Source organism: Opisthocomus hoazin, chromosome 10 (assembly GCF_030867145.1).
Source record: "Opisthocomus hoazin isolate bOpiHoa1 chromosome 10, bOpiHoa1.hap1, whole genome shotgun sequence".
NCBI classification, from domain to species: Eukaryota; Metazoa; Chordata; class Aves; order Opisthocomiformes; family Opisthocomidae; genus Opisthocomus; species Opisthocomus hoazin.
Window position 1 is genome coordinate 25958009 of NC_134423.1, and position 60619 is coordinate 26018627.

The following is a 60619-nucleotide window of genomic DNA, read 5'->3' on the forward strand; positions in this document are numbered from 1 at the left end:
TTTTGATATTGCTACAGATGACATGTTAACCTTTACAAATGCATTTTAAAATGGTTCTAGTGTTCAGAAATCAATTTCCTTTCAAGTTTCTTGTGGATCAAATAGTTAAACTCTGGCCACCTTCCTGTGTAGTTTTCTTGTGAAATTCATAGTTGTCTGTTTCATGCTGGAGGGCCAAGATGACAAACCTGGTCCTGAGATGACCTAGGTGTTTTCTTTTAAAAACAAACAACATACAAACAAAACCAAACAAACCCCCATTGTGTGTGTTTAACTATTTGGCGTGCTCAGTCTTCTTGGTAAATAGCCATTTTTACTATGATGAATTGTTCATACCTGTTTAATCCAGTTATTTTGATGATACACATTTGCTTGCTCAGGTTTGGTTTTGCCATGTGTTACATGGTGGAGTTGGATACTGGGACCAGCCCAAAGGGATCCCCATTCACATGGGTGGATTTCCTTAGTGTTGCCTGAACTTGCTTGGAATGGTCTTGCGTTGTGTTTTTTAGTTCTTGTAGTGAAGTGCAAGGGGTCTTCTGTAGATATTTAGTTAACTGACATTCTTTGAAATGGACTGTGGCAACAAGAGTGTACTTACTCAAACCTCTTGATGTGGAAGGATGATAGGTTGTTGGAGGATGTGAATGGCAAGTGTGTGGAGGAGTTGATGGGGGACTGTCTTGGTTCTACTGGCAGAAGCCAGTGGGTTCAGGCTGTTGGGATGCTGTGCCATGGATGTCCCCATAGAAGCCCAAACTAGCCCGTTACCCCCTTCCCCCCAGCAGTCCCCAATGTCTGATTTCACCGACGTCTTGTGATGCTTATGAATATGCAAGATGCCCTCGCACTTTAAGGGGTCTGTTGCTTGTGGGAAGGCAAGTGGTCGTCAGAATACAAGCGGTTAGGGGATGCTTGGGTGTCCTCCATTTCCTCTGTGACATGTCCTCTCCATACTGGGATGTTGTATTTGAAATGTTGCTTATTTCCAGTTCTACAGCTTGGCTGTGAGATGGCTTTAAAATTCATTTGTTCTGTTAAAATCTGTTACATTAATGGGTTAAGAATGGGAATTAGAAATAACCCTTTAAATGGTGTCAGACCGATGTTACAGTAGTGCCTTTGCGTAACTGGTGAGAACTGGGCAGCTGTTGGGTTGTTGCTGTTGGGGAAGCCACTAGGGAGGCGCTGGCGAGCTGGAGGGGGCTGTCAGCAGCGCGGGGCTCTCCTGCCAGCACTGGCTGCCCTTGTCCCCAGCTCTGAGGGCCAGTGCTGGGGGACGAGTGGAGGAGCTGTTGTCTGGGGCTGCTGCCACTGAAGTGACAAAAAGCTGCCCCTGGGGTGGGGTGAGCCCCAAGGTGGGCTGTTGCTGGCTGCATGGCTGCTAGCTCCACTGCCATCCTTTCAAAATGGCTTGTAGCAGCAGCACTTCCTGTCCAGGGAGGAAGTAATTTTAGCCCAGGCACTGAAATATTTAGCAAATCTTTAAAACAAAAGGCACAAATTCCATTTCTTTCTGGTTTCAAAAGGGTGCCTGAGCCACACGGGGTTAAGGTGCCCCTTCAGCTGGGGTAGTTGGAAGAAGCCAGGGCTGTGGGGGTAGCAGGCACCCTTTAGGTGGAGGCTATCTCTTTTTTTGGTAGAAATGAAGGGGTGGGTCTATGGTACATCACCTGAGTTGTGGGGTAAATGTAGAGAGTGTCAATCAAAGGCAGAGCTCAGAGCTGGGAAGGAGCTCTAGATGGCGGCTGTGCCTTAGAGAGAGCGCGCTCAGCTCCGTGCCTTCCCCAACACTTTACGCAACTTTCCCTAACTTTCGGGCAGCCTCAGGGGGCCCCCACAGCCCCTTGCCTCTCCTAGGCACTCATCGGGGGCCGAGTGGACCTTTTTCGGGCAGAAAAGCAGCTTTTGAGGGCTCCCTTTTCGTGCCTTGCTGGAAAGAAGAAGCCGTGGAGAGAGCCCAGGTCGTTGTTTTTCCAGCTTAGAAGCCATGGCGTACCTCCATTTTTGTGCGCTCTCCTAATGAGCTTTTTCCCCCGGACATTTTTCTACTAATTATCGCTTCTTTTGCTTTATCGGCAGCATATTTTTGGGATTAGAATATATATTTTTTTTCATTCTCTGAAATTCGTATTTTATCATTATAACTAAATATTTTGGATCTAATGTTTTTCCACTACCCGAAACTAATATCGACTTGGTCCTGGTGGCGGTGCATGGATCAGGTAGGTGAGCAATTAATAATAATAATTTTTAGATTTCTGCCGTTTTGAGTACTTTGATTTTCGACCGATTTGAGCTGTATTGGGATGACGCAATAAGATACAGAGATTATTTGCATCCAGTGTTACTTTGGGAAAGTTTGCAGGATGCTCCTCTACTGTGTTTATTCTCGGATTTTTCTTCTAAAAACGATTATTTGTTTTAAATCTCCTTTTTGCCGTGTTGATCAGTGTTGTGTATTGTTATAACAATATCGTTGCAGCGTCAGGACTTTGTTCCTGATAATGAAAGCCAGTGAAACGAACTGGGACCTTACCTTTCTTTCAACTTTTGACAGTAAATACCTGGGCACAGGACTTCAAAGCAAACAGACACCCCTGACCCCCTCTTAATATTTAAGAATAAAAAGATGATGAGAAATAAGGACAAAAGCCAAGGAGAGGAGGGTTCAGTCCACAGCAATGCATCGAGGTATGATCTATCAACTTTCTTTTTTTTTTTTTTTTTGCAAAACCTGTGAATTCCCTGTTTACTTTGACAGCCTTGGGTTACTGTCAGTGTTTAATACAAAACATTTTACTGATTTTGCTTCCTTTTTAAGGAATGACCTTGAGATTGTTAGCATGCCACACCCTAATTTTTTTTGGTAGCAATTTCTGAAAGTTGTGTTGTGACTTAAGGGCCCATGTCATAGTCTAAAGGTACTGTACCTTTATTCAGGGGAGCCCTTTTCTCTGTATTATGTTTTTCCAGCTTTTCAATTTCAGTTTTTAGGTTTTTTGTGCTGTGAAAAATGACCTTGTCGGTTTAGCCATTGCTGCATTGCACCATTTTACATACAAGGCAAATTTTTCTTTGAAGAATCTCAGAAGTCTAAACTTTAACTGAGGGCCATACAGAAGCCTGGTGTAGTAGTAAATTATAGTAAATAGACACAAGAGAAAGTTACATGAATGAAAAAAAGCTCATTTTAAAATATAAACTGGAAAGTGCCTGTTTGTCTGATAGTCCTTACTTCAAATTTTGTTTGAGCTTGTAGAACTTTGATACTGTTTAGGTATTTTAGAATATTTTGATACAATTTAACCAGACTTTCTCCTGCTGGTGACAGCATTTCATATTATAAAATGTACACCGGGACTGTTAACAAGAGGCTCCAAATGCTTTGCTTGTTTAATGCATTTTTGCTCAGAAGTGTTTTTATTTACTTTTTGAGTAATGAGGTTCTTTACAGATTTTTGTAAACTTAACCTTGATGTGGGAAAACTATGAAATAGTGGAAATGTTTGCTTGCTAAGAATGCAGAAGTATAGCTGCTAAATTGCTCATTTTGCATTTAAAGGATTGGCTTTTTTGAAAATTGGAAATTAAACTATATGCATTTTTGTTTTCTAGTTTGTAACTATACTTGAGATTCGCATTTTGTTAATTTTAATTGAATCGTGGCCTGTTTATTTTTCTCTGGTGTTGTCTTCGGTAATTTTTAACCAACATTAATAAAAAAGAATTCTGAACTGTCTGTTGTATCACATGTGCTCTATGTGATGTTTGCAGGTGTTTGAATAGTATTCATGGTGTCCAGTATTTAACCTTCTTTAAACACACAAACCTGAAATACTGTGGGAATATATGTATTACCAAATCACCGTAACCTTCTAGCATAAACTTGAATGGTATTCTAGATGTATTAAAATTGCAGTGAAATTTTAAATCCTAAAATGGATATGGGTAAGTTTATTTAATTTCAAATTATTAACTAAATTAGCCTCAGGGACTGTTGAAGCATTACATATAGCAGCTACATAGAGCTTTTATAATAATGCAGTTTAAAAACACATCAGACTTTCAAACCGGGCTATCTTTATATTACTGTAAATACTGCACACTAAATATTGCTTAAAAAGTTGATTTTTTAAAAAATTACTTACGTTTCAGCTTATTTATGTTGTTATACTTTTTTAAAGTGCAGATTATCAGCAATAATAGTAATAGGTACAATTTGTTCAAGAGATCTGAGTTAAAGTATTTTATTACTGTTAGAAATATTATGCTTAAAAAGAAGAAGAAATTGGAGATATCTAGCAGTAGTTCCGCAGAAAGAAGACCTTTGGGGGTTTTGTCCTTAGGGGTATTATATTTGCATAGTCTCTCATGTGTGCATTTGGTGTTTTCATTGAAAGGTTATTTATCATAATAGATCAATTTACATGTAACACCTGTCGTGTGAGGTTACCCTTCTCCCCCTTCACAATTTTTTTCTCAAAATAAACTTGCTGTGGGTAACATCCACTCACCTGAAGTGTGGGAACAATTGAGCACAGGATATTTGTGAGTGAGCCCTGTCGAGCTTATTTCTGAGCTGTGAGTCAGCTGAATGTCGTAAAATGGGCTTTACTTCCTGAGGTTGACTTGAAGTTGTAGGGGAAATGATTTCTAGGAAGTAAAGCCACCACTGCTTTGCTGTTGCCCAGAAATGCACGGATGTCTGCACTTCACGTGCTGCTGGCCAGCTTTCTCCCCAGTTGTGGGACCAGCTCAGCATCTGTGTGGAAGTACGTGAAGTCCTGTTCCATAGACCCGGTGGGAGGCCTGGGTGATGGAGACAGGTGGAAAAGGTAGATATGGCTGCTGCCATTCTCCTGAGCTGGAGAACCAAAGATGCAGGACTGGAGAAAGGTGCTACAGCAGAAGAAAATAGTTCATGTACACCACCTTAGTGCCCTGACTGGGGAATATGTTTGGAATTGAGTTCTACCCTTCCAGCCCTAAGAAAGCGCAAAGGAATGTGCTGAATAAACAAAAATTCCTGAGAATTTTCCCCAAAGAGATGATTATTCATGGGAAGGGAAATGGTGTTAACTCTTCACAGTTTGTAAGGCTGAGGGGTGTGTGCGGTGCCTTTGTAGGTGAACAGCAACACCTGGCCTTTGTGTATTGACAGTAAACCTTCCCAGGCTTGGAGCTGGTTGATTCCTGCACCTTTCTCCACCTAGGATAGAAGCTGGGATGCTGCAGTTGCTAGTAACTGCCACCTCTGTCCCTGACACTTGCATTAAATAATGGAACAAAACCCCGGTGTGTTTTCTAGCATCTTCCGTGCTGCATCTCTGGAAGGCGGGTGCTGTGAGAGGGCACATCCCTGGTGCAACCCCTGTGCGGCCTTCCGCGGCGAGAGGCAGGCCGGGGTCCCCCTGGGGTCCCCCGTGCGCCTGGCAGCGAGTTTTGTCGGGGACAGTGGGTAGCGGGCAGCCGGTACGTTGTTCCTGTCATCGCTTGCATTTGCTCTCGCCCCTCTGAACACCCTGGCATGGGGTGGTTGCTGCTGCGGAGCTGGACAAAGCCTTGCGTCTGTATCCAGCTCTTGGCTTCTCTAGCACTAAAACGTCATTTGGGGGGGGGAAGGAAAAAAGGTGGTGGTGGGTTAGAGCTCAGCCTGTTTTCTGTTCGGAGCTGGAAGGGTGGGTTTTTTGCTCGAGGGCTGCCTTACACAGGCAGAGTGCTCCGCAGCGTGCGCTGCAGCCTTGGCAGAGCAGAACACCCTCATTGTACGTGGCAGCCATTTTATGAAGATGTAGTTACACGCGAAAGAGGGTTTGAAGGGGGAGGGAGACGAAGACGTTGAACAAAGATCGCCATCCCTCCCTGCCGCCGCTAAAAGCCAAGGCGTCCCTCTCTCGTCCGGGTCGCGCTCGGGAAGCCCCGGCTCCCCGTGGAAGGAGGGGGGGGCGGCCGCCCTGCCTGGCGCCTTGGTGCGGGTCCAGCCGAGTCACAAAATGGCTGTTCCTTTGTGCCGCAGAGCTGACAGCCGCACTGCATTGCACTCCCTCCGCTCCGCGGCGGCCGGAAGCCGCTGCCGGCGGGTTCAAAGGCCAGCTCGTGCGCGGCGCGGCCGGCGATTGGCTGCGCCCGCGCGGTGACAGCCGGGCGGCGGGGCCCTGCCCGCGCGCCACGCCACGCCTCCCCCGCGCGCCGCTGCCGGGCGGTGCTGGGCGGTGCTGCCTGCCCGCGCTTCCCCGCATCTGGCGGGCGCGGGCTTTCATTGTATTTATATATTTATTTATTTTGATAGCGCGGGCTATTTCGGGCGGCGAGCGGCTGGAAAAGGAGCGGGGTTATTTTTGGTGCCGCTTTTTTCTTTTTTTTCAAACTTCAAAAGGAATTACCGTAGTATTCCTGGAACATCTGGCCTTTTTCTGTAGCGTTACGGCTTTCGGCGTCCTGAAATCACCGAAACTCACTCTTGCTTTCCATGTGCGTTTTGCGACTGGTCTCCTCTGTGAAACACCTTTATCAAAACGCCTCTGACTGCGGGGCTCAGCTTTTCCTGCGGGCTGACAGGTTACTCTGCAGCTGTTGCGGCTGCCCTCAGCGCACCCAGTCTTTCGGTTTCATTTGCACTGCTGGATTCTTTAACAAGGATTTTTTTTTTTTTCCTCTCCTTTTTAAGCTTTAACCCTTTATGAAACCATCCGGAGGCTTTTTTTTTTTTGAAAAGGGAAAACGGTTGATCAGTGCAGGACACAAAAGGAGTAATGCGCAAGGAATTTGGATGAATCATGATGTAATCTGTGCGCGGCACAAAGGAGATTGTTCTTGTTTTGCTGTGTTACTTCTGTTTCACATTACCCTCTCGACGGAAATGTCTCATCTAATTACGAATGCGCGATGCTGAGACTTTCAGCTTCTCTGTTTCCTGTTCTGTCGCTGCTGCCAGGAGTGGCTGCAATGTGTACAGTGCTATAAAAAACGCTCACCAACTGCAAGAAGCTACATTTGGCTGAAATTTAATCTCTGCTGTGTTCCTCTTAGTGAAACATCTTCAGCTAATTAATCAAATTTCATGTATTCTCTAAATGCCTGGTTGTTTTGCTGAATAAAAATGGAAAAATGGGAATAAAGAGCTCACCTGGGTAATTCTGTAACCCTGCAAAACCACTTCTGTGGCACACACGGCGTGTGCTGCTGCCGGGGCGTTGCTATCCTGGTGTGCACGTGCCTGCACGCACATGCCCACGCCACTCCTGCCTGAAGTTATTGGTTGTGCCTTCAGCCAAGAGAAGCTGACCTGGCTGAGACTGTAGATTAGAGCCTGTTCCGCTTTGGTGGGTTGACGTTTCACCTGCTCTACTTTGAGGGCAACAGTTGCCCTTATCTCCACCATCCCCCATTTCCTATGTGAGCTGAAGCTGAGCTCTCCCACGGTTCGGGGGGAGAAATGATGTCGTGTTGCAGTGCCGCAGGGCCATACCCCGAGGTGGCACTTTCAGAGAACACAGGATCTCACCTGCGTCCTGGGAGCAGTGTGGCTGTCCACGTGTGGGCTACAATAACCACACTTGCATTTGCATTAAAACCAACATTTCCACTGCTGACGCTGTGTTAGAAGTTTGAGAGGGCTCAGAGGGAGGGCCAGGAAGGCAGTGATGTTCAATTTTAAACTCCTGGACTCGGTATAGGGAGAAACCAGTTCCCATCTTTGTTCTCATGTTTTGCCCCTCACCTCAGAAAGCTGTTCGTACGATTAGCAGGTGTCTGAGTTGCCACGCCTGTCTCAGAGGAATTGTTATACCGGCATGTCTCTTCATTCAGGCTTATCGCTGCTAGGTTTACGGAGCAGTGCCTGTGGCAGACGCAGTGAGACGAGCCATGCCGGTTCAGTACCTGGGACTGGGAACAGGAGCGCAGGGCCGGACCTGAAGCTGCTGATGCCGTGGCCTTGCTGCTTTTGAACTCGGGACAGCGAAAGTAAATCTACTTTGGGTGGGTTTGGCAGCTTACGCTGAAATTGCATCTCCTGATACGTAACCTGAAGGTGTGCATATCCACTGTTCTGTGTTGCAGACAACAGTTTCAGCAGGAATTGCAATATTAAATTAGGCTGTTAAGTTCTGAAGATGGAGAAGTGCTTCTAAATCTCCCGTTGCCCCTAGCTGAAATCCAGCTCAGGAAGGTGGTGATAATGGATGGAGAAAGATTCTGTTCTGCATTCTCTCTCCTCCTCTTCAAGGAAAATAAACACAAACAGAACAGCACCAGGGGGAAGGGGATGGCCTGGATTACCATAATTAGATATAAGCAGCCTTCTAGCAAAGGCTGTACTGTTCTACTGACATGGTGTCTTACATAAATTTTCCTGGTGTGTTTTTATTAAAAGACGTGTGCTGAAGGGCCATCTGAAGATGCTCTTTCCACAGGTGGGGTGGTGTGCTTGTAAAGTCTGCCTTTGTATCCTGTACAGGATCCTTGAAATGAAAGCAAAAAAGACTAAATGAAAAATTCACATCTAGTGACTTGCAATGAAGCTTTTGTAAGTCTTTCACGCTGTTAATGCCTCCTTTTCTTGGAGCAGGGAGTGTCTTTTGGATATAAGAAGCAAAATGTTGATGAGTCTTTCTGAATGTGCAGTAGCTCTTTTGACATCGCTGCTTGTGCAGCGCTGCTGTGAAATTAAAATTTTCAATATACAGCTTGCTTGATATTTACCGGTGGGCTGAGATAATCTACGCTGTAGTATATGTTTTTTTCCTGGCCTTGACTAATAAGGTTAAAAAAATAAAAAATTCTGAAACGGTGATCTCGGATTGCCTTCTGGTGTTGTGCTGGTAACGCTCGCATGGCATTTCGCCTTGGCAGGGCCTCTGTGGCGTGGGTTTGCCAAGTGCCGGGTGCTTCCCCGGCGGGATGCTGAACGCTTCATTGCTCCGGGACCTTCACCCCGGCTGTGAACAAGCGTGTCGCAATGCCGGGAATCCACTGACTCCAGAACACCTGGCTCCTTAGGAAAAAATGGTGGTGTAACTATTTGTTTCTGGCAAATTTTATTGCTGGGTACAGATGACTTAATAGAATTGCTAATATATTAATTATAGGAGTCATTTGGGTCTCTCTCATGGGGAGGAACCTCTGCTCTTAACTACAGAGTTGTCACCAGTTGAGAGCTTTGAATGCCATGTGCTGTCCGTAAAACGGAGGCTTAATGATGAGCCTTAAATTTCTTGGTTAAAAACAGCTTTTAACAGTTGCTTGGAATAAAACCTTCAGGCCGGGTCAGGCTCCCCTCTTATGAACTGCCGGTCGCCTGGAACCAGAAGGGAATCTGTGCGCCTTCATGTTCTTGTTAACGATTTTGTGTCCGAAATTTCCATATGATTGCATTTTTTTAATCTGTTAGGACTTAAAGGAAGTTTGCAGATGTCAAAATCATGCGTGAGCGCTCCAGCCCCTCTCCCACACATCTGCCCGTCCTTTGTAAGCCACCGGGCGCTGCCATGGAGCTCCGCGGAGGGACAGACAGACAGACGGGCCCTCTTCAGACCCTGGGACCCGCGATTGTCCTTCCCCTCTGTGCAGGGCTGGGGCAGGATGCTGCCTCTGGAGATTCTCAATGGCCTCCTTAATCAAGCAGACAGGTTTTGACTCCTTTTGTCCCTGTGCTGGCTTTCTCCCTGCCCCCCCCCCCCCCTTTTTTTTTTCTTTCCCACTAAACATCCCAGGCATTTTCACCCTTTGGCTCAAAGATCAGAGAGGGAGAGAGCCAGCGCTCTCAATCATGAATGAACTGCTCGCTTTGCTTGCTTATGCAAGCATAATGTGGTGTCTTTGTAGTGGAGAGGAAAAAAAAAAACCGCTTTTGAAAATACTTGTCACTCAAGATAGCCCAATGTGCTTTACAGGGAGCTGCAGCAGAGCGGCCAGGGATATATTTAGCTCGCTGTGTGCTCAGGATGGCTTTGCCTTTGGCATTTGGGAGTCCTGTGCTGGGGCAAGCGGCACAGAATGCATGTGAAGGTTTTCCTCTGCCTCCTCCTTTGAACCAGGCTGGAAACCCACAGCCCCATTCAGATGGTTGTTCAGATAGGACACCCGCTGAGCGCGTAGTGCAGTAGCACCTGTTGTGCCTAGTGCTGTGTAAATGTAATTAACACCCAACTTCTGCAAGCAAGGTTTGCAGTCACATGTGGAAAACGGGTAGGTTCTCCACGGTAACTCATCTTGCTTGCTTATTTAAGAACAAGGTTGGGGAAATATTTTTCTGGTTTTTCGAAGGACGTGTTAGTTATCTGGCAGGAGCAACCCTGTAACCTCGGGAGTGTTTGTTGTGCCTCTTGAAAGGCTGCCAAGAGTTGGCCAAATTACTTTGTGAGTATTCAGAGTTGTTTCAGAAACAGTATGAAGAGCCTGGCTGAGTTTAGTATATTCTGGTTTAAGTTACTGCTTTGAGACAGATCACTGTTAGAAATATGTGCCACGCATGGGTACGGATAGTGGAGTGTCAGGAATATTTTTCTTCCTTCCCTCCCCCCCATCTCCACTTTTGCTTGCAGGAAGTAAGCTGGGAAAAGCTCTTTCACCAATTTACCCCTCTCAACGCTTATCGCTGAGGAAAATCTTTGCCCTGGGAGACAGGCAAGCACCAATCACTCTTTTTTAATAGACTTTCAGGGTAAACCAAAGGGAACTCAAAAAGCTAGGAATTAATTTATCTTCAGTACCCCAATCTGAGTGTCGTTCACTCACCTCTCCTGCAAGCTCCATGTACCGTCTGTGTGGCCTTAGCTACGCTTGCTACAGCATTTGATCATGTTTTTCCCCAAGGCAAGCAATAGATCCCATGAAGCTCTTCTCAGTCCTCCATGGTCCACGTATTATTATCCACTCTTTATCAAATGTTAGCCTCTCTTCATCAGATCATCTATGGCCGGAATTGCTTGTGTTGTTATCCGTGGCTCGTTTAGCCTAAAGGTGAGATTTGATGTAGTTTGATGCTTTTTTACAGCTACTATGTGACTTGGGTGCATGCATCTACGTTAACTGATGGTGCTTGTTTTCATCTGCATTGTATGTAGGCACTTCACATATGTATGTTTATAATAGTAGGGAACATCACATTTATAGATCAAATATTCAAAGGAAATGTATAACAGCAACACGATATCCAGCTGAAGCGGTGCGTTAGTGTCTTCTGTGGTTTGTCACCATCCCTTTGCGCGTACAACAGCTTGTGCGTAGGTCACTTTAAGAAGACACATCTGTTTAAATAGTTTTGAATTGGTGGCCTGCACTGGCCTTGCTGGTCTGTGCTTTGGCGTAAATCTGGGGCTGGTGCCACTGGTGGATGGGTGAGGCTGGCAGCCCTTGCTGAAGAGCTGCGGGGGTTGAGAAGCTTCGTTGGCTGGTAGAGCTGGATCCGACAGTTACGCCTGGTCTGGAGAAGACACCCCCCTCGCTACAGAGGGTCTCAGCTCGGCTGCCCGCTGCCCTGCCGTGGGTTGGCAGTGCCGTATGGCAGCGGGTGGGCTGCCCAGAGGTTCCAGAACATGACCCCACAGGTGCGTGTTTGCAGGTTGCCATGGAGTTGGAATGTTTGAGCTGCCTGCCGGAATGTTTGGCTTGGCTCTGCCAGAGAGGGGTGGTAGGCACCCAGGGGTGGCCAAACTGAGCGGCTGGCTTGCAGCTGGCTTGCTGCTGCCCCAAAATTGGGGTCTTGCTTGCCTCTTTTCTCCTCTGCGACGCGCCTGTGCTACCAGACGTAGCATACTTCCACCCTAGCCGGCAGAGGCCTACGTTGCTGTCTCTCTGCGCTGGTCTTCTGATGTTGTACCAAGTTCACGTGGCTCATGGAGGAGCCAGCAGCCCAGCTGGTGCTGGCGTAAGCGCAAGGTACATACTGGGAGCATGGGCTGTAGGGTGAGGAGAGTTGGGAGAGGGGAGGGGGTGTCTCCCAGCCACCTGCCTTTGGCCTTTTGGTGGTAACTGACAGAGACGTGGAGGGACACCAGTGTGTCGGTTACCCACAGGACACGCGAGGCTGTGTCCTACAACGTGGAAGGGTTAAGTGTATGTTTGCTGGAGGGGAACAATAAGCTTTGTTCCTGATACTATCCAGCCCCTGATATTATCCTGCCCTGGGAGCTGGTGCCAATGACCTTCTCGAGCCTGCATGGGGTGGTTTTGCTGGTGCTCGGTCTCTGCCGGGCTTGCGAAGCCCAGTGGAACATCGCTGTTTGGGTTCAGACTTGTTTGAGTTCAAAACGTTCACAAGAATTCTTAAAGCTAGGAGGAGCCTGGCTTGTGGGAGGGCCTTGGGTCCCCCTTTATCCTCCTGGCTGAATTTAAGTTCTGCCCATTAAAAGCCAAATTTTAAAGTCTGGGGCAGAATGGTCCCAGTTAGAGCCATTCCTTTGTCAGCTCTGGGTTACAGAAACGCATATTGGGTCATTTTCTCAGCTTATCTTGCACCTTCTGGAAATGTATCTACTGTTTGTACTTGCTGAGTGCTTATAAAATGTTTTGTTGCTGTAAGCAAAGAAGATCCCCTAGAAAATGAAGTCATATGTGAAATATTAAATGCTAAGGCTGGAGGCTTCAGGCACGCTGTAATTGCCTTGTAAACTCAGATGCCCGATTGTAAAGGGTCTTATCGCTGCTGTTCAGCTACGTATTTCTTGGAAGGAAAGTGTCCTTCTTGGTAAGGGATGATTTGGTTTTCTTCCCCCCTCAAGCCAGGAGCAGGCTTTTAATTAAAACAGAATTATAGCCTGAAGTATTTCTTAGAAACCAGGGGAACATATTCGGTGGAGTCTTAGCAGATCTCCATTTTTATAGGAGTTTCTCGCTTCAAGGGAGTTGCCAATGGTCCAGCTGTAGCTTTCTTGATGTTCACGGGTGTTTCTCTGCATTTTGAGGGGGGTAGACTGGTTGAATCGTGATTTTTGCGACAGTTATTTATAGCTTATCCCCCACTTCCAGTTTAACTGAAAGTAGGTCTGCTTTGGATGGTAACTTAGGGGCATTAAAGCAGGATGTATTCCAAAAACAGCTTCTGAAAAGAGGACTTAAATCTCCAGTTCTGTACAGTGTAAGGCCTGACTTGGCGTACAGTGTTGCTAATGCTTTATACTCTGTTGGCAGGTAGAAATGCTTCCTGATTGTCTTGGTGATAGTTAGAAAGGATTGTTTTATGGAATTAGCCTTTTCAGCTCTCTTTTTTTATTCTATCAATGCGGAAATAAAGACAAACACATATCCTTTTGCCTTGATAACAGGTTGTTAATTAAAAAATAATTATGTGCAACAGCCTTCAAAAGGACCTACCACTTCTCATCTGCATTTCCTTCGTTAGTAGGGCAAGCGCGTGTGTACCTGGACATGCAGATGCGTGGGTTGTCTGTCTCTGTCACTAGAGAAGTTGCCCTCTATTCAGATGACACAGTTCACACGTTGAAAAAAAGAATTATAGCGTGCAGCTAATAGTGTGGATAAGGCATACGAATTGTGGTTGTTGATGTACAGAAAGGCTGTGTCCTTGTGTCCTTGAAATAAAGCTCAGGGCCTTGAGAAACCAAGAGCTCCAGAGTGGGAGGAGGCCAGTAATTACTGTTCTGCCTCTAAACAAATACTGCCAAAGCTGTCTGGCCTCGGTCTAGCCTGGGTTGTTATAATTTCTTCCAGCTATTGCTAATAAACCTGATTTAAGAAAAGTGTTTTCCTCTCCCATGCGTCTCTGTGGAACGACAGCAACATGACTCAGCCAGAGCCTGCTGTTGCCACTCTGCGTCGTGACAGCGGAGGTTTGGCCGCCTCCGGATCCCATTCCTTCGCGGAGGTCGGGTCCCCATCCCCGCGGGAGGCTCTGCGGGATGGTGTCCTGCCAAGCCCTGCCCGTGGAAACCGGCTGTCCCCAGAGCTGCCGCAGCGTCCTGCCCTTGAGTGGCGTGGCGGTGCTTCCCAATAAAATTCCCTTGGGTTTTTTTTGGAAAAAACCCTGGAAGTCCGAAAATTCTCCAGCAGAGAAATTTCATCGCTCGCTGGAAGCAGACTGGATTGGGAAGCGATGCGGTTGAGCAGGACGCTGGGAGCAGATGCCAGCAGCTCTGTGGCCGTGCCCCGTGAGGAACCGTGCGGGGAGCCTCGGGGCGGGACGCGGCCGATGGCGCTGGCAGCGGGGGGAGCGCAGCAATGGAGGGCCGTGCGGGAGAACCGGGGCCCGCGCGGTGGAGAGAACGTGGAGGAAGCGCCGCGGCGGCGGGCAGGGCGTAGCGAGATGGCTGCGTGTGGGGCTGGGCCCGTGGCTGCCCTGGCTGGGAGCGACGGGGCGGCCTGGAAGGGTGGAAGCTCAGCTCGATCTTCCTGCCCTGCTAGGAGGGAGCGATGCGGGGTCTCCTCTGAAACCTCAGCCATAGAAATTCCCGCTCCCCGCTGTTTCTTCCTGCCACGCTCTTCCGTTTCAGGCCGGGCGAGCAGGCCCGCAGCGGCAGCGCCGAGCGCAAGATGGTGGCAGAGGGCTGGCCGCAAAATGGCGGCGGCCGCGAGCGCCGCGGGGGGGGGTGGGCGGGGCGAGCGGCTCCGCGGCTCCCTGCTGCCGCCCGCAGGCCCGGCCGGGCGCCCGGTACAGGGCGCCGGTGCCCTCGGGGTTTTGCTTCCCGGGTGTCCCTGAGCCCCGCTTGCCTGCGTGGGGACCCGTCGGCGGCTGGCCCCGGTGCCCCGGCTGGGCGGCGTGCGGCGGTCGCTGTGGGCTCGCACACAGCTCCTGCTTTGTCTTCGCCTGATTTCTTTATCAATTCGCGAAACCCACGCCGAGCCTTCCCTTTGCCTTGTTGCTTTTGTAGCTTCGGACGAAAAGAGAAAAATAAAAAATAAATCTGTTTTCTCCCCGCAAAGTTTTGCTGACTGTTCCTTGCGGGATGTCACACCCGCAGCGTGCCCTGCAACGTCCCGAAGGCGTCCGGCCGCGGCCCGGAGCTGACCCGGACGGGGACGCTCCTGCTGCGGAGGGCTCGCGGGCTCCTTGTCTGTTGGTTTGTAACGCTGCGGTACCAGCACGTGTCTCGGTAATAAGTTTTCCATTTAATTGGATTTTAAATGAAAATTAGAGGTTGGAGTGATTGGCAAAAAGGTATTTGACTGTTTTGGCCACCGAAAATAGTCAGACCTCTTTTTTTTTTTTTTTTTTTTGAGGAGCCTGCATTTAAGTGAATATTCTGTGTATTAACCCATTTGAATGTAAAGGAGGAAAAAAAAAAAAGACACTGTTTGATGTTCTGGTCCGCTGTTACTGGACACTTTCGAACTGCAGCCTGCACAGCACTGGTGTAACCCTTACACAGGAACTCCCCCAGCCACCTGCCTGTGTGAGCTGCTTTCTGCTGCTCGGTTGCTGAATTTATTCTTTATGCAAGAAACATGATATTTCCTATAATATATAGTATTATGCATACAGTATTTGGTGCTGGCCCCTTTCAGAAATCGGATGTTGGCTTTTTGAACAACCAGCCATGGTAGGGGTGCAGTGGAGAGCCATGTCGGAGCATCTCCTTATCCTTCATACTGCAGGATGGTCTCTGGACACTCCAGCTCCCAATATACCTTATTCTTGCTCGCTCTGAGTGAGCCAGATCCTCCCCGGAGGACCTGTGCTTGTGGTATTGTTAATGCCTCTCTTCATGTTACCACCACTCTCTGTTTTGGCTGATGAGCAGGAGATACCATGCAGTGATTTGGAGCCCACGGTCCTGCCACGCGTTCAGTGCCTGTCCTGGGGAGGAATTGCATCTGCTTCGGTACGCCTGTTTGGGACCACGCAGTTCACGCTTGCATTTAGGCTATTCCAAACCTGTCGTCGTAGCTTGGACGTGGCTTGGATTTGCTCGCTGCGTATTTCAAAGCTGTGACAGCGCAGTTAAAATGTAATCTCTTCTTTCTCTACCATCAGTCACTCGGCATCTGAAGAAGCCTCTGGCTCTGACTCTGCAAGCCAGTCTGAAAGCGAGCAGGGCAGCGAGCAGGGCAGCGAGTCAAACAGCAGCTCGGAGTCCTCTGAAAGTCAGTCTGAATCCGAAAGTGAATCAACGGGTTCGAAATCCCAGCAGACCCCTCCAGAAACCAAAGAAAAACCAGCCTCTAAGAAGGAAAGAATAGCAGATGTTAAAAAGGTACTGCTCCAGCTGCACTGCATAGCCGTGTTACCCCTGTACCCACCACAGAAGGGCACAAAGCAGGACCTTGACGAAGCTGTCTTCAACTTCCCTGCCACTTGGCACATTGATCAAACAGCCCCCGACCTCTGGTGTCCCCAGGTCACTCGCTGGCTGTTTGGTCGGTGTGCTTGTGCCCTGCTGGTGTCATCCTTGTGAGCAGGAGCTCATGTGTTTGCTGGGACAGCCCTTTGGGCACCAGACAGGTAGCGATGGGGCTGACTGGTGTGAATGAGGGGCAGGTGCCTGTCATCAATACACGACCCTGTCATTTCATCCTCTCCTCCTTTCTCCTTCCCTCTCCTGTCTCTACTCAGAACTAGTAAAGCTTCCCCAGGGGATACATGATCAGGAGAATGCTTGTCTAGGGTTTGGGTTGCTTTGGGTTTTTTCCATCACTGTCTTCCTCTGAAACACTAAGGGGGGAAAAAAAAAAAAAAAGAGGAGGAGAAAAAAAGCTATAGAACTTTTATTATTTGTTATGTCCAGAACAGTGGTCCTCTGTTGAGTTTTTTTTTTTTCCTGCAGCTTCCCAGCTACTCCCTAGCGATACCCCCCTCAGATAGCCAGGTTTACCCTAAGCTGGTTGCTGCGTGGGAGCAAGAGGAGCTGCGGGTGGCCAATGCACGTGGCCGGTGTCGCGCTGGTTGGTGCCTTGGTTACCCGCTCTACCCGAGGGATGGAGGCATCCGAGCAACGCAGCGCGGTGTGGGGTGAGAAAGAGGAGCTCAAATGCACGTTTGCAGACAGGTACTTGGTGAACTGAGTTTACTTGCAGGGAGGAAAATCAGGTTAGGTCAGGTTTCTTGTTGGTAAGTTTGTGGTGTGTAACTACCCTGTTCTGCTTAGCCGTGGTTTGCACTTCGCGCAGCTTGTTCACGAGAGTGAGTTTTATGGAGAAAGCTGCTGTGCACGTACAGACTGCAAAGGACAGTGCTTTCAGCCTCTGCTCCCAGCCTACCCGCAAGGGAGAAGGGAAGGATTTTGTTACCAGCCTCTCTCTCACATGTAGGCTGTTGGCTCTGGTCATGGCTAAATCTCCTGTGTTCAGGCTGGCAGGGAAGGATGCATTTCTGAGGCAGTTGTGGTAACACAATATTCAGATTTCTTTTTTACTGTTGATAAGTGGGGACTGAAGGAAGTTTTCTCTTCCTCTGTGGGCTTCTAAGAGCACGTCCCTGACAATAAACATGAAAAGTATTGTATGAGGGAGCGTATCCATATGCACGGTGATAATTAGCATGGATGAAACACGAAAAGGCCAGGGCACCCTCTAATAAGAAAGCCTCTCCCTTCCTTAATTTACCTGTTAATGGGCGTTTTCCTTAGCTAGGTCTATCCTAGGCGTGTTGATAGCTGTTCCCCTTGAATAACCAATGCAATTAATTATTCTATTATTGTTTATTTTGTATTTCTGTCTAGATACACCCATGAAGGTGAGGTTAATTTTCATTAGGTGCTATTCAGATTTGTCAGGAGAGTCGATCCCTCATCCAAACACTGTGCCATTTAAAAGATGAAAAGACAACTTCTTCAGATGGTTCGGGGAGTATTTTGAGTTTTTCTTTCATGTGAATTTATCTCTGTACTCGCATGCCCAGCAGATACACACCTTTGCAATCTGTCTGTTGCAGTGTTATCCTGTTACTCCTTTAACAGTAGCAGAAGAATTGCTGGGCTGCAGCCTTGCACTCATCACGCTCTCTGTCCCACGTCACTGCTGCATCTGGCAATGTATTTTGATTTCCTTTTCCCGCCAGCGGCTTGCAGAGATGTTTGAGGACCGAGGGGAGAGAGAAGCAGAAGGAGAATGAATAGGTTTAGAAAACTGTAGGAGGGTAAACTCTGCTGAGAGAGAGGGAGATTATTGATGTAGGTGTTTGAAAGGCGTATTGGTGGTTTGTACCTGCCCTGTAAATCTTCTGGTGTCCTGTGTCGCCAACACAGCTCTGCATTCGTATTCCTCAGGGATCAGTTCTTGTCTCCCCTTTCTCCTCCTGTCCATCCAGCAAGGACAAATGCATATGGTGTATTAAACTGCTTAGGGCCTGGTTACAGCAGATAGAGCACAACCGTTCCCAGTGGTGGGCTCTGTACATCCACAGGCCCTGCGCTACCAAACCGCCCTCACATCAGTGCATTCGGGAGAAGAACCGGCAGCACCACCGCCTTGCCGTGCCGAAGGACCGGGTGCCCCGGTCCGTTTGCCATCCAGGCTGGGCCACAGAATTCGATTCTGAAGTTGCTGCTGGTGATGGCTTGTCACTGGGCTCGTCAGGCAGCTGGCAGGGTTTGCCCTACGGAAGGGAATTGTGGTGGAAGCTGTTAGCAACAGTAAATTGTCTTTTTGAGTTGGTAGGTCCATTCATTCCATGTGCAAGGTGTTGCCTCCTTACCTTCAGCACCGCTGCTTGGAAAGGGCTGGCTATCTCAACACTCTGGCCGTCAGCCTGAATGAGTGGGAGAGTAATTTGTACCCTGGTGGGAAGATGGACCACTGTAAAGATAATGCTGAGATAAAACATGCTGGTTTAGGGTGTTACCAAAGACTCCAAATTCATCATAATCCTTTTCAGCCATTTTTTTAAAGTCTACTGGTTGCTAATTCCCTAATGGTTTTGTGTTGATTTTTTTTTTTTAAAAACATTCACCATCAAACTTCTCTAAAATGTCAGAAATAATTAGGATGAAGCAGGCCTTCTGATGGTCTGTTTATTTTGCAGATGTGGGAAGAATATCCTGATGTTTATGGGGTTAGGAGGTCAAACCGAAGCAGACAAGAACCATCACGATTTAATATAAAAGATGAGGTAAGGAAAAAAAAAGAAGGTTGAGGGATTATTGAACGTGTAAACCCAACCAAACGCAAAGAGCAAAGGCAGGTCTCATCTGCATTGCCTTGCAAACACCGAGTCCTACCTTGGCGCGTGGACGTTGGAGCTCGCAGTTAAGGTCCCGGTCCTGCAGGAGGATCTGCTTGGCCTGAGATCTCTGGATTCAGCAGGACGCTGCGTTGGCTGAGGTCTGCATGCCCTGGTCTGGTTGCTGGAATGGGGTGTAATGCAAGTCATGCTCTGCTGTAGAAACATCCCGGAGAGAATGAGAGTGTGTGAAAAAACAAAATCAAAACAAAACACAACACAAATCCAACCAGGAATAAAGGAAACTTCCCAGAAACACCACAACAACAAAACAGTCATTGTTGCCCATCCTGGAATGGATCACGCCGATAGATGCATTTGTGTGTGTTCAGCTTTATGAACCATCACTTTTCTCTGGTTGTATATTGGGGAGTCTTTTGTGCTTCACTTTGAGTTGGCAGTGGTCAGAGCCTGGCAGACAGACCTTCCAGTTGTTCAGAATGTTGTTTTTTTCTGAAGATGTAGGAATTAGCTGCTGCTTTCCTTTACGTGCAATGGGCTTTCTGCATAGAGCTTTTCATCTGCAGATCTTCAAGAGAGTAGTTAGGGGAGAAGAAAGAAACCCAGGGAGAGGCTTAGACCAAAAGCTTGGGGCTTAGAGCTAGGTGCAAAACCATGCAGTTGGGAATCTGGAGATAAGTAGCCAGATTTTCAGCAGAGCAGGAGCCCAGCGGTGCTTTCTGACGATCGGGCTATTTGTGCTTTGCCGCTGAAATGTGCATTTGGATGCTCGAGAGGTCCAAGTCGTGTGGCAGATGCGGGTCTCTGACTCCTTGCTCTGGTGCGTTATCGCTGAAGCTTTTGGCACCCCCAGAGCCACCACCCCCCCCCCCCCCCCCGACTCCTGTGCTGGAGGTCCCGCATAGCAGCAGGTTAGGAAGGGGCTTGGGGCGCATCATTGACTTAGCTTTTGTTTTCCTTTTCAAGTTCGGCAAAGCCCAGGCTCGCTGGCCGCCTCTCTGTGCGATGCCCGGCATGCACTGTGCTGGCGATGTCGCACCCACCACAGACCTCCACTGCAGACCCGAGTGCCCTCTTAGGGGTTCAGGTAAGTCCCATCTTTTTTTGTTTTACAATATTACGTGGTTTTGCAAATGTTGTTTTCTTTTTCGATATCTTTATTTCCTACTACTTAAGGTACAATAAAGTTTTAAAAAAAAAAAATCGGAGATGTAAAAACTTTGCTATACCACAAAATATTGTAAAAAACAAAAAAGAAAAGATTCTTCCAAATGACCCCACTGCCACCTTTGTGAAACGGAAACCCAAAATTGACAAAATTGGACCACCCCCTTCCCCTGTCTCTCCCCAAAGCAACACTGACTGGTCCCCGTAGGGCAACTCCCATCTGCAGCAGAGCCTGATGGAGTGTGTGACGTGTCAGGAGCACAGTGCTGGGGCCTCGCAAAGAGCAGGAGGAGGTGGAAAGTCTTGCTTCTGGAAGCTCTAAATGCCAAGAGGGAGGAAATAGCGTAGCTCGAGCCTGCATGGTGCTGAGCGCTCCTTGCTGCTGCTGGAGCTGGCAGAAACCCAAGGCGCTTGACACCTCTTAAGATTGCTTTTTACCTTTACAGGGTTAAGCCTGTCGCCAGTGACCTGCTCTTGTCGCTTGCTGCTTGGGACTTCCAGCACAGTGTCTAGGAGCTTTTAATTGCCTTCTTCCCTAACGCTTCTCTGCAGCATTAGCAAGCAGCATCGCCCAGGGAGCGTGGCAGGCTCAGAGCGCAGAACAAGCATCAGCCATCGCACCTCCCTGCGTGCTGCCCTGTGACTCACCCTGGTCGAGGGCGATGGCGCGTAGGTGGAGGTGGTGGAGTTCGTGGGGCTCTGTTCGATCACTGCTCTGTCCTCCGAGACCAGCAGCTTGGGCAGGGTTGTTTCTGCGTTAGAAGTGATTGCGTGCTGGGAACTGCCCGGAGGCCACCGGGCACGTTGTGTAGGCCTGGGATAGAGAGTGATAGCTTGTGATAATTTGTGATCAATAACGAGGTGTGGGCTGAAAGATCAGGAAGTGAAAGTGTAGTTTTGCATAGGGGTACAGAGCTGCGCAGAGGACTAGAGCTGTCTCCAGGAATAAGAGCACATGTGAGTATTTTTAGTAAAAACAGTACTTACCCGTGTGTTTTCTTTGCAGTTAATAAACCAGCTTCAGGTTTCAGCCAGGGGAAGTGAGACATGCAGAGCCAGGTGCCTTTCAGAGTATTCTGGGGCAGTCGAGAAATAAATGTGCCCAAAACAGACACAATCTTTTTACTATTAAAAGGATGGTTTGACGTTGGAGTTAGTAATAAGTGGCATGGTGCATCTTTTCTGTGAGAGAGAGGCCACAAGTCATGCACCAGAGGTGTTCCCAAAATACAGACTGTTTTATTATTGAAAAGAAAACCAAAAATCTGCTCATTTACATTTTGATTAATGCTTTGCTTCACGTCTTTGCTGAAAGTTCAGAAGCTACCGGCGTCACTGGGAGATAAGTTCAGCAGACATAGGAAAACTAACCCGGCGAGCTGGGATTCTCCATCTTTTCTGGAGCACTAGAGCTTGGCCTCTGTTAAGCCTGAAATAAGCAAGTCCTCACTTTGACTTTAGCCTAAAGTTATTTCTGGCCTCTGTTTAAGCAAGTCTTGATCTCTCCTAGTAGGCAGCATGAGCTCGGGACCCACCTGGACCACACCAGTGGCCTGGAGTCTCTGTTTCTCCTGCCCTGGGCTAGCAGGGAGGACACCCATGGACAGTCTGTAGGTCCAGAGCTTTAAAGATGCTGCTGCATCGCTCTGCGTGCTGCTGTGTATGCAGCATCGTTACATTTTGTACAGCACTGCTCCATGGCAAAACACAGCGTAATTCATCTAGTGAAGGTGGGCGCACTTTCGGTGCTGGGAGAGAGAACGAATAGATTAGATGGGAGCATCAGTGAAGCATGGGGGGGGAAGGCTGGTCCCTGCAGCTAGAGGTGGGGAAAGCAAGCTGTAAGAGGCCGGTTCCCAGTCCAGCTGGAAGTAGTGGTGCAGGGATAAGTTGGGCACGTTTACAGTGTTTGGCAGGGGAAGGGGGAGCTAGGGAAGGCAAGTCATCCTGCTCCTTGGCCTCAGCAGCAGCTCCAGAGGGGCAGCCTCAGCCCGGCAGAGTTTTGCCAGCGTTGATGCTTGGGCTCTGAACCTGGTGGGGACTGGAGATGGGTGCTGTCAGCTTAGCTTGTGCCATTCAGGGAGGTGACGTGCTTAAAATCCAAGCTGCATGCCATTTCCCAACCAGTCTGCTTCCTGATGGCGGTGGGTGAGCATGCAGACAGGACCTCAGGTGCGTGCTCTGGACCTGGCGTGCTCCCAGCTCTCTGGTTATCATCTGCACTTCCTTAAGCAAGGAATTTACCACCAGCCAGAGCCTGTGGGTTGATGCTGATAACAGGGTGCAACAAGCACAAGCTCTGCTTGCGCTGCGGAGTCCAGGGCAGAGGTGCAAATCTCACCCTTGGGCTGATTTGAGCACATCAGTGTAGAGTTTTGCAACTGGGTCCTGCAATGTGGATTTAAGCGGAATTAAGAGGTTGCTAAATTGTGCTTATGCATTTTTCTTTTTTTAATTATTAGTATTTCTGCATAAAATGGTAGAAAGCAGCTTTCAGCCAGGGGCTGGAGGAGTTGGTGGGAAGGAGACACGGGTTGGTGGGAAGGCGTCCTGGGTCGGTGGTGGGCGAGGGAGCGGGGAGGAGAGGCTGCATCGTCTGCGTGCGGGGCTTCAGGGACTCGGGCAGGGAGGGTGTGGGAGCACAAGGCAGTGGATGACTCAGGCTGGGGACTGGCTGTGTCAGAGGAGATAGAGCTGGGCTTGACATGCATCCAAAAAAGACAATGGTGTCTTTGAAGAACGTAACTGAAGGCGGCTGAATTGCAGTCACAAGTTACATTTTTCAAGGCAGGAAGAGGTGAGGAAAAGACGAGTCCTGAAGAGATGAGCATCGGCTTTGTAGAGACAGTGACAGAGCAGGGAAAGAGTTGCAGTGTTAGGAAAGTGGACACTAGAAACTTGAAAATTGGGTTTTTGGCAAAGAAGCGGAGTTAGTTTCAAAGAGCCAAAGGTTGGATTTGGGTTTCTCCAAATCTGATCTTCTCTGATGCAGAGCAGAAGAAAAATCCACCTCTTTTTGCTTGTGGTTTGCCAAAAGACAGCAAGAAGTAAATGTGCATTGAGGGACAGCTCTCCAAAACATGTCAAAATTGGAATGTAAAAGCAGCATGCTTCAGAAAGCGAATAAGAGATTGAATGAGAAAAAGAAAATTGAGGACTTTTAAGCTTTGCTTTGTTGGAACTGAAATCTGTGGAAGGCTTGGCTTGTGTTGCAAGGGTAGGTAGGGCTTTCCGTGGTGTTTACCAGTTGCTTGCTTCCTGGATGCCTGGTCTGTGAGACAAGGATTTCATGCAGGGCTGTGAAACAGGTGGATGAACCCACGTTCATAGGAACATACAGTGCGAGAGGTGTTACTGTGTCACTTGTAAATCTGACAGCAAACCACAGCGAATTTCAGCAAAGCGCTTGGTCTAACGTGGCATCCAGTATTTTGGTATATTTTAATGGAAACACTGACGCAAGCGAGATGGAAATTTATCTTGGTGGAAGGGAAGCTGGAAAATGGAAATAAAGGATGCAGACAGAAGGCAGAGGGGTGGGCCATGGCTCTCCAGAGCCTCGAGTTTTTCATGTTGCAGCTTACACCATTTCACAAAAGTTTTGTGTGAACTGCTCTCGGTTGTAAGCTTTGCTAGCTGTATCCAGGAGGGTGGTGGGTCTACCGGGGGGTGAAAACTGAGGTCCCCGTGGTGATGGACAGACATCACCCAGAGCTAAAGCTGAATACTGCAGCACAAAGCAGTGTGAAATGGAAGATTTCCAGTAAGTGTGCAGAGCAAGTAGCCTTGGAGGCTACTTCTATAATTTTAATACTTCTTTAGAAATCTCACCTTGGTTTCTTCAGTTTTGTCCCTGCCGATTTGTTTTCTGGGGCAAGTGTGTAAGGTGAAGTCGTCTGTCGGTTGAGGGGCATTATGCGTGCGGTAATCTGTTTCTACAGTTGACTAGTTTTTACGAAAATGCGGTTGTGTACAATCCGCCTAAAGATGTTTTTTTTCAGCTGTCTTGGTCTGTAGGAGTTAACGACGCCCACATTTGAAATAATACAGTAAGGAGCTAGAATATCTCTAGATATATTTAGCCAGAGAGACTTCACTGGTGGAGACTGGAGGATTAGGAGGAAGGAAAGCAGCAGAACACGGCTCTGACCCAGTCAGGTCCTCAGCGACTCAGGAGAGCAAGGACACTCTTGTGATGAGCATATGCTCTTTTTATAAGCATTTCCTTCCTTATAGGAGGTTTCTCTAATGAAGGCAGAGATCATGATGCATTTCTGTGGCTGCGAAAGTTTCTGCAATCACAGAAACTGCGCCCAAACGCCCTCGAATATTGGAGGGTTCCTGCTGAAATGGCAGGTATGGGCACTCACGAAAGTACATTCAGCCACTGCACTTTCAGTTAAAAGCCTTGTAAAATAGCTGTTCCTTGGCACTGCGGCAGGCCCGGAAAGTGCTGCCCAGACAGCGCACAGTCACGCTGCTGCCTGATTTTTGAGCGTCGGGCAGGAGCGATGCTCACCTTGCGATGCGGGCAGAGCTGGCAGCAGCTGAGCTCCTCGTAGGATGCCTTTTGCCTCCAGGGCCGGGCGGTGTGAGGTTCGGTGGGTTAAATTCACCCCGTGGTTTTGTATTCCAAGGGGGACTGCACGTGCTGCGGGTCTGCCTGGCCACTGCCAGCCGCGGAGGTGGCATCTACCAGGTGTTGGAGGTTGATGGGGAGGGTTAGGTGGGTTGCAGGCTTGCACGTCCTGAGCTCAGGGACTCCAGGACAGAGCTCTCCAGCCTTTCTGCAGAGTTATTTTCTTCTTGCCGAGAGCACAGTGGCATTAACCCTGCAGCCCAGGGGGTGCAGAGGGCAGCTGGCTGCTCTTCTGCAGCCCCGTCGCACCGGAGCATCCTTCCAGCGCTGCGGTGAAGGAGCAGTCGAGCTGAGTCTGAGCTCAGGCCACATGCATGTGTTTCAGTTGCATCCTTGAGGAGACGGTCCAGAGTGAAGCCTACAACCTGATTTTCTTTCTTTTTAATTAAAGGCAAGTAGTGAATCTGAAAATGAGAGCCCAAAAAGAAGAGGCCAGAAGCAAATGAAAAAAACGTAAGTTTCTAGGGAAAGGGTTTTGAATGGTGGTACTTTGTCATGTTTTATTTTTCAGAACAGTAGTATTGGATTGTTTGATGGGTGTTGTCAACACGGAGGGCTTGTAAAATCACTTATTTAATATTACCAGTAATAATACTTTGGATGACTAAAATTGAAGTATGAATATGGATCTACAGATGGATGCGATTTCCCAACTTTTCTTTGTTTATGTTTTCCCACTCTGCCTGTGAGAGAATCTGACCATGTCAGGTTCACTTTCTGTTGTCAGTCTATCACTTCTCCATCAGGTTACTTATTCTCCTTCAGAGACACTTAAAAAATTTAATTCCTGCTCCTCTCCCCTTTTTGATTAACAGAGAATAAAATGCCAAATTATCTTCCTTTATCTTTCATAACCCTCTGCTACAAAAAAAGACCTTCCATAAAGGGCATTTTGGGTGTCTGATCACCATAACTGAGTTTGCTTACAGTCATATTTTGCTGCCTTTTTCCATCTGATAAGTACCTTCTGGTTTTTCCAAACACTAAAGTGAACTGAAGGGAACTACAAGCTGCCAGCTGGAGAAAATATAAACACAGCCACACGATGCAGCTCTCTTTCTCCTGTTTCATGTCTTTTAATTTTTCATTCAGTTGTACACAGCAGTGCAGAACAGGAGAGAAGGTAGTAAAGCGCAGGGAGGACAGTGGTGGAAGGGGCCTCTCCTGGGCAAGGGGCACAATCTCTGTGGGCTCCCCACGTACCCCTTGGAGAGAGGAGAGGCTCCCGCAGAGGGCATTTGGGAGCTGCAGGTTTGCTCTAAATTGCCCACAGAGAACCTGCGTCCTTCCGCTAATGGTACGGTGTGATTTGGCTTCACACTTGGAAACTTTAATTGCCTGAATTTGGACAGCAGGAGACTTCTTGCTCCATTTTCCAGGCCGCAAGGAGATCATGTAGCTGTGCATGTTGTGTCTTGTACTTCATAACTGAAAATGAGCACTTCTCTTAAGGTGTTTCTGGCTCATTTCATAAATGCAGAAGTGGAAGAGCAAAATAAATAAATTACCACACTTGCCCACCTGGTTGTAAGAAGTACAGCTCTGCCACAGGCACCGTTGTAGTATGTAAGAGCCGCTCTCACTCAAGATGTACTGCCACTACGTGAACTAAAACCTAGGTGACAGAGGCCTCTTCCTAAAAGCAGAGAATTGCACCATGAAATCCCCCATGCATTGCACTCAACAGCCAAGAGTGCAGTTATGAACTTTTTCCTCATAATTATGGCCTGCTAGTATTAACCTAGGTGGCTTGGATATCTGCTTAGCCAACTACTTGGGTTGAAATATGATTGCCCTTCGTGACCTACATCTCTGACCGTAGAAATAAATGGAAAAGAGAGGTTTCTGGTGAAGAAGAGGATGAAGATGGAGGGGAGCAAGGGACCAGTGGGGAGAGTGAGCCTGAACCGAAGAAAATTAAAGCAAGAAGACCTGCCCAAAGGAGGTGAGGAGTCGTTAGTTCAGGCTGTCTCTTTTTCTGCGTATGTCTTTTCTGCCTGTGCTGGAGTGGAGAGGTAATCTCTATTTGTTGCTAAAGAATGTGGTTTTTTTTTTTCTTTTCTGCAATATTACCCTTGTTTACGACCTAGTAAACCTAGAACCTAGTTACTCTCTGGTCTACCCATTTCATACTTCAGTGAGTGATGCAGTGCTTTCCATGGCAGTTAGAGCAGACTAAGTTCCTAGGAGTCTAATACTTGAGATTCATGCTTTCTTAAAGATTTATTAAAATTGATGTTTATGTAAAACACACTGTATTATGGCTTTCTATTAATTCTGATTTTAGAACAGTGGCCAAAACCAGTGTTAAAAAGGCTCACAAACCCCAGCGTGGGAAGAAGAGAAAGAAACTGGACTCATCTGAAGATGATGATGACGACGAAGATGATGAGACCCCCAAGAGACAAACTCGACGAAGAGCAGCCAAAAATGTCAGGTATCAAGAAGTGTGGGGTTGCTTGATGACGAGAGCTGTCTGGCTGGTAAAGAGAGGGCACCCCAAATTCCCTGCCCTAGGCACGGACTCCCTGTGTGATCCCGCAGAGGGACCCTCCCCTGCCCTGCAGATACCCCTTGGCTGCAATGTGGTTCTTCTGACAGGTTCATGCTGCAAACGTCCGACTTCTCTTTACCTTGTTTTGCCATCTGTAAAGGAGGGGATGTTTACCAGTCCCTCTTAGAGAAATGCAAGGAGGTTTGCATAATGTTTCTAAAGCACTCTCAGATGAGATTAAGAATTACAAATAATAGATTAAAATTAGTAAAATGAGCTGTGCTAGATTGGACCAATTGTCTGAGAGTGGCTGATAGGTAATGCCTTGGGACAGAGCGTTGAAAGACGGTGGAGGTAAAGCATTATCCATTCCCTAATATACCTTCTCACCCTTTGGGATGTACAAAGAGCCACCTGAGAAGTATTTTTTGGTGGCTAAATGCTCAGCAAAAATGAGAAGCGTAGTTCCTAGGGCAATGTAGGCACCCATGTAGCCTTTTGATACTCTGGAACCTCCATTGTTAAAATACTTTTTGACCGGAGAGAGGAGACTTTCTCCATTGATGGCCTTGCTTCTGCTGCAGGGATTGTTCCACCTTCTCATGAAGCATCCAGTGTTGACCATGGTCAGAAAAACTGCATGGACAAGATAAGAATATTAGTCTGATAAAGTGTAGCTGACTGAGTGTCTCAGGGAAAAGTACTTAATGGCTAACTTAAGCAATGCCTGTGCTGAACATGCACTGAACCCCAGGATAAATGCTGGAGAAGGCTTGCTCCAGTCCATGCCATTCTGTGTGTTTCTGAACTGGGAAGACTCAAGGGATTTTTATCAGTTTGGTTTTGGTCTTGTTCAGTTACAAAGAAGATGATGATTTTGAGACGGATTCTGATGACCTGATAGAGATGACTGGGGAAGGAGCTGATGAACAGCAAGACAACAGTGAAACTATTGAGAAGGTCTTGGACATCAGGCGTGGAAAAAAAGGAGGTGCGTGGTTCTGGAAAAAGCCTTTATTTCTGATGTCAGTCATGTGCACTCACAGTTTCTCTTGAGCTTTTGCAACTTCAAAGTGGAGCCAAGGGTTGTTTCAGTGCTCTTTACCCTTTTGTCTATGCTTCTTATGTATTCTAGCAGCCTTTGTATAATCTAGTATTAAAAAACCTAAAATGTCAAGTTTATGTGCTTGGCAGTTTTCATTTAGCATGCTCACATTTTAAAGACGCAGTCATTGTTTGGCAGGTCTTGCTTTTCTCTTCTTTGAAATAGAAAATAGATCTTCCAGTAGAGTCAGTTTTCATAGCTCCATTGACAAAGCTGTAATGAAAATAAAGCCGATGTTCTGTTCTCATAGCCTTACAAAAGTGTTTTTGTAAAACTGAATGGTTGTGAGCATTTTCAAGGGACCTTTGAATTACACTTAAAAAAACCCCCATTTATGATAGAGAGGTTTAAAAAGATTCTGTTGTCTGGAAGACTTTGTGTGCCTGTGTTACTGGGTTGCAGAATCTGTAGGATATTCTTTGTGTTGTCACAAAAGATGTGTTAGAAAAATAACTTTCTGCTCTGACGCAGTTCATGTCCAGTGCTCGATAACAAAGGTGCCGACTGCAGCCTGCTTTCTTTTGCAGCCACCGGTGCTTCCACCACAGTGTACGCGACTGAAGCCAATGGCAACCCAAGCGCTGACTTTGATCCTGAGAAGGATGAGGGGGAAGTTCAGTACCTGATCAAATGGAAAGGCTGGTCATACATCCATAGCACATGGGAGAGTGAAGAGTCCCTGCAACAGCAGAAAGTGAAGGGCCTGAAAAAGCTAGAAAACTTCAAGAAAAAAGAGGAGGAGATCAAGCAATGGTATGCTTTACTTCAACTAGTGATCTGGCCTTGGGCGAATGTTTTTTAGCGAGAGGTTTGCAGGGTCATGACTGAAAACGTTCGATTTCTTCTGGCAAAGCATGTTTCATCCAAAGCAACTGTTTTTGGCACACAACCATGTCTCTCTTTGTCTGCTGATGAACATCTCCCCTCATAGAAATGATGTCTGTGGTCATGGTGTTGAACAAGAGAGGAGGGGACATGAAATCCTCAATATTGCCACTTCCCAGACTTAAGAATTGGGGTAGCTGATAACAAATAAAGAGTGCACAGATTGACCTGGCCCAGGAGGTGACATGAGGGATTGCAGCCTTATTAACCCTTGTTAATTATGGGCTTGTCTGTATGCAAGTTTTTGTATCAGGTTATGTCCAACCTCCCCAGAAGCTATAAGGGAAGCTACGGTGTGTTTCCAAAGTGATAAACCCAGAGTAGCAGCTTCCATCTCTGATTCTGGTTTTGAGACTGATTGTTGCAGCAGAATAAGGTGTCATTTAACAAGGAGACAGTATGAACATCTGTGATATTTGCTTCTCAGTAATGATTTATAATTGTAGGAAGCTTTAAGAAACATGTCATATTCAGTCACTTGTCTGAATGACAGAACCACGTAGGAAAGTAAAATTTCCATATGTGGCCTCCCTGAGCATTATGGCAGAAGCATTATAGTGGTTTTTTGTTTTGGATTTTTTTGCATCTAGGCTGGGCAAGGTCTCACCTGAAGATGTAGAATATTTCAACTGCCAACAAGAGCTAGCTTCAGAGCTAAACAAACAGTATCAAATAGTGGAGAGAGTAATCGGTAAGTGAACCTAACACTTTTGTAAAGGGGTGAAGTAAGGCATGGGAACTTTAATCTCTAGTGACAGCAGAATGAGCGTATGGCTTGCTCTTCTTCCCTGTCCTCCAGTATCTCTGGAGAAGAAATGTGGTGTTAAGTGTATTTCAGTGTGTGGAATTCAGGGATTTGAACAGTAGAAATCCAGGTTTACAGATTTGTATTTACAAGCAATACAAATCAGTTGCTCTCCTTGCCTGGAGCACGGGATGGTACACTGGTTTCCAAAGGGATGTTGAAGTTGCTGCTGCTGAAGTTCTTTGACTTCAGCCCTTTGGATGCAAGGTGTTTGCGTCCACATCAGCTGTACGGGCCCGGCTTTTGTGCGGACCGCTTCCCGTGACATGGCTGAGGATGTGGTTAGGCTGCACAGCAGCTCAGGGGTTAGATTTTCATCATTACGTATTAAAAATATAAACGGAACGTACTGAGCACTTCAGTAATATCACAGCCATGTCAGTCAGAGGTACTGGCATCCACTTGCTTTGGGAGTTGGCTTGGAGAGCTGTTTAACCTATTTCCAGTGTATTTCCTATAAAAACGCCCGGGGTGTGTGGCAGCGGCAGCCTGCATGCCCCGTTCCCTGTGCTGGCTGCCAGCCCTCCAAACCCTTCCTTCCCTTCTGTCTCCAAACATAGCTGTGAAGACCAGCAAGTCTGCAACAGGACATTCAGATTTCCCAGGTAAACGAGCATTTTTTTGGTCCTTCTAAACTTCTCCTACTAGCCGAGCCCTGCCTTGTGGTTGTACGGGTGTTCAGGCTGCCCCTGTGAACCACACTTGTGGTTCAGCCACAGAACCACAGCTGCTGAGGTTTGGCCTTGTTTGCATATTTTGCAGCAAACAGTCGTAAAACATCCTCAAATGACCCCGAATACCTGTGTAAGTGGATGGGGCTGCCCTATGCCGAGTGCAGCTGGGAGGACGAGGCTCTAATAAGCAAGAAATTTCAGCACTGCATTGACAGCTTCAACAATCGTAACAACTCCAAGACGATTCCTACCCGGGACTGCAAGGTTTGCTCCCCTCTCTCCTGTTGCTGGGTTTCCTTCTCCAGGCTGGGTGATGACGCAGGCAGTGGGAATGTGAAGATTTGTCAGGATGAATGTCAGAGAACATTTTCCCATCCTCCCACCAGTGCTTGAATGGTTGTTTGCTGTTCTGCTGCTGCACTTCAGGCAGAGATGTGAACCCCCTTTTGGTGTCATTTACTCTGTGCGCAGTGAGAACATTATGTCCCCCTGGGGAGTGGGAGGCTTAATTAATCCTTGCAAAGAGCTTCCTCCTCGGAAGGAGCTGCTGCAGAAATGCTAAGTTTTAATATCAGTTGAATGAAAAAGCAGCACACCTGGGAAAAGAGAAAACCTGCAAGATGCTGATATAGTGGAGGAGAGGGACAGAGATAATGGGAGAAAAAACAAGAGGGTGAAAAAGAAGGTGGAGCTTGTTCCATCTAACGTGCGTTATGTACAGTTTACTGCAGAATTACTGCAGGGCCCACAGCCCCAGTCATCAGCACCAGAGGACAGCAGGCAAAAACACAGCACTGTGGAGTGGTTTTCTGAACTGCAGATATAAGCTCTGGCTAGGAAAATGTGGATGGACTTTAACCGATGAACAGACAGATATTCATTGCTGAATTTTCACCTTTCCTTTGTCTTTTTTGTCAGTGGGCTGACAGCATTTTCTTTTCCAGGTATTGAAGCAGAGACCAAGGTTCGTTGCTTTGAAGAAGCAGCCTTCTTACATTGGTGGTGAGAACCTGGAGCTGCGGGATTACCAGCTGGAGGGCCTCAACTGGCTCGCTCACTCGTGGTGCAAGTACGTACGGATGCTCTGCGACGTTCGTTTTGTCTCCTGATTTTTGTTCCAGTAGGATCAGCCCTCTTGTTTTCAAGTGAGGTCTTTACCCACCCTGCTTCTGCAGCTTGAAGGATTTCAAATGTCACGCCCAGCTGCATTGCAGACACCGCAAGCAGGGTCTGTTTAGAGTGTCAACTTAAGAAACCTTGTGTGAAAACGAAAAGCATTTTCCCTGTCTGGGCCTATTCACGTGCTGGACTTGGCTGCTGTGTGAGCCTAGTGCATATCAGCCCTAATTTTCCATTGCCTGAACTGAAAAAATTGTTTTCTGGCTCGGCATGCTTACACGCTTGTTGAAGACTTTGAGAAATATCCATTTAAAATTAGGCCACTGACTTCCCTTTGCCTTTGTCCTTGCTTGCCAGTTTGGAGCGATCACAGTCTTTTCCTTTTTGCAAGTTACTGTGCCATGCACAGTCTGCATGTCCCTGGGATCCACTCGGTGTGTTCAGATAAATATTTTTGCACTGCCCCCTCTCCGCCCTGGCATGGGTTGCTGTTTGTGCTGGTGGTCAGTAAATCAGTAGTGGCGGAAACACGCACTCAGCCAGGATTTATGTTTGTTCTCTTCCTTTTCAGGAACAACAGCGTGATCCTGGCTGATGAAATGGGCCTGGGCAAGACGATTCAGACGATATCATTCCTGTCGTACCTCTTCCACCAGCACCAGCTGTATGGCCCGTTCCTGGTGGTGGTGCCCCTGTCCACTCTCACCTCATGGCAGAGAGAGTTCGAAGTGTGGGCACCCGAGATAAATGTGGTGGTTTACATTGGAGACCTCATGAGCAGGAACATGGTGTGTAGTCAGAAAGCAAAGGTTGTGGGGTTGGGTAGAAACACTGGGTGCAAAGCAGCAGCTGCTGTGCAGTGTGTGGCACGTGTTCTGGAGGGGCTGATGGATGGCATTGGCAGTACTGGAGACAGCTAGAGCTGGTGTAGCCAAGCACTGGGGCGTAAATCACCGCTGCAGGGACTTTTCTACCTTGTTTCCCTTCTTAGAGTGAGCACAGGAGCACTGGCTTCTCTCAGAGGGTCTGGAAACCACTGCTGCACTGGGCTGAAACATGCTGCAGTGAGGAGTAGAGCGGTGTAAAAGTGCTTGCCTCCTGTGTTCTGAATTATTCAGATGATGCAGCATACAAATGTTGTGAGTCTAGCAGTGTCAGCAGTGAGACGATGCATTCATTTGGCAGATAAGGGTAATGTCACAACAGCAAGGTGTTTGACATTTGTTACCTGTGCAAGGGCACTTGAACCATGTGTAGCTAAAACAAGCTGCTCCTTGGCCATCCTGAGCTCATCAAATGGCACCTTGAACAACCGGGGTTGGGGCTTGGTTGGGGTCTCTGGCTGTAGCTACACTAAAATAACGATTGTGAACTCCTTCCTTTCGATAACATTGGTTGAAGTTAACATTTGTCTCCTCTGACAGATCCGTGAATATGAGTGGATCCATTCTCAGTCTAAAAGGTTGAAATTCAATGCACTTATCACAACATACGAGATCCTCCTCAAGGATAAGGTGAGTAATGGTCCGAGGATGTTTTTATTTAGACTTTCTCTCGCTTGCAAAGGGGGAAGCCGGTCCCCAGCTAGTGGGTTTCAGCTCTTCCCTCTGTGGTGATGGAGAACGTATAGCTACTATTCGCTTTTGCTTGCCCATAATGCAGAGGGAATGTGGGACATCCGTTACAGTGTCTTCACTCTTGTACTTTACAGTTGTGTTATTCTTTTTGCTTGTAAGACACCAGGCAGGGCGGTAACTGGATTTTACCTGGTTTAATTTAGGCTAGTTAAGCAGACAAAACTTTACTCTGAACCACTGGCCACAGTGTTAACAATATCTGGATTTTTACACTCAGGAGAAATCTGTCTGCTTAGGAAATGCTCATCGGCCCTGTCAGTGCATCGCTGAGTCCTAGCAGAAAACAAGTACTTAATACTAATGCAAAAAAAAAAAAAAAAATTAAAAATCAGAACTCTCTGGTTACCCTAACTTTATAGTCTTGTTCATCTGCTCTCCTGCTGCTGCTCCAGTGGGGCTCGTGCTACAGCAGGGCCCTGGGGCCATGGAGGAAGGGAGGAGTAGGGGCCTGGGGGAGGACTGTGCATTTTGGGTAAAGCGAAGGAGGATGAAAATAGGTGTGCTTGCTGAAAGAAACTGCAGATATGGCAGGAGCGCTATACAGCATGGCTGATTTTCAACTTTGCTTTCTGGGGAGGCAAAACTAGTGTAGGCATCTTGGTCCCAAGATTTTATTAACAAAAAACTTCTGTGAGCTCAGCTCCTCTGGTGGTGGGTCCAGCACTGGGCTCGGGCGGGACGCCCTGGAAAGCACACACTGCAGTGATTTCTGGCAGTGGAGAGACAGGCATGTGCAAGGTGGTGGGGCTTGTCTGACCCAGCGTCTCCTTGGGGCCTGTTTTTTTTTCTTCTTTTCCTCCAGGCTGTTTTGGGAAGTATTAACTGGGCCTTTCTAGGCGTGGATGAAGCCCATCGGTTGAAAAATGATGACTCTTTGCTGTACAAAACATTGATTGATTTCAAGTCCAACCACAGGCTGCTGATCACTGGCACTCCGCTTCAAAATTCACTCAAAGAGCTCTGGTCCCTGCTGCATTTCATCATGCCGGAGAAGTAAGTGTCCTTGTGGTCCTTCAAAAAATACTTCTGTGTCTGTTCTCATCTGTTAAATAGACTCGAGGGAGTGCAGAATGGCAGAAATCCCTGAATTAAACTCAGTGGAGTTAGAGCAGTGAAAGGGGAACAACCACTGGAGGGGAAAATCAGAGGTTAAATGACTAACACAAGGAGTATTTCTGGCAGCAAATTGAATGGGGAAACCTAATACACATCTTTCAAATGTGTCTGCTGTCTTAGAGCCATCTCTAAAAAACTAAAGTTGTTTTAAGCAATCATCTCGACCATTTCTGAGGTTTCCAGTACACTGCGGTTCAGCTACCCTCGCCAAGCATTTTATGGCAGCCTCTAGGAGTATTGCTCAAGGACAGTGCTGTCTAGCCGACTGTTCGCATGTCCACATTATACAAATGTTTTGTTTCCTTTAACACAAAATAGGCTAAGGCAAGCAAGCCCCAAAACTCACCAAAATTATGTTTGACTGCACAAAGAGCTGTCCCCAAAATTCTTTTGCTGGCTCACAGAAAGAGTGAAGGAAAGATGTGAGGTCTCCCAAGAGCAGGAGAAGAGCAGCTCTCCACCTTTCAAAGGAGCTGTTGGAGGAAAGAGCAATCCAAAAAGTCCTGCAGAGCCATGTAAAACCTAGTTCAGTTGTCAAAGCCCTGCCTAGCAGGGGGCACTGTGGAAAGTTCAGAAACTGCTGCCAGGTAAGCGCCGGCAGGAGACAGCAGAGCAGAATACTGGAAAACCTGGGATTTTTGGGTCCTGGGAGTCAGTGTGGAGCTCAAAGATAAGATGTTAGGAAGTCACCCAGGACCAGAATGCTTCTAGCTTTACCACCAATCTAGTTAGCCAGAGCAGAGTGACCCTTTTATCCTCCACGGTATCTCCACCAGATTGGTGATCTGCTGTATTGTTGTGCCACGGAAGCATATCCTGTAGATGATGTTCGGTGCAATAAGACAAGATGTATTCTGACCCCTCTCTGCTCCTTGTTTCTGTTGCTAGATTTGAGTTCTGGGAGGATTTTGAAGAGGATCACGGAAAAGGTAGAGAGAATGGCTACCAGAGCCTTCACAAAGTCCTGGAGCCGTTTCTCCTACGCAGAGTGAAGAAGGATGTGGAGAAATCTTTGCCAGCCAAAGTGGAGCAGATCCTCCGCGTGGAAATGTCTGCTTTGCAGAAACAGTATTACAAGTGAGTCATTTATCAAGTTACTGGGAGTGCCAGTAGAAATGGGCACATCTTTCTGTGTGCCTTGGTAGTACGTTTCAGTACACTTTGTCCTTCAGAATGCAGTGTGATAGCCATCACCCCTAGCAGCAGGGGCTTCTCGGTAGGAATCTGAGGGAGGCTCTTGTGGTATCTTCTCCCCTGTAGTAGTCTGGAGATGCTTTTTAGTGTGATACAGTTCAGCTGGCTAGATTTGCCGGACAGGGGCAATGGAGTTTTTGAGGATGGAGTAAAGCACCCCACAAAACTGTAGTGCTGTTTAAAGTTAAAGTGTAATAATATCAAGAGGAAAGTAAGATCAGGGTTTCTAGCGAGGAAATGGTGCTATCCTGTAGAAGTGAAGAGAGATGGAGGGAGTAGACGGACGCCTGAACAAGGTGTCCCTGAAGGTTTTATTCCTCCATGTCTCCATCATGCCCAGTCTGCACTGTGAAATGATCTGGACTTTCTGTTTTCCTGCCTGCAGGTGGATTTTGACAAGAAACTACAAAGCTCTGTCAAAGGGAACGAGAGGGAGCACATCTGGTTTCCTGAACATTGTGATGGAGTTGAAAAAGTGCTGCAACCATTGCTACCTTATTAAACCTCCCGAGGAAAATGAGAGAGAGAATGGCCTTGAGACCCTGCAGGTGGGCAGTGTCTTTGGTTACCACCTTTTTTCCTTAACTTTCCTCTTTCTTCTGTCTTCCCACCAAGATGGTGAAGCTTTAGCTTCCGCGGCTTCTCCATTAGAAATAGTCTTCATAGCTAAGCCACTTGAACCTCTAGCCCTCCATTTCTACTGTAGGCAACATTTTGTGGCCATCTAGAATGGGAGTTGCATGCAGTGTAAGATCTGTCTTGGACGATTCATTTTGTGTGTGCCCTCTGCTGTGTAAATCCAGATGATTTCATGAGAGAAGCATGACCCCAAAAGAACCAGATCTCTGCACGTCTCTGTGTAGTGTGCATAAGGGTAAGGTTGGAAAGCATCAGCTGGAATGACGGTTACTTCTTCAGTCTCTGATCAGGAGCAGTGGAAAGCTAATTCTCTTGGACAAGCTGCTGACCAGGCTGCGGGAGAGAGGCAACAGAGTGCTGATCTTCTCCCAGATGGTGAGGATGCTGGACATCTTGGCAGAGTACCTGACTATCAAACACTACCCTTTTCAGGTGAGAAACACCAGCACGGAAAACAGCGGGGTTCACTTGAAAATTTGAGAGAGTGCAGAGGGAGCCTGGGTCATGGGAGTCACTTGAGTTTCCCAGAGATCAGTAGCTGGGATTACAGGTTGCACTCACTGAAATACGCTGGAGGGGACTGGGAAGTCCCTTCATTTCAGCGTGGCCCCATCTCTGCAAAACACCTCCTCTGACAGGCCCCTGCTTCGGGCTCTGTCCTGTGATAAACCCTGAGGAGAAGACAGCAAACGCAGAGACCCTGGCTGGGAGCCTGTAACGGGAGCTGCAGTGTCACCCGCTGCGTGACTTGCCTGCGCGTAGCCCCCCCTGCCCTCGCAACGCAGCGGGCTAAGGCAGTGCAGCTATTTTTAATTGGCGGTTATTTTTAATGATTAAACGCTCCAGACAGGGAAGGGGGGCTTGGGTGCAGCAGTTCCTCAGGGATCCTTCACCTTCTTTCTTTTATCATTATCGTTGATTTTTCCAGCGCTTGGACGGCTCGATCAAAGGGGAGATCCGAAAGCAGGCGCTGGACCACTTCAACGCTGACGGCTCTGAGGTACCGCAGCTGGGGCTCTCCTTCCTCGGGAGGGTCCGGGTGGGCTGCCCGAGCGGCGGGCGTTTGTGGCTGAGCTCCAGGTTGTGACTGCCAGGAGGGAATTAGTTCAGTTCATTTCTTTTTACAGGACCCCAGATACTTTTAAAGACACAGATATAGCAGGTTTTGCAACTAGCCATATTGCTTATTTTGAATCTCCCACATCCAAAGAATACGGCTGCCAAGTCACATCTCCAGAAAGTCCTGAAGAGGCTGGGAAGAGTCAGAATTTAGCAATTCTCTCCCCATGGTCTTGGGAATGAGGTGGTTGCCAAATGAGTCCTCCAGTCTGAAGATGGTTTTGGATATGAGATGGCGGAGGCAAAAGGGGGGTTTTAAGTGTCGGCAGGCAGCAGAGTGCGGTGTTGGAGGTGAAAGTCTCCAGCGTAATAGCAGAGAGCATCTCAAGCCTTTCAGCTGGGCTTGCTGACTCACAGTGACTGGTGCAAGGACCTTGTTTTGTGCCACAGTCAGCCCAGCCGTGAGAAATTCCTTTCCTCGCTCCAGAAGCATGGACTGGAGGGGGATTCTTGACTGACAGAGGAGATACAGTTAGGTGCTTCGTGGTCGTGGGGAAGTTAACAAACAAAAGTGAGAAGGAGACAGCGGTGTGGGTGGGAAAGGAGCAGGAACACCCGCAGAAGCTGCCTTTTCCCCTCTCCTGGGGGCATCCGTGGGGGCTCAGGCATCCTGGCTCCAACCTGGCACCCTGTGCCCTTGGGCAGTGACTCAAACAGTCTGTGTTGTTTGCTGATCTCACCCCCAACAGAAAGCACGTGTTTGCCTGCTGCCTTTGTAGGAGTTGGGTGGGCAGCATTGTCTGACCTTCAGAAGCGACTCCAAGGTGCCCTTGCCCCAAGCTGTTTGCATTGCTCTCCCGTGAGGATGCATGCTGGACCCTTCCTAGAACAGCACACCTCTCACCCCTGCCAGCACCACCTCACCTTGTGCCTCAGCTTAAAGACCGGTGGTGTTTAGCCTGCGTGAGCAGGGTGTGTGGGAAGGAAATCCTTTTTCTGCTTTCTTAGGAAACACGAGTGCAACAGAGCCCTCCCTCTGTTTCCTTGCGTGGCTTTGAAGTCACCATTGCTATTTTATGTCCATGGTTACAGGCTGGCTAACTCCTGGATGTTTTTTTCTTTCCTTCAGGACTTCTGTTTCTTGTTGTCAACACGAGCTGGAGGGCTGGGAATAAATCTGGCCTCTGCTGATACTGTAGTTATCTTTGACTCGGACTGGAACCCCCAAAATGATCTTCAGGCTCAGGCTCGGGCTCACCGGATTGGACAAAAGAAGCAGGTTGGAAGAGTTACCTGGGTCGTTTTCTCTGTGGTTTCAGTGTCGGCATCTAAACAAGCTCCCGCCTCACCGGAGCTTCTGAAAACATGGTCTTTTTGCCCCCAGTCCTGACTCCAGAGAGTACTGCCAACTCAAGGGAACCTCGTTTAAAAGCCAGGAAACACAAAAAAAATGGCCCAAATTTGCCAGATGCCAGGTCTTTCTGTTGATTTTGGATCCTGGCATGGTTCAAAACCAAGAACCCAACCCGTGGCATCGCACTTTTAAGCCTAGTGGACTCTTTCTTGCCCTGAAAAACTTGGGAAGTAGAACATCCACCTTTACTAGGGTTTTATTAGATATGTGAAAAGTTTGATGCTAGTTTGGGTTTAGAATGATTGTTTCAGAAGATTTTTATTTTGTGCTTAGTCACACTGCACTGCAGCATCTGTGTTAACCAGCCTGATTTTAGCTGATCTCCCTGACATATGAAAAATATCTGATGGTTTATGTTGTAAAAAGACACGTGTGCATGAAGGGACCATGTCAGCGGACTGGTCTCCTGGGAAACCACTGAGGGATTCATCGCTGTGTCAGCAGAGCGTGTTCAGGTCCAGGAAATAGCTCTGTTCTTTTCTTACCATTCAGGTGAATATTTACCGCCTGGTCACAAAGGGTACGGTAGAGGAGGAGATCATTGAGAGGGCCAAGAAGAAAATGGTGCTGGATCATTTGGTGATCCAGCGTATGGACACCACTGGCCGGACTGTTCTGGACAACAACTCTGGGCGATCCAAGTAAGTGATTGTGTCAGGAGGCAGAGCTGTCTGGTACAGCATGTGGCACAACCAGCTTCACCTGCTGGTATCTCACAACGTTTGTTTGGTAGGGTACAAGGCAGGAGGCTAATAAATAGTGGCAGTTTCCACAGATTTGATTTATGCAACCATTAATCTGGACATGTAGGATAAAGATGATCAGAAATAAAAAACTAGTTTTAATGCATTACCTGTTTTTCCTTCTGTCTTCCTCCCAGAGATCATGGTCTGGGGGAACCTGGTGGTGGTGGTGGAAGAGCTGCAGTTTGGCACTGACCTCAGACTCTCCCCATTTTCCCCCAGTAGATAGAGGTTGTTTCCTTTACAGTAGTTGTCTGTGCTAGAGCAGGAAAGAGATGAGAAAATAAGTTTTTTATAGTGCTGGGTAGAAAACTTACTTCTTGATTTAATTAGGAAAGACTTTGGTGTGGTTTTGTGCTGTAGCAGTGCTGACTGAACTGCTCAAAACACATTTTCCTGCTCATTTGTGCTTGCAGCTCAAATCCTTTCAACAAAGAGGAGCTGACAGCTATTCTGAAGTTTGGAGCTGAAGATCTTTTCAAGGAGGTTGAAGGAGAAGAGTCAGAGCCTCAGGTAGCTTGAAACTGAAATCACGTAGCTGTTTGTAGTCCTCTGCAGGTCTGCATGGGGGATCGTGTGTGTTTGCCCCCTCTTTGTACTTGCCCTGTGCATGGGAGCAGGTTGCTGAATAAGGCACATGTGAGTTCACAGAAGCTGAAGAGAGTGAGCTCTGGGGTTGGGGGATCAGGAGGTTGAGGAGAGCCTTGTTTGGGATTAAACAGTAATGGTCGTCCCTTGGCTCCCAAGGATTCATTAGCTAGTTATAGCACAGCCTGCTGAAAGCTCCTCTTCCTGCCTCCTCTGAGCACTTCTTCAGTATCCCTTTTTGGTTGTTCTCGTAGAGAGGCAGGAGTCAGCACGGTGAAGTCAAATAGGTTGTTCTCTCCTGCCTCAGCGCAGTGTTGCTTGGCAGTTTAGTATTGAGCGCTTTGACCAATTCTTTTCATGGCCCGAGCAGCAGAGCTTCCTCTGAGGGAAACGGTCCGCAGTTAACACATCTCGCTGCCTGGAAGTTTTCCCTGCTACTCAGCCTTGGTGTTCCTTTTCTCCTATCCTGTCACCCTTACTTATACTCTTTTGTACCACTTGAGATAGTTCATCCCTGCCCTTGGTGATGACACCCTGCAGCAGATATTTGCACTTTATTTAGCTCATATCAGCACAGTGTGTGTTGAGCTATTGCACCCCACGAGTCTGTTCTCAAAGCCTTTTATTTCCTGCTGTGCTCGTACCCTCTGCCTTATCACGCTTTCTTCCTGACTGGCAGGAGATGGACATTGATGAGATTTTGCGTCTGGCTGAAACACGAGAGAATGAAGTGTCCACCAGTGCCACCGATGAGCTCCTCTCCCAGTTCAAGGTATGGACTCCCCGGCTCTGTAGTGGGATGCGGGAAGGTGGCTCCCCACACCTTGCCACCATGGTAATGTCAGCAACAGACAGGACAAGTCAGGCCTGGTGAGAGATGACCTGTACGAAGCAGTTTGCTGAAGGGTTGTTTGGGTTTGGTAGCTGGGGAGATATGTAGGTATTAATTTCATTTCAAATAAGTGGCTTCGAAGGTGGTGAATAAAATGCAGAATTTACCAAATTTGGAAATAAAACCGGTAACTTTGAGAGGCTCAGCAGTACTTCTTAAGCTGCACGTACTTCCTCAAAAGCTGTTAGCCCAAAGACATGGCAAGGAACCAGGAATGCAGTGACACAGGGATCAGTTATAAAGTAGTTATGGAAATGTTGGCAAAATTCCTATGGCGAAGGAGTTGAGGCTTAGCAGACAGCTCTGGGGTATTCCTGCCAGTGGAGGGAATTTCTAAAAGTGTTCCTTTGCTTATATAAGGTGGCCAACTTTGCAACCATGGAGGAGGAGGAGACGGAGCTGGATGAGCGGTCCCAGAAGGACTGGGACGATATCATTCCAGAGGAGCAGAGGAAAAAGGTGGAGGAGGAAGAAAGGCAGAAAGAATTGGAGGAAATCTACATGCTGCCTCGAATCCGGAGCTCGACTAAAAAGGTACAGCCCATCTCGAGGAGCTGAGAGGCAGGAGGCGAAAGCTGGCAAAGGCAGCACTCAGGGAAGCCTTCTTGCCATCTAAGCGTGTCTTTCCCTCCTCCAATGCTGGCGAGGAGTAAAGCCCGGAGGTAGCACACTGACCTCTTGTTGGCATCGTGCGTTGGGCCTGTGGTTGTGGTGCAGTGTGAGGACACAGACGGGATTTGGTATGACTGATCTTGTCGTAGCAGACAAGGTAAAGAGAACCTGTAAGTGAGCACAGAGCAAAATATCCAACTGTATAATGCAGATTTTACTGCAGATTATCCCATTTTCTGGCTGTTTCTTGTCCCTGGGCTCTCTAGCTCCCTGGGCTGCTCTTGCCTAAATGTGGCTCTTGCAGGCAAAAGAGGTGGTGTCTTCCCAAGTTCATTCTTAGGTGGTGGGATCTACCCCAATCCTACAGAAAGCAGACTGTGCAAGCAAACTCTTATATGGGACTTTAAGGGGTTATGATCTGTTCTCTGGGATGAGCTGGGGAAAAACATTGAAGTGAAAACTAGAGGGAAGGATGATTCGTATCGGATGATTCCAGATTGATTACTGAGGCCTCCTGGTTTTCAAAACAGCCTAAGGGACTGTGGCACAAACCCACGGTAATCAATGTGTTTTAATGTGTCTTACACTTCAGTAAATCAAAATGCAGTTGTGAAACTGCTGGCTAGAAGACTTTAAAGAGAGGATGACCACCAGAGCCTTAGCTAGCTGGAACCTGCAAGGATGTGCAGCCTCTCTGGGTTGATTGCATGGGCTTCTGCATCTTCAGGAAGAGATTGCCAATGCATTTTACAGTCTGAACGTGACATCCTGCCACTGCATGGGAGGGACAGGAAGGCTGGCAGACTAGCAGTTATTAACTGTACTGCTGTTTTTCTGGTACGTGCAGGCTCAGACAAATGACAGTGAATCAGATGCAGAAACTAAGAGAAGGCTTCAGAGATCATCTGGATCAGAAAGCGAGACTGACGATACCGATGACGAGAAGAGACCAAAGCGCAGGGGACGTCCTCGGAGCGTTAGAAAAGATACTGTGGAAGGATTTACTGATGCTGAAATCAGGAGGTCAGTGCTGAACAAGAGACAGTTCAGCAAACAAATAGAGATATCCCATGCACATGGAGAAAACCCCAGATTAATCCGGGAGGTGTTAACCTGTAAGCACATCGCTGTCTTAGGTGGAGCTGGTTCATTGGGCCAGCTTCTGCACCTTGGTGTAATTCAGTTTACTCCCAGCTGATGACCTTGACATTCAGGTCTGTGCAAAATGGACTGAATTGCCTTTAGTCAGGCTACAGCGAAGCTGGTGCCTTCCTAAAATTAATCCTTGCTGTAACTGCCCTTCCTGGGCCAAGTGGATTGAGCTAATTCTGTATTACATGCGAGGTCATAGGTGCCATGGGATACAGAGCTGGTGAAGTTAAGGCCTCTCACCTTCCTGATGTTTTCTGGTAGCAGTCCTGCTGATTTAAGCTTTAAGTGAAAGGCAAGCTCTAGCAAAACTACCCCATGAGAAGCACTGGTCCCATTGATCCCAGCGGCTGTGTCCTCTTCTGCACTGTGTCTGTGAAGCCAGATGGGGGCTGAATTCCAGAGCATTATTTTCTTCTCATATCTTCTAACTCTTGAGCCTTTCCCAAAGATCTTTGTCTTATGGCTCTGCCCACATGTTCAGCCAGAGATGGAGAAGAGGAAGTTGTGAGTTTTCCTTGACTCTCCCTTCATCTCTGAGTTTATGTATTTTTAAATAGGAGATGGTCAGACTTTTTGGATTGTGGTAGCTGCCCCATATCCAGCCTGAAACCACAGAGAAGGAAGGAAGTGTTGCGATGCGAAATGTAGCAGCTGTTTAGGTTATTGTGATGTAGCAGAAGCAGGCTGAAAGAGCACAAGACAAAAAAAAGAAGGGAAAATTTAACTCATTTAAAAAAATAATCTGTAGTTGAAGCCATTGGGTCTACTCCCAGCACAAGGCAATGTTCAGTTGCAGCAACGGTGTCTGACTCTTGCCCTAAAGTTTTGTGCTAGCCATAGCAGTGATTTTCACAATAAAAATAAAACACAAAAATAAATAGCAATCCTTGTCTGCAGACCTCTGTGATGGATTGCACCACATTTGGCTCTTCTGTGATGGGCTGTTACATTTATAGCCTGAGTCTTAAACTTACTAATGACATTGATTTAATGCCTCTTTTCTTCTTGGAAAATTGAAGTTAATAATTACCAACGTGGTTTGAGCCAATGCTTTCTTGTACTTTTTTTTACACTACAGTTATGACTCTCCCCTTTTTTTTCCCCTCATCTGTCAAACATTCAACATTCATAATAAGGTTGTGTTCTTCTCCAGCTAAGGTCACAAAACTCTTTGTGGGAGCTAATGGATTAGGCTTCCCAGTCCTGAGCAATGCTTAGCTAATCAGTGGGGAATGCAAGGCTGATAATGTGGCAGGCTGTAATTAATATATGCAAGTGTATTTGTGATATTGGACCCACTTTGTGTGGAAGTTGGTTTAGTTTATGGTTTGTTTTTTTTTTTATTGCTTAGGTTTATCAAGGCTTACAAGAAGTTTGGACTGCCTCTTGAACGGTAAGTCCTGACCTGTCCCTGCTCCAGAGGGTTATCGTGGGGGGACGTTGTGTTTCTGAGCACGGCCGTGCACACATCGCTCTGGGTGTTCGAGACGACCTCCACGGACAGCGCAAAGCTTCGCTGTCCTGTGCGCAGCGACCCAAGCACTGCCATACTGTCCCCCGCGTCTCAGTTGATGGGCACTGACGAGTGCTGGCCAAAAAGCAGCGAGGTAGAGCAGTAGTGGCGCTGGGCTGTACACAGCATCGTCCTGCTGGCAGTCTGGCCCTCGGGGCATTTCCACTCTGCCTTGAGTGGAGAGGGAGCAGCTGTCTGAGCAGCAAATGCCACCCAAAACGCTTGCCAAGCTTCTCTATGTGTACTAGTTTCAGGACTGAGTTCAGAGCATCTTTCTCTTGCTGCCATGCCACTCATGAAGGGAAGCGGGGAGAAGCACACGCCGTCCTGGAGCGTGGGTCTGCGGAGCCCTGCACGAGTGGTGTGCCCCGGTGTGAGGGAAGGGAGGTGGGCACATGTGCTGGGTCTGGAAAGCTGTGGCCCTTGCTGAGGTCTCAGAGCTGTGGCGGGGATCCCTGCGTACACTGTACAGCTGGTTGTACTCTTCTGTTGTGAAACACAAGGCTTGTGTATGGGCCTTGACATTACTAACTTCAGCCAGGTAAAAGGGACAGCAGATGGCAGCTTTTGACCAGCAAATGGAGTTTATATGGAACTGGGAAGGCACGAAGACTGGACAGTCACAGAGGGTGCCTGTTGTGCCCGAGATAGATAGTTCTCACCTTTGCTTTAATACTGAAAAAGCCAAAGGGTTGGATCAGTTATACTGCGTCTGCCCTGCACTGCAGTTGTTAGACCAAAAAAAAGACTGAAACTGTTGTTTCCTGCACGAACTCCGCTCGTGCAGGTTTCACACATTCAGAAATACACAGCATTGACGACTAACAGCTATGAAACAATTGCTCAGGAAGTGGCTGGGAGGAGATATGTTGTATCAAATACAAAACCTGCAATTCTTTTTTCCCCTTTCCCAGGCTGGAGTGCATCGCCCGGGATGCTGAGCTGGTGGATAAGTCTGTAGCTGATCTGAAACGGTTAGGGGAGCTCATCCACAATAGCTGTGTGTCAGCAATGCAAGAATACGAGGAGCAGCTGAAGGAAAATCCGGGTGAAGGTAAGCAAGAAGGTTGTGTGCTGCTGGTAGAATGTTTTTTGGAGCTGGTGAGAAAACCATTCCCTTGCTGGACGGGGAGGCATGCCACATTGTGACTTAAAGGCAAAGAACAAGCACGTGCTTAAACGATCCCATCTCTGCCAGGCAGCTCTCGCCAACAGAGAGAAACCCCTGGCTCTTCTGCTCAGACTGGAAAGTACCATTTGGGTCTGTTGATTCTGCTGACATGAGTTTTCCTGGGGAGAGGCTGAAGTCATCAGCTTATTTAGTGCTGGGCCACAAGGCAAAGCAGATCATATCTTAACTGCTCCTGGGACTGGGAATCAAACTGGTGCTGTGTCCTCCATGGCAAGGCTGGATCCACAGTTAGCACTTCCCAGAGCTGTCATCATCGATCACTCTCTGTACGGCTGCTCTGTGTTCTTGGTTTGGGGATACAGGGGTCTGGGCTGGATTTCCCACCAGATCTCTGCCTGTTGCAGCTGAACAAAACACTGAAGCAACAGCTCCAGCGTACCTAGATGTATTTTTAAGAAAATGATACTGGGAGGTGTCTGGGTTGCAGATCTAAGTGAGTTAGTGAAAGATAACGTTTTTGGGTCCTGCCTTAGCAGACATCCTTATGTTTAAATAAGAGGTTGCAAGCAAGGTGTTGATCTCTGTGTGTCTACGCTTTTTTTTACCGAGGCACTTCTGTCTGTAAGAGTTCTCTTAGTTGTTGTGTTTTATTGCTGAGCAGGGAAAGGACCTGGAAAAAGAAGAGGTCCTACTATCAAGATTTCTGGTGTCCAAGTCAATGTGAAATCCATCATCCAGCATGAAGAGGAGTTTGAAATGCTGCATAAATCCATTCCCGCCGACCCAGAGGAAAGGAAGAAGTGAGTTTGGCTACGTAGGCAGTGCAGAAAGAGGCTCAGAGAATTTTGTAGTGGAAAGAGAATAGCCTAGATATGTGGATTTGCTTTACCTCCCGCAGCATTAAAAGCAGCTCATGTTTGAAATGCCTTCAGGTACCGCCTGACGTGCCGTGTCAAAGCTGCCCATTTTGACGTAGACTGGGGAGTGGAGGACGACTCACGCTTGTTAGTGGGAATTTACGAGCATGGTTATGGAAACTGGGAGCTAATTAAAACAGATCCGGAATTGAAGTTATCTGATAAGGTAGGTCGCTTTGCTTGCTGCTTGCGTAGGGTCCATTGCAGTGTTCATAGAGAACATGTTCGATTTACTCCAGAAACAGATGTTTACACTTGTAACCACTCCAAAAATAATAATAAATAATAATGAGGAAAACAGTGACCTCTGTGGAATGCTGCATGCTTGATGGAAAGCAGAGTTGTGTTATTTGATTGGCAGTAAATTTTCTCTGAACAGTACCATATGAGCCACACTGAAATGATGCAGGAAGAAAATGGTAATGCTGACATACGTGGTTACATGCACGGTATAGACAGTGCACTGTCTAATTGTGACTTGATATTTCCTTCAGCATCTCACAAGAAGCTGAGTCTGAATTTCTGTGTGGAAATAATTTTTCACAGATTTGACACTGCTTATGTCAAGACTGGTCTGTGTTTGCTTTGAGGGTATAGTTACATGACTGGCTGTGGCAGCAAAGCCAGCTGGAAAGCCTCCATCTAGTTCTCTCTTCCTCAGGCATTCCCATAAGAACTGTGTATGGGGGCCATGTTGAAATGATCCAGGTTAAAAGTAAGCTGCCATCCGTTGTGTCAGCACCATAGAAGGAGAGCGAACTGTAACACAGGGCTGAGGAACATCAAGACTCTCTACACCAGCTTTGCTGCCAGTACGCTGCATTCCCGTGGCATCCCCACTAGTGTTTTTAACAAAGATCAGGCTGCAGCTGAGAGCCCCCCTATGTGAAGTTCAGAATTCAGAAGTCATTTTACAATGGAAACAGCTGCCTGAGACACGCCACCCAATTTGCAGTGAGGTATGGAGGCAGCTGTAGCTGGCAAGCTGAGATACTTCCTCCACAGAGTGGCACCTTGCAGCCTTGTTTTCCGCTAAAAACTCTGCATCTCTGTCATTGCTGTGGCAGTGTCTCTGGTTACCAAACAGGACCAGCCAGCTGAGACAAGGCTGTCACAAACAAATCTGATGTGTCGAGGAGAGAGGACTCAGTTTTGCAATGCAAGTTCCCAAACACATTTTGCAAAGATTTTTTTTTTTTTTTCTTTTTGCACACTTACAAGAAAGATTTAGAGAATCTGGAGAGCTGCTAGGAGGTCCTTTCACTTCTGCAAAAGGCCAAGGAGAGGGATGCTTGCTAGGAGCTTCGCTTTTGGCTAGGCAGGGAGACTCTGTGTGGGATTTGGAGGAAATGCTTGAACCTTCTTGTTCCCCAGAAGGTGCAGCACCTCCAGCGCTTTTCTGGGCCTGGAAGGACTGCTGCTGGTGTATCTCTTTTGTCAAGATTTGATAGATGCATGTGGGCATTGGTGTTTTTTTTCTTCTTTCTCGAAGATCCTGCCTGTTGAGACAGATAAGAAACCTCAGGGAAAACAGCTCCAGACCCGTGTTGATTATCTACTGAAACTGCTGAAGAAAGATCTGGACAAGAAAGAAAACCTGAAAGATGGGGAAGAGGTGAGATGTGGCTGTTTGGTTCTGCGGGTTTCAGGATGAGTGGTTGGCTGATGGCAGGAGACAGTGTGTGCTCCCATTTCACTGAACATCATCTACATGAAAAAATTGGACTTGTCTGTTGTCTGATTGCATTGTGATACTGAAATGATAATTAGTAAGGGGCAGGTAATTATTGCACTTTCTGAAGGACTCAGACGTATCAGGCTTCCTGTCACCCTGCAGGACCTGCAGCCGTTTGCAAGGTGTTCAGGAGATGGGGTATGTCCCCAGAAAGCAGCTGTGGCTCTTTGCTTGCCCTGACTTGTTCTGTGTTTTCACCAGGGCAAGCTAAAGAAGAGGAAACCACGAGTAAAGAAAGAGAACAAGGCTCCCAAAGTCAAAGATGAGCATGGGAATGAACTCTCCTCCCCTCGGCACTCAGACAACCAGTCAGAAGAAGGTGAAGTCAAGGTGAGTCAACTCGGTGGATAGTGGCTTTTCCAGGTTTCCTTGAGCTGGGATGTTACTGCAGAAACTCATCTTGAGAAGCACCGCTAGCAAATGCCCCGTGGAGTCGGGGGGCACTACAGAGTGCCTTCCCACAGGAGACTGGCAAACTCCCAAAAACATCTATACAGCTGCCGGGGTGAAGGAAGGGTCTTTCCCACCCACTCTTTTAGGTGAGTGCTTTAAGTGTTTTGGGGGATCCTGGAATGGCCACACACATCCACGTACTGACTTGGAGCAAAGGTTGTCTCAGGACAAAGTCTGTTGCCCTTATAAAGGAGAGAAAGAAGAATTGTTTCCCTCTCCTTTTCAGTACGTCAGCCAGTGGTGAAGCTGGAGTTTACCAAGGTCATGCTGTTGCTTAGAAAACCTTCTGTCTTTGAGTGGTTTGGCTTCTAGTCTAAGGCTTTTTGTTCATGTGCTGATCAGTATCTACCTTAGGGGCTGAGCGTCCTGAGCTGCTGGCACAGGAAAGGAGCGCTTATCTGCAGTTTGCCAGCTAGTTTCAGATTGGGGCTCGTCTGTTTTTTATACTCTTTTGTCAAGGGTTGGGTGGATTGCAGCAGAGGGCTTTGCTGTCTGGTTAAAGAGATGTGAGGGCAAATTTGGGTGGACCACAAAAACTGCCTGCATTTCAAGGATGTAAGTTTTATGGAAGAAAGTGTACGTGAGGTGAGGGACTCCAACTCTGACTGTGTTGTGACTGATTTTCTAGGAGGATGGCTTGGAAAAGAGCCCGGTGAAAAAGAAACAGAAGAAGAAAGAGAACAAAGAGAACAAGGAAAAACAGACAGTGACTAAGAAAGAAAAGGAAAGCGATAAAGAGAAAAAGAAGACAAAAGAAAAGAAAGAGAAGGTATGTGGTACTCTCTGGAGCAGTTTAAGAGATAGGAAAGTCTCTGAGCAAGCTATGAGACTTATGATTCATGAAAGGCCCTCTGTGAAGAGACATCGATGAAGCACTGTGGGGTGAAGCATTATCCCTTTTTCAGCCTCTCCTGAATTCTTATTGTGAAGAATTGCAATAAAAAGTAGAAAAGGCAATATATCCTAAAGCTTGATGGAATGCGAGCAAAAAGGAAGACATTTTGTCAGCCTGCCTGTAAGGTACAGTTGTCCCTGTGACAGCAATATGGCCAAATAGCTGATGTTAAGGAAGAAATGGGGAAAGAGCTTGCAGCACTCGGAGCAAAGTTCTGTTCAGCGGTGATTTATCACAGGGTTGGCAGCTCCTTGTCTTATTTCCCTGTAATTTAAACTCACCCCAAAGAACCCAGCCGTCCACACCATCAAGACTGTAGGTTGTCCTTGTGGCTGTTCAGGACTCACCAGAATGACTGTTTCAACATCACTGGTATGCTGTGGACTAAAATGTCCCTTGGATTTTGGGTACAACTGCCCTGAGGCAGGATTGAAATTGGAAGGATGGTAGAAGCTTCTATAATAATGACCTGAAGTACCTGTCCAAGGAACAGGTATGCACTGCATGCCTGGTGTGTTTTGACAGTGAGGTCATAAGTGCAAAACAAGGAGCTTTGTGGCATATGTTGGGGGAAATTTGCTTTCCAGTGATATTTAGTATGACTTTTGACTCTAAAGGGCTTTGACTGCAGGTAAGTCATATAAGTCAAAATTTACACTAGCGGGCTGCGATTTGAGGTTGCTTTCCAGAGGGTCTGAGGCCTAGTGACATCACATGAAGTTGCAGAGCCTCGTATACAGGAGACTACGCTGTCTTTTGCAAGGGCCATATATTCTTCAGCTTAACCTCTCTTCCAAGTCTTCAGCATTGGTTTTCTCTCCATGAGTGTAAATGTTGTATTCGTGTCCAAAACGTTGGCTCTGCCTTCTCTCTAATCCCCTGAGGGATGACGTAAAGCTAAATAGAGGCATTGCAGCTAAAGAGCTTGAGATCTTGGGAGGAAAGCTGTAGGAGCAGTGCCCAGGGTTTAACAACTGCCACTAACAATAGTGTGGAGGTTGTTAACTGGATCAGTTGGGACCCTGCAGTCTGGCTTATCCTGTGATGTGTGTAATTTGTCCTTGTAAAGCCTAAAGGTGGTGAAACCAAATCTGGAAGTAAAGGGAAGAGATCGCAAGGTCCCGTCCACATTACAGCAGGGAGTGAACCGATCCCCATTGGAGAAGATGAGGATGACGATCTGGACCAAGAAACATTTAGCATAGTGAGTATTTTCCTTGGGAGAAGGGAGGGCAGACAGGGTTTGCTTGCACGTTATCCAAAGAAGTGTTTTAGGTGTCGGGGTGTGACACCCCCCCCAGTGCCCCGCAGTGATTTCCTCTGGCTGGTCTCAGAGCACGGCAGAACAACCCTACACAAGAGTTGCCCACCAGCTGGCTGCTGTAAATGGCACTTCAGCTGGAAGAAACGCCAAAGCTCTTCCAGCTCCTGATTCTCACCAAGCAATTTAACTATTAACGGGTTCAGATAACCCTCTTCAAAATTCAGCTTTGCATGAGCACACATGTTGATCCCCTCGCTCTGCCAGGGATGCCAGGCAGGGCAGAAGAGGGCAGCATGTCAGCGGAGCACGCAGAAGGGTTCTCCTCCTCAGCTGATAACTTCCCTTTTGTCAGGTTTTTTCTTTTACTTTCCCTCTGTGGTGCATGAAAGGTCCAGTCAGGCAGCAGCAACCTGTCTGATCTACTGTCTGTGCACAGTGTTGATGCGTGCAGCCAAAAAAGATGGTGCTTTCATCTCATGTCTTCCAGTCTGGGTAAAAGCGATAGATTAAAGAGACCACAGATGAGGATGGACAGGGAGGCTCTCGAGTGAGCGCTCGTTCGGTGGGGGCTGTTGGTTCAGCATGTTGATGCTCGGTTACGCTTCCCTGCCTGCCGTGGGATCAGTGCAAGGGCAGACCAAGTGCGGTTATGGTTTGCAAAGCAAATTGTTCCCCTCTAAAAGGGGGGGCAGTGGAGGCAGGGGACCTAATAGTTAGTCTTTTCCTGATTATTTTGTGAAGCTTATCTAACCAATTGCTATTTTCATAGCTGATTTCTCCTTGCCTAACGGTCAGATAAAGCTAATATCTTGTGCTAATGAACTTCTTCCTGCTCTGTCTGATTAAGAAGGGAACAGTGTGAGCCCTGTGCCAAATGAATCGCTTTCTGCTCTCTATTGCTTTTTCAAGTGCAAGGAAAGGATGAGACCAGTCAAAAAAGCACTGAAGCAACTCGATAAGCCTGATAAGGGACTGACGGTTCAAGAACAGCTGGAGCACACACGCAACTGCCTCCTAAAAATTGGGGACCGCATCTCTGAGTGCCTTAAAGCCTACTCTGACCAGGATCATATCAAGCTATGGAGAAGGTGAGGGATCATTTTGTTTTATTTGCCTGGTCTGTGATATTTAAACTGGTAGGCAGAAGCTGCTGGGTTTTATGTGGATGAGCATGCCACTTGCGTCTTCTTTAACCCGTGAAATCTTGCGTTCTCTAGCCCACTCTGTCCATGACCCGTCTCAAGTGAGAGTTTTGTCCAGAAGTTGTGCTGGTTTCATTTAATCTGATTTCAAAGCTAGTTTAGATAAACCAGTGCAAACCTCTTTGCTTTACTTTGAAGAACTTGGTTCCAGCTCTCGTGATCATCCTGTCCTGAGCTGGGTTGATACTGTTTTCCGGAGAGGGTAGAACTGATTTGATGTTGGTTTGAAAGCAGTTGGCAGTTAAACTGCTGATGTAGCAATTCACAGAAAATGTTCTTGTCCTTCTAGGAACCTATGGATATTTGTGTCAAAATTCACAGAATTTGATGCTAGAAAACTGCATAAGCTCTACAAGATGGCTCATAAGAAAAGATCGCAGGAAGAGGAGGTGAGATCTAAAGTGCCTTCTCTCTGGTTGCTGTCTTTATAAGTTGTCGCACCTGAAGTGTCAATACTTCTGCCCCTTATCGTGGGCTTTCTTTATTGTTGCCAGTGTGTGATTTTCTTAACATCTGAACAGCCTGGTTGTATTTGCCTCCTCTTTCATGTGGTGTTTCTCCCTTCACCTACCAACACTGGTCACTTTGTCCTGGCTGCTCTGACCAAGAAAAAGCATTGCTTGGTGTGGCACGTTGTGTTGAGTTGACCTTTAGAGTGAAAAGCCTGGAAGTGCTGCCCTATAGAGACAGGATGTAGAAGCAGAGCCGAGTGGGGCAGACGTGTGCCTGTCCTCCACCGCATTTGTACGATTGCCATTCATACAATGCTTGGGGCACCACTGGTTGACAAAGTCCTCAAAGAGGTGGGTGGCCCACAGTGTGGGGAGTCTGCAGAAAAATCCAGAGCCTGACAGACAAGGCTGTTGTTCACATAGTCTGAATCTTTTGGTGGAAGAGCAGTTGAGCTGTAACCTTCTCATCCACCTTGCAGGAGCAGAAGAGGAAGGAGGACATGTCCAGCATGAAGAAGCCGTTCCGCCCAGAACCATCAGGCTCCAGCCGCGATTCTGTGATGTCCCAGTCTCACGTGCCTCACAATCCTCATGCCCAGAAGATCCACCTGCCCCCTTCCCATGCCCAGCAGCAGATGCACGGGCACCCGCGTGACAACTATGGCCATCCAAACAAGAGACATTTCAGCAACACAGGTGAGCGCTGGCAAGCCAGGAGAAACCATCCCTTCTAACATAATGGCTGGTTGCTCTTGGACACAAATCCTTCTGGGACTTGTGGATGGTCAGGTTTAAAGGTGATGGGATGGAACATGTATTACCACTGTACTTATTGCTGGACTAGAAAGCATGATGATACAGTGATGAAAAGAGTATAAGAACAAGATAGATTAAGATTTGCTAGAGTAATGATAAAGAAATTCAAAGCATAAAATTAGGCCCATGTAGTTTTGGGAGGAGACTGTGCCCAGCGACAGGATAAGAGGCAACAGGCACAAACTGAAGCAGAGGAAGTTCCACCTGAACATGAGGAAGAACTTCTTCCCTCTGAGGGTGATGGAGCACTGGAACAGGTTGCCCAGAGAGGCTGTGGATTCTCCTTCTCTGGAGATATTCAAGACCCACCTGGACAAGGTCCTGTGCAGCCTGCTCCGGGTGACCCTGCTTCGGCAGGAGGGTTGGAGTAGGTGATCCACAGAGGTCCCTTCCAAACCCTACCATGCTGGGATTCTGTGAGAAAGTTAAAGGGGCACAGCAATAGTTATCATTTCTTTGACAATTCAGCAAAGTAACAGGCTTAAACTAAAGCATGAAGATCACTTACTGGTGCTTTCCTCACTGCAGACCGAGGAGAATGGCAGAGGGAACGAAAGTTCAATTACGGTGGCAACAGCAACCAGATGTGGGGTGGGGAGCGGCATCACCAGTATGAGCAGCACTGGTACAAGGACCACCACTACGGGGATCGGCGATCTCGTGGAGAGCCCCACCGGAGCTCTGGGAACTACAGACCAAATAACCTCTCCCGCAAGAGGCCGTACGAACAGTACAACAGTGACCGAGACCACAGAGGCCACCGGGACTATTACGACAGGTAATTCCCTTCCGTCTGAGAAGGGCTGGGAGGAGTTCGCAACGATGCACCCGGCCGCGGTGGCCAGGCTGTGCTTGGGGAACTGATCTCCATCCAATCCTTTTCTCTCTGCAGGCACCACCATGATTCCAAGCGTCGACGATCCGATGAGTTCAGGCCTCAGAACTACCACCAGCAGGATTTCCGACGGATGTCTGATCACAGGCCACCCATGGGATACCATGGCCAGGGACCTTCGGACCACTACCGGTCCTTCCACACAGACAAATCGGGAGATTACAAACAGCCTCTCCCTCCACCTCACCCTGCAGTGTCAGACCCTCGCTCACCCCCTTCTCAGAAATCCCCCCACGATTCCAAGTCACCTCTCGATCACAGGTCACCTCTGGATAGGTCATTAGAACAGAAAAACAATCCAGATTATAACTGGAACATTCGGAAAACATAAAGTGACTGAGAGGGGGAAAGTGCACGTCTGAAATACTTGGTTTGATGCAACAGCGGCTGGTTTCTCCAAGCCAGCAACCAGAAACTCTGAACATGCTGCTATCATCTTGCTGGGTCAAGGAGGATTTTGGGGGAGCAGGTGGAGGAAGATTTTCCCTAGCTCTTGGTTCTGGTTTGGATTCCCGTTTCCTTTCCCCTCTTCTACCATTGAACGTTTGAACCGGCCGTGCTGCCTCATTCTTTGTTTTGTTTTTATTTTCTCCAGTCCAGTGGACCCGAGGGAATTTTCCCCAGCCAGTGTTTCCCCAAACTGCGAAGGCGGATCGATGCTGCTTGGGATTGTGCAGAAGGCCGCGTGCCTGCTCTGACTTGATGTTACGTGACAGATGCTGCTTTAGGATTGGGGATAAACTGGTTGGGCTGGGCTTTGTGTGTAACCGGCACAGGGCAATGGGAGGATATCCAAGGAGGGACAAGAGAGTCCCTCGGCAGCCAAGCTCGCTTGAAAGAGGGACTCAACGTCCCTGCAGAGTGATTGCAAAGGAGCTGGAGCCATGGTGGTGACGATCCTTCCCTTTTCTGGCCACATTATCATTTCTCATGTCTTTATCCATTTCAAGAAACTGGCTCTCCTTTGAGTGCTGTTGTGTCCCCTGCAACAGAAGAGGTGTGGGGCATCCTCCTCCCACCTCAGGGCTGGAACTGGCCAATCTGGACTCCGGGGGGGGCTTTGGGATGTGTGAAAAAAAAAAGACAAACATCCCTAGCAAAGGCTTAGTTCACTTCTAACCAGTAGGAAAGAAATTGAGGTGAGAACAGTATTTCCCAGTCGACAGGGCTCAGGAATTCGTAACAAAACTCCTCTTCTCTTCTGACGTGGGCAGCTGGGATAGTCCAGGAACTGACAGATGCTGGCTGGGAGCTGCAAGGTCAAAAGATGGCTCTGGGCATCTGGGGATCCTGAAGCTCCTCATCTCCCTGCCACTGAAGTGCTGCAGTTTTTGGGCAAGTTATTTCTCTCTGTGCTTCACGAAACAGTGATCAGAGACCATTAGTGCAACCAAAGGATAAGGGGTGGTAGAGCAGAGTTAAGCAGGAATTCAGTGGGTTGATCACTGTTTAGCGAACGGTCGCCTTCCCAGCAGTCAGCAGCAACGCTGAATTGTTAAAAGCACTTGCACTGAAAGACCTTCTGTCTGTCGAGATTGGAAATGTGCCTGGGGGCTCAGCACCTGAGCGAGCAGGGAGAGAATGAGGAATTGAGGTCCTTAAAAACCCTTGGAGCAAACGTCTTGGGAGCCCAGCACGGCAGAGGGAAAAGAGGACTCCGCAGCCCAGCTCAGTGGACTTCAGAGCAAACGCTCCTCCAAGTATTGGAGCCACAGCGTGTGGTGCAGAACAGCGTCCAGCCGGGCGACGGGGGTGGTGAGAGGGGTTGCTCACAGATTGCTGGCCAGAAGTAGCTTGGGCGATTATTTTTCAGGTCCTAGGTCTTTGTTCATGGAGTCGTGTCCCTGGAGGCCACAAAGCTCTCCCGATGGCCGGGCTGCCCAGAGCGTGGTGTCTGGGGACGCGTCGTCTCCCGGAGCTCAGTATTAACGACCAGGCTGCTCCAGACTCCTCTTTTTGGCGGGGGATAAAAGCTGGGCCTCCCGTTAGGGTGCCGGTATCTGACCCGAATAAGCTGTGATGTCCTTTCCCTGAAAGACTGAGGGGCGATGGGTGTTCAGGGCTGGCTTCCTGACTCCAGCCGTGCCTCGGAAGGCACACGCGCACCGACACTAATACCCCCGTGCCCCGCTCCGCGCCGTGCGTCCCTTGAATCCGCTGCCGCCGCGCACTCCTTGCTGAGCCCGCTGCTTCAACGGGACACGCGGGAAGTACTGTGCTCCCCTTTTGTTTTTGTTTTGCGAGATTTCCACCGAATGCCGGGCAGTTTTGCTTCCTCGGAGGCACTGTGCTGCCGTGAGAACGTGTTACGCTGGTGTTGACCTGTGCAGGAGGAGGAGAAGGCAAGTCTTCCGCGGTCCCCCTTGGAGCCGCCGGCCGCCGGGAGGTGTTGAGATGGCGTGTTTCCGCGGCGTTTCTCACTAAGCTGTGATGGCAGGCACGCATGCTGTGGTATTCAACAAAGAGGTCCTTTCTTTTCAGAGGTATTAGCTTTTAATGTGAAAATGGAAGAAACCTCGGCGAGGCAAAGAGAATTGCTCTTTTTGCTCCCCAGGCGGTGCTATCGTGACGGGAAGTTCGTGCCATACCCTTGTAGCAAAAGGCAGTACTGGCCAGGCCAGTGTTACGGCTGGGGCAGGAAAGCTTTGAACCCCAGCAAGAGGCGTTTGCTGTGTCCAGACGTGGGCATTTCTGCTCGTCCCGAGTTCCAGGTGCGAGGTTGGGTGGAGTTTGCAACGGCAAGAGCTTTACCCGTATCCACCGAAGAGCTGTCCCTGCTGTCTCCTGAGCCTGATGCTGAAGTCACGGTGTTCACTCGTGGTGGATGGGTCTTCACTGGGTTTGGCTTTAATGAAGCTGGAGAACTAAGGTTTGGGAGAAAGTCCCCCCTGAGCACACAGACACACGAATGTGTTTTATGTCCCCTCGCACAGGGACCATAACCAGACACGGTCACTTGGAGGTGAGTGGGATCAGAGGGGACAGGTCCACAGCCATAAACCTCACTGCGGTGCTCTGTTGACGTCTGGTACAGCCCTTCCCTCCGAACCAGCTGCGGGATTCCCTCTAGCCTCTTGGCGGGAAAAAGCAGCAATTTGCTGGGGTTTTATTTTTAAAAAAAAAAAAAAAAAGTGTTTTTCGGCCTGACCCCTTTGGGAATGGTGTAAAGTTGTGAAGTCACATGATGGACATCCTGCAGAGCAAAACCTGCTGCAGACAGGCGATGTGGTGCCCAGCCAAAGTGGATTCTTGACAGCTCTCTGAAGTCCTTACGTGAACAGTTTTAAGTGATCCACACAAAAATACTCTTCTGCTTTCACCGCTTTCCCCCCAACCTCCGCCTCCCCTCCTGGGAGAGAAGGACTCTTACTGTAAAAACGTGGACTTTTAAACCTGTTGACTAAAAACAGTAATTAATATTAATTTATATTTGTGAAAAAATGCCACTGTCCTAGTGATTTCTGATGTAAATATGTTGTTTATATAGTATGTATTAAATTTTCCTACATTGTAAAACTGCTGTACTTTTGATTCTTGTATATTAAAAAGTGTTACGGAGATTTTCAGAACCGAGCCAGCGTGGTGTGTCTGGGGGGGGGTCCTGCAGCCCCTCGGCACGGCGGCAGATCCGGAGGGAGCACCGGGCAAGCGCCTAAAGCTGGGGCTGCTGCGGGCTCACCGGGCCCTCTCCCGCCAGCCGCGGGCGCGCCGGGCTGGGCATGTGCGCTGGGCAGGAGTAAGCACGTTCTTCTTGGCTGTTGTGCCTAGTTTCGCAGTCTGCGGTGACGGAGACTTGGAAACCCCTTCGGATGGGAATTTCCACCCCAGCAGGAGAAGCCATGCGTTTCCTCACCCATTTCCACCAGGATTTCACTGGTGGTACCAATGTTTAGGTCTTTATCCAACCTCCATCTTTTCTGGGTCTCCAGGGGCGTGTAAACTTCTCTTTGACCCTTTCTAGGGAGAATTCCCCTTTCTCCAGGAGAAGTGCTGCTCCCGCTGCCGCAATGGAGTTCTCCCTCCCCAGGTGGGATCCGACAGCATCCTGCGGGCTGCTCTGGTTTGGTCTTTGCCCCTCCACGCTGAGCCCACACGGCGAGATGCGGTGCAGGGATTAAAGCCATTTCCCCCAAGTTCTAAGAGCTCATTGTAAAAGGCTTTTCACACCTGTAGCCACCGGGTCCGACCCTCCCCAGCCTCTCTGCTGCTCAGCCAAGTTTCAGCCAAGAGTGAAATTTCACAGCTGAGTTACACGCCCCTGAAAAATGGATTTCCTAATGGAAAGAGTGACTGGCTGTTAGCCATGGGGCTGTGGCGAGGAGAGGGGGCTCGGCTGGAGGGAGGCACAGCGACTATGGGGACCTGGTCTGGGTGTCCCTGCCCGGAGCACAGCGTGGTGAATCCACCTAGGCAGGTGGTCTTTTTGATTCGGCACTAACTCATCTTCCATGCAGGGGTACCCACAGGAAAGCTGGAGGAGCAGGAGCCGGAGGAACTGGAGCAGTGAGCAGCTAAGGATACAGGCACCCTGACGCTGGGGACATTGGCATTGGCTCCCTGGCACAGCTCAGCTCGGCATCGCCCTGCCGACCTATATCGGCAGTACCATAGAATCATAGGTTGGAAAAGACCTCTCAGATCATCAGGTCCAACCATCCACCCAACACTACCACTGCTACTGAACCATATCCCAAAGAGCCACATCTATACGGTTCTTCAATGCCTCCAGGGATGATAGATCCATGACTTCCCTGGGCAGCCTCTTCCAATGTCTGACCGCTCTTTCACTGAATAAATTTTTCCTAATATCCAACCTAAATCTCCCCTGGTGCAACCCAAGGCCATCGCCTCTCATCCTCTTGCTGGTTACTTGGGAGGAGACCAACACCCACCTCACTACACCCTCCTTTCAAGCAGTTCTAGGGAGGGATAAGGTCTCCCCTCAGCCTCCTCTTCTCCAGACTAAACAGCCCCAGCTCCCTCAGTCGCTCCCCATAAGACTTGTTCTCCAGACCCCTCACCAGCCTCACTGCCCTTCTCTGGATATGCTCCAGCCTCTCAGTGTCCTGCTTGTAGTGAGGGGCCCAGAACTGAACACAGCACTCGAGGTGCGGCCTCACCAGAGCCGAGTACAGGGGCACGATCCCCTCCCTGCTCCTGCTGGCCACACCATTCCTGATCCAAGCCAGGATGCCGCTGGCCTTCTTGGCCACCTGGGCACACTGCTGGCTCATGTCCAGCCGGCTGTTGACCAGCACTCCCAGATCCTTTTCTGCCAGGCAGCTCTCCAGCCACTCCTTCCCAAGCCTGGAGCGTTGCTGCAAACAGTTAAATCCTGAGGCCTCATCAAAGCTGTTGGTTAAATGACTCCTTGGGGTGATGCGGTCTTCTGCATGCCTGCAGGTCCAGTCGGTCCCACCGGAGCATCTCCGCAAGGACACAGTTCACAGCCGTGCCAGGCTGTGGGGCTGGGCTTCCATAGCGCAGGGTGGAGCCATGGTCGTTGCCACTGGCTTGTCTCGGTGAGGGGATCTGTCGCCCAAGGTGGTCGGCAAAGCTGTTGTGTGTCCATGGGGAGCTGGACCCGCAGCCTTGCCTCAGACCCAGCCCAGGGAGGGGACGGGGAGGCCGAGAAGCCCCCGCTTTTCACGTTACACCAGAGCGGACCCTGTAGAGGGCAGCCGGTTCCTAGCAAAAAGCCGTATTTTTTTTTTTGGTGAACGGTATTCCACAGTTGTGGTTATTCCCAGACAGCCAGGTGTGAAGAGCGGCCGGGTGGCCACCATGTCCCGGGTGGCCACCATGTCCCCCTGCTCACTCTGAGCGGCGGGATGAGAAGCTCAGAGCTGCCAAGGCTCTGCCCTGAGGCCAGGGGATGGGCAGGCACAGCCAAAACAGGGCTTGAGACCATACCTGAGACCAGGCTGCAGCCCTTCAGCAGCCATCCACCACGGGACGATGAGCTTCAGACGCAGGGGTAGGATGGGACGGGACATTGGAGCCCCTGGGAGCTGCCCACAAAGGCTGTGGCCGCACCTCACCGGCTGTGGAGCAGGACCTGGAGAGCAATTTGAACCCCTTGGAGATACTGTAGGGTCATTGCTGTCACCACCGCCCCCGTGCCCCAGCGTCCCTTCCCCACTCACCTCCTGGCCAAGCTTCAGAGCTGCACGTGATGAGCGAGGACAGGGACATCCTGGTCCCCTTACGTCAGCACTTTGTCCCACCAGGAGACACAGGTGTGCTCTTGCTGCCCAAGGCTGGTGAGAAGGGGACCATTGGTGACGTCTTGGCAGGGCAGCGAGCGAGGGAGACCCCCAGCCCCCTTGCTCC

General features: G+C 48.3%; 1 protein-coding gene across 6 annotated transcripts; it reads left to right on the forward strand.

Moving 5' to 3' along the window:
- The first annotated feature begins 919 nt into the window (after positions 1 to 919).
- Positions 920 to 57840, forward strand: CHD2 (chromodomain helicase DNA binding protein 2). Of its 6 annotated transcripts, none has more exons than XM_009937463.2 (39): positions 920 to 2229; positions 2561 to 2694; positions 15935 to 16154; positions 18920 to 19006; positions 25276 to 25337; positions 26707 to 26829; positions 27172 to 27321; positions 28236 to 28369; positions 29011 to 29236; positions 29959 to 30059; positions 30734 to 30778; positions 30936 to 31111; positions 31792 to 31916; positions 32538 to 32754; positions 33391 to 33480; positions 34406 to 34596; positions 35608 to 35796; positions 36299 to 36461; positions 36832 to 36984; positions 37481 to 37552; positions 38741 to 38890; positions 39518 to 39666; positions 40185 to 40281; positions 41036 to 41128; positions 41609 to 41782; positions 42708 to 42883; positions 44364 to 44405; positions 45440 to 45579; positions 46319 to 46457; positions 46590 to 46740; positions 48067 to 48189; positions 48511 to 48639; positions 49391 to 49531; positions 50727 to 50861; positions 51831 to 52009; positions 52413 to 52512; positions 53055 to 53271; positions 53920 to 54169; positions 54284 to 57840. In XM_009937463.2, exons 2-39 carry the CDS (start codon positions 2633 to 2635, stop codon positions 54615 to 54617), a joined length of 5505 nt encoding a protein of 1834 aa, XP_009935765.2. In that variant the 5' UTR covers positions 920 to 2229; positions 2561 to 2632; the 3' UTR covers positions 54618 to 57840. The 6 variants fall into 6 exon arrangements, with proteins under 6 accessions (XP_009935765.2, XP_075287859.1, XP_075287861.1 ...); XM_075431744.1 differs by having other exon boundaries at positions 920 to 2225; XM_075431746.1 differs by lacking the exon at positions 18920 to 19006 and having other exon boundaries at positions 920 to 2225.
- Positions 57841 to 60619: the final 2779 nt, after the last annotated feature.

Coding starts and splice junctions, on each gene's coding strand:
- CHD2 (XM_009937463.2), top strand. CDS start 2,633: ATGATGAGAAATAAGGACAAAAGCCAAGGAGAGGAGGGTTCAGTCCAC. Junction 41,129..41,608: donor AGCTCCTCTCCCAGTTCAAG/GTATGGACTCCC, acceptor TGCTTATATAAG/GTGGCCAACTTTGCAACCAT. Junction 42,884..44,363: donor ACTGATGCTGAAATCAGGAG/GTCAGTGCTGAA, acceptor TTTATTGCTTAG/GTTTATCAAGGCTTACAAGA.